Below are 72089 nucleotides of genomic sequence, written 5' to 3'. Positions count from 1 at the left end.
TGTGAAAACAATCCTTGAATATTACTCAACTTTTTTTTTTCCTGTGAAAGTTCTTGACGCTGCAATATTTCCATATATTTGAATTTAGCTCCAGTTCGTGTTTATTTGGATTTGGACGTTTTAGGTGCGCCCCAGTTTTTTTTAATACTGATTTTGTGTGTGTGACTGAGAGAGAACGTGTGTATGTATCCATATGTGTGTTGTGGCGGAAGGGCAATGTGGAGACGGTGTGCGTGTGATACAGACATAGAGAGGCGTGAATGTGCAAATGTCATGCATGAATGAGACATAGACAGATGCCGATACGTTGTGTATACATGAGAGAACGGTCTTCTAGTTTACTTGTGTGTGTGTGAGAGAGAGAGAGGGAGAGAGAGAGACAGAGAGAGGAGCATCCGTAACACAACAACCATCTCTCTCGATTCGTCCGTCCCTCACACGGTCGCATGCAACAGATGCATCAACGCGCACATTTTGACACCCTCACCCGACCCCTGCCCACCTCAAGGCCCGCACAATCTCTTCGTGAATACCCATTTCTCTCCTTAGGTTTGTTTTCTCTCAATATCTGACACACACACACACACATTCACCCGAGCAGATCGAAGATGGCGACCACACCGCACTAGAGAATGCGGGGTCATTTGGAAGCAGGGTGATGTGACGACGGCTGACTGACTCCTCCCCCACCCTCTCTCTCTCTCTTACACAAAATTACCAATCCCTCTCTCCCCCGCACAAAATTGTCAATCCCTCAACCCATGAGATCCTTCCCCTCGCGTCCATGTTTTTCTAGCTCTCTCATCAAACATGTTGTCTCTTCTCCTTCCACGTATACAGAATCCAGATGCACACGCATCTCATGTATATTACATGTATGCATCTTTCTCGCAGACCTAACTTCTTCCTCTCTCTATCTCTATCTCTCTGTCTCGTTAGGTTTGTCTCCTACTCTCTCGTCCACATACATACAATCTTTCCTGCCCTATCTGCTCCATCTTCAAAAGCTCTCTCTGCATGTTTCATTCACACATTGGGATATGTCAAAATGTTGCTTCTATAATGGCTGATGTAGAGTTATGGTTGTTTTTGTTGCATCCTACAAAGTAATAACTATGAAATGCATTTAGATTCTCATTTGACTGGGATTATGTGAGTTTGAGCATGTTGTGAAGTACCATAGACCTTGTATACATCTTGGGATTCGACAATGATTGTAACTATTGAATTGTATAGACCATTACATTCGAAGTCAATAGCCTAATATATTTATTTCACAATTTCAACAAATGATTAGTTCACTACAAACTAAGAAAACAAATGTGTACTCCATCCATCTGCCTCATTGACGACCTCATACACCGCACTGGAGCCGGTCCACCGTCGTCGTCGTACACGGAGCCTCTTCCCCGGCATCGTCTTCCACGGTCTCGGATCTGCTTCCCGGAAGCCGACGCCAAGCGCAGAAGTACCACCGTCATGGACAATGAACTGACTCTCGTTGCCGACCATGACTCACAGAGGCCGCTGCGACTATCGTTCTCCTCCTTGATTGGTATGTGTGTATTGAATCACTTAGCAGTACATGTGCAGTTCCAATTTTGTTCATACCTACCCTTCAAATTTCCTGGATGCTATTGTTCCCGTAAAAGTAATTGGTTATAGCCTCCATTGTCCAACAGAATATTAGCTTGTAATTGTGCGTCGCTCCTGTATCGCGCTGTGCTTGGGTAGGTTTTTCATCTGCAACCAGTAGTGTGGCAAATGATGGAAAGGTTTTTAGAACTAGCAAGATGCCCATGCGTTGCACGCATCAAGATGCATTTGTATGAGTAGTTTATCTTGTTGGAGATGCTCTAACATGGCAGACGAGTGCTTTAATGTTTCCCACAAGATGCGCGAGTATTACTAGTAGTATATTTTTCTTGCCATGGTGAGATTTTAAAACCATGAGTGCGAACATGCAGAGGAGCAATGAAGACCAAACACGGGATATTCGGGACATCTTCAAGGAGCGTGGCAAGTTAAAGAGGAGCTGCACCGAACCTATAAAATGAGCTTTGGTAAGTAACACCCTTTCAATTACTTTCGTGTAGCCTCGTGTTCTTCGATGTGTATATGTTGTAGTTTCTGTTTCTCTTAAGCGTGGTGTTCTTCGATGTGTAATAAGAAGAGTCTTAATCGTCCTAATGCTTTCGTTTTTAGCTTGATGTAGGAAGTGGGTGTTCTCACCTTGTAGTCTGTTTTTATTTATTTTTTCTTTTGAATTCACTTCTTCGAGTTCTGTTTATCTGGCTTCTACTAAATGGATCTAGGTTGCTCTGAGTATTGATCTAAAAAAGAAGTAACTTCATGTCAGGATGCAGTTCCTGCGAGGATTGAAGTATGGTCAACCTCGAGATCATGTTTCCAAAATGAGGCTGGATTACACACAAGGTGCCAGTTCCCTAATGATGTTGGATTAGACACAAGGTGCAAATTCCCAGATGATGCTGGATTACACACAAGCCAGGTGGAGTCGTCAGCTGTTCGTGTCCTCGTAGCATTAGTAAAGGCTGAAAGAAAGCATGCAGCAGCCCTTGAGAATGTAGCTGAGTTCCTGAAGAAGCGAAAAGAGCAATCAGATGCTCTCTTCACCCAAGCCAAAGAAGAGATGGAAGAAGCCAGAAATAAGCTAGCAGAGGCAGAGCAGGCTAGGCATCTCCTGCTATCTAAAACTGTTGTCAATACAAAATTTCCTTCATAATAGCTAGGTTCAAATGTTTATCCAGTCAGCATGCCTGTTGTGATGTCCGTGCATCTACTGATGTGGCACAAAATGTTTTTTTTCGGGTCATGTAATAACAGCAATTACTTTCCAAACAATAAAAGACGAAGCATTAGACATGGTATAGTTCACGCGCAAGCCCGACATTCCAAGTTCAACTTCCACATCAAACTCATGTTCACAGATATCTGCACATTCATACATAATGTCCACAACCATGATTCACTTCAAAGCCAAAAAAATGTGAGGAGAGTTCTAAATAAAGAAAATCCTCTACTAGTTCCTCCTACCAGTGCGAGCACAACAAGTCAAGACCATGCGTAAATTAATTATATTTTAGTCATATTTTGTGTTCTAAAATGCCTGCCGTCTCGCGGAAGGACGTGTGGCCGGCACACGCGTGGATTCAATGAAGGCAGGCGAGGCAGTCTTAAGCTGGTTGCACGCAGCGAGGAGGCGTGCTCGACCGGGCCTGCAGCGAGTGCCGCCCTCTTGGCCGGCGCGCCGGTTCAATGCCTGCGCTATGAGAGGTCGCGTCCGTGTCAGAGCAATCATTCCCTCCAGTCCTTTTTTGTTTGGGTATAACAAAATCTCATTTTCCATTCACATTTTACAAGTAAAATTCGTGGATAAACTTTGACCCAAAGTATGATGGGGACTAGTAAACCAGAATGGAGGTAGTAGTTTCTTTAATCAAAGAAGGGTTTCCCCTTCCGATTTTCATTACTGAAAACTGAAAGCACAAGTGCTCCCTAGGTGGTTTTGATAATTGATGACAACATATCTCTTGTTGGACTAACACTTCTATCTAGCATGTTTCAGATAAGTTCAGCAATGGAGTGGCATGGACTAAAGGTTGTGGGAACTCCTTCAAGATGCTAAGGACAAGGGATTGGCTAAAGCTTCAAGCTCAAGACTCTTCACTTTTACATTTTAGTGATCCAAGATCACATTGAGTCCATAGGAAAAGCCAATACTATCAAGGAGGGATGAGGTGTTGCTTAATGAGCCTCTTGCTTCATGTGCTTAATGATATGCTCCAAAATCCTCAACTACTTTCCCATATCCACATATGACCTAAACCCTAAGCCAAACTCGGTCCTACCGATTCTTCCTATCCGGCGCCACCGAGTTTCACTTGTCATTAGCCACTACCAAACCCTAGCAATTCGGTTCTACCGATAAGGATCTTGGTCTCACCGAGATGGGCTTGCAAACTCTCTGTTACCCATTGCAATATTCTCGGTCCCACCGAGATTGCAATGTAAACTCAGTGTTTCCCCTTTGTAACTTTTCGGTCTCACCGAGTTCCACTCGGTCCCACCGAAAGAGCAAATCGGTCCCACCGAGTTTGCCTGACCAACTCTCTGGTTAGCCAATTACCAAATTTGGTCTCACCGAGTTTGTGTAATCGGTCTCACCGAGATTACGTTATGCCCAAACCCTAACCGAATCGGTCCTACCGAGTTGCATGTCAGTCCCACCGAAACTCCTAACGGTCACTAGGTTTACTACTTCGGTCAGACCGAGTTTATTTATTCGGTCCCACCGAGATTGGAAAACTGTGTAACGGTTGGATTTTGTGTGGAGGCTATATATACCCCTCCACCTCCTTCTCATTAAGTGAGAGAGCCATCAGAACACACACATCATTCCAACTCATATGTTCTGAGAGAGAACCACCTACTCATGTGTTGAGACCAAGACATTCCATTCCTACCATATGAATCTTGATCTCTAGCCTTCCCAAGTTGCTTTCCACTCAAATCTTCTTTCCACCAAATCCAAATCCTATGAGAGAGAGTTGAGTGTTGGGGAGACTATCATTTGAAGCACAAGAGCAAGGAGTTCATTACCTACACACCATTTGTTACTTCTTGGAGAGTGGTGTCTCCTAGATTGGCTAGGTGTCACTTGGGAGCCTCCGACAAGATTGTGGAGTTGAACCAAGGAGTTTGTAAGGGCAAGGAGATCGCCTACTTCGTGAAGATCTACCGCTAGTGAGGCAAGTCCTTCGTGGGCGATGGCCATGGTGGGATAGACAAGGTTGCTTCTTCGTGGACCCTTTGTGGGTGGTTGCTTCTTCGTGGACCCTTCATGGGTGGAGCCCTGTGTGGACTCGCGCAACCGTTACCCTTGGTGGAGCCCTGTGTGGACTCGCGCAACCGTTACCCTTCGTGGGTTAAAGTCTCCATCAACGTGGATGTAGGATAGCACCACCTATCCGAACCACAGGAAAAACATCCGTGTCTCCAATTGCATTTGAAATCTCCAAACCCTTCCCTTTACATTCTTGCAAGTTGCATGCTTTACATTCCGCTGCTCATATACTCTTTGCATGCTTGCTTGATATGTATTGTGTGTGTTGAAATTGTGCCTAAACTCCACTTAAACCGAAAAAGCTTAAAAATTGCAACTTTAGCACAAAGTGTCTAATCACCCCCCTCTAGACACATCTACTTCTAGATCCTACAAGTGGTATCAGAGCATTGGTCTCCATTGCCTTGGTTTAATCACCATTGGAGGAAGATGGATGTGTCTACTCTAGGGAGTCTTAGACATAGAGTGCCTATTCTTGATGGAAAGTATTTTCATGAGTGGAAAAATGAGATGCTTGTAATCTTCAATCAATATCATTTGAACAAGTATATTGCTAGCCCTTGTGCACCCCATATTGATCCCTTGCATCCTACCCAAGATGAAGATATTGACATGATTCGCAATCTTAGAACTATCGAGCTCATCATTAGAGGATTGCCCAAAAATTTGATTGCTAGTTTGCCTACTCAAAATTGCGCCTATACTATATGGAAATTTCTTGAGGAAAGGTTTCCCAATCATTCCTTGAAAACTTTGGATGAAATTCTCCATAAATCCATTGCCTTGAGTAAGATGAACTCTAGTGATCCTAGTTTTGGTAAATGTCTTCTTGAACTTGCCAATCTTAAGCATGCTAAAGGAGATGTTGGAATCATTAATGATATCATACTCAAAGCCATAAGAATTCATAAAAGTGACCACTTTGATGATCATTTGTCTGATGAATTACCCTCTCTAGGAAATGATGAATCACAAGATCATGATGAACATGAATATTATGATGATGATGATAGTGACTTCGATCTCGATGATGCAATGAGACATTTTGGTCTTATGGAAAATCTTCGGGGATATGAATCAGGAGGAAAGGAATGGGTTATTGATAGTGGATGTACTGATCATATGACCGGAGATGAAGAGATGTTTCGTGAGCTTGCTGGAAACAACGGCCCTCGAAAATATGTCACTTTTGGTGATAATTCAAAGGGTAAAGTGGTTGGCCTTAGTAAGGTGGCCATCTCACATGATAGTTCCATTCAAAATGTCATGCTCGTTGAATCTCTTGGCTACAACTTACTTTCAGTATCTAGACTTGCTGATTTCGGTTTGAATGTCCTATTTACTGAGGTAGATTGCCAAGTATTTCGTCGAGACAATCATAAAATGGTCTTTACGGGTATGCGTAGAGGTGATCTTTACATTGTCGATTTCTCTAAAAAGGCGCAACCTAAAACTTGCTTTGTTGCTAAATCCTCAAAAGGTTGGTTGTGGCATAGACGACTAGGTCACGTTGGCATGAGAAACCTTGACAAGCTTATTAAAGGAAATCATATCCTTGGAATTAATGATGTCATATTTGATAAGGATAGACTTTGCAGTGCTTGTCAAGCAGGTAAACAGGTTGGAGGAAGACATCCCGTGAAGAACATCATGACCACAAGAAGGCCACTCGAGCTACTTCACATGGATCTTTTTTGGTCCCAACGCCTACAAGAGTCTCGGTGGAAATTCTTTTGGTCTAGTTATAGTTGATGATTTTTCAAGATTTACGTGGGTGTTCTTTCTTAATGACAAGTCGCAGGTCCAGAAGATCTTCAGAAACTTCGCTAGGAAAGCCCAAAATCAGTTTGATGTGAAGATCAAGAAAGTTCGGAGTGACAACGGAACGGAGTTCAAGAACGCAAATGTGGACACCTTTCTTGACGAAGAAGGGATTTCACATGAGTTCTCGGCCACATACACACCTCAACAAAATGGAGTTGTTGAGAGGAAGAACCGGACGCTCATCGAAATGGCAATAACGATGCTTGATGAATACAAGACGCCAAAGCACTTTTGGGCAGAAGCGGTCGAGACAGCTTGTCACGCAACAAATCGCTTATATCTTCACAAGCTACTCGACAAGACGGCATACGAGCTTCTCACCGGTAACAAACCCCAAGTTGGATACTTTAGAGTATTCGGCTCAAAGTGCTACATTCTTGATAAGCATCGTCGTTCAAAGTTTGCTCCTAAATCTCATGAAGGTTTTCTACTTGGTTATGGATCAAACTCTCACACTTACCGTGTCTACAACAATTTCACCCGAAAGGTTGAAGAGACGGTAGATGTGAAGTTTGATGAATCTAATGGCTCGCAAGTAGAGCAATTGCCAATTGATGTAGGAGACAAAGACCCTTCAGAAGCAATACGAGACTTGTCCATTGGCAAAATTCGTCCAACGGAGGTGAAGGAGAGTACTTCATCCGTCCAAGTGGAAGCTTCTACTTCACAACAAGGTGAACCAAGAATCGACACGGAAGCATCCACAAGTAGGACACATCAAGATGAAGAAAACGAGGAAATACGTCAAGACGAACATCAACAACCTCCTTCTCCACCACGACAAGAGAACGACGACGTCAACAATGAAGAAGGCCAAGAAGAAGAACAAGATGAAGAAGATGTTCAACGAAGACCCAAGCAAAAGCTCTCACGAGTTCGAGCAAGAATTGTCAAAGATCATCCCATCGAGCAAATCCTCAATGATATACAAACCGGGAGAATCACTCGCTCAAAAACTTGTTTAGCTAACTTTTGTGAAAACTATTCATTCATCTCTAGCATTGAACCAATGAAGGTTGAAGAAGCATTGGAAGATCCGGACTGGATAAACGCTATGCATGAAGAGCAACATAATTTTGAGAGAAACCAAGTTTGGACATTGGTTGAGAAGCCCGACAACAACCACAACATCATTGGTACCAAATGGGTGTTTCGCAACAAGCAAGATGAAGATGGACAAGTGGTCCGCAACAAAGCACGTCTCGTCGCCCAAGGATACACACAAGTCGAAGGTATGGACTATGGTGAGACGTATGCTCCCGTAGCTAGACTTGAGTCCATTCGCATCCTACTTGCCTATGCTAATCACCATAATATCACCTTGTACCAAATGGACATTAAGAGTGCTTATCTAAATGGAGAAATAGAGGAGGAAGTTTATGTCAAACAACCTCCCGGCTTTGTCAATCCTAAGAAACCAAATCACGTTTACAAACTTCACAAAGCTCTTTATGGTCTTAAACAAGCTCCTAGAGCATGGTATAAATGCTTGACCAAGTTCCTTACTACAAGTGGTTTTGATATTGGTAAAATTGACTCTACTCTTTTTACTAAAAGGGTTAATGGAGAATTATTTGTATGCCAAATTTATGTTGATGACATCATATTTGGTTCAACTAACCCTCTCTTTAGTGAAAAGTTTGGAAAGCTAATGTCAGAGAAGTTTGAGATGTCTATGATGAGTGAACTCAAATTCTTTCTTGGGTTGCAAATCAAGCAAACTAAGGAAGGTACATTTGTCTCTCAAACAAAGTACACCAAGGACTTATTCAAGAAGTTCAATATGCAAGAATGCAAAGGTATGTCTACACCCATGCCCACTAGTGGACATAATGATTTAACCAAATATGGTGAACAAGTTGATCAAAAGGTTTATCGCTCTATCATTGGTTCATTGTTATACCTATGTGCTTCACGTCCCGATATTATGCTAAGTGTATGCATGTGTGCACGATATCAAGCTGCTCCTAAAGATTGTCATCTTAAGGCTGTGAAAAGGATAGTGAGATATTTAATCCATACACCAAATTTTGGCATTTGGTATCCTAAGAGGTCTTCTTTTGATCTTGTTGGCTATTCCGACTCGGATTATGCCGGAGACAAGGTTGATAGAAAGTCCACTTCGGGTACTTGTCAATTTCTTGGTAGGTCTCTTGTGTCTTGGTCTTCCAAGAAACAAAACTCGGTATCCTTATCCACCGCCGAAGCTGAATACATTGCCGCTGGTTCATGTTGCGCTCAATTACTTTGGATGACTCAAACTCTTAAAGATTATGGGATTTATGTGAAACATGTTCCACTGCTTTGTGACAATGAAAGTGCTATCAAAATTGGTCATAATCCTGTACAACATTCTCGAACTAAGCATATTGAAGTTCGTCATCATTTCATTCGAGATCATGTTGCTAAGGGTGACATCAATCTTAAGCATGTTCGCACCGATAAGCAATTAGCGGATATATTCACTAAACCGCTTGATGAGAAAGTGTTTTGCAGGTTGAGAGGAGAATTGAACATCATTGATGCTTCGAACTTGGAGTAGAAACTCCATTGGATACATGCAAGACATGAGCTTATGACTAATCCATGATATATCTCTTATGATAACTATCTTATGTCTTGGATACATTTGTACCTTGCATGTTGTCTAACCCATGTAGGTGCTTGGTTGAATCTAATTCCATGAGATTGCGACTCACTCACATCTTGAGCAATCTCTACATCACCAAGACTCTACACGATGGTGGTTGAAGACAAGGAAGCACAAAACCATTCAAACATATCCTTTGACAAATTCTATGTTGAGCTTCATAACTGTCATTTTTGGATACACAAGTGCTCTTCCTTGCAAAGAACTAACCCATGTAGGTAGATGAACTCAAACTCCAAGTGGTGCTCCCAACTCTTGATGAGCTACATCAACCTTGAGCACCCACACAAGTTCAACTACATGAACAAGAACCACACCACCACCCAAGGTATGTTATTCCATCTTAGAGAAGCTTTACTCCAAGACATGAGTCAAAGCAACTTAACAAGATGAGAATACAACAAAATGCTTAAACAAAAAATGGTAACCCCATTTTGAGCTTAAACGATGAGTATGACCTATGATCAAGTGTCCTCACTTGACTCCTAAGTCAATATACTCTAACATAGGTGACTATGTCACCGCCCAATTCTAGGTGAAGTTCTCTTGTGTTCTTTTCTGAGTTATTGCATTTGTTCCTTGCATATTTGTTTCCTTCTCTCTCACACACACACAAAAAAAACTTCATCTAGAAACTTTCACTTTTTTTTGCTCTTGTTCTGCATATTTCTGCATCAAATTCCTTGCAAATCCTTCAGCTAATTCTTTGCAAATCTTTGTGAGATCTTACTTGCCTAGTGAGCTGAGGTGACAAGTGTTTTTCTCTGTGTAAACTCGGTTTCACCGACTTGCAAATTTCAGTCCAACCGAATCTTTTCGGTACCACCGAAATATGCCACTCGGTGCCACCGACTTTGCCATCAGAAAAACAGTTTGCCACTTGTTCTACATTTCTTCTGATCCAGCTCCACTCAATGAATTTTGTCCTCCACAAGCATCACAATTTTATCCTCTGCTTTGTGCTGAATCTCAAGGACCAAACCTATTTGGCGGATTCCAGGAAAAACCTTCTTGGAAATTGATGTCAAAGGGGGAGAGAGAGATCACATCAAAGCTTGTAGGAGAGAGAGATCACATCAAGGGAGAGAAACAGTCTCAAGGACCAAACCTACAAGAGAGAAAGTATTAAGGGGGAGAGAGAGACCTCAAGGGGGAGAGAAAGTCTCGAGGATCCTAGATGCTTGATGATCAAGAGGAGAGATGCCACATGTCTTTTTGGGGAAAGACATGTTCATATGAACTCATTCGAATTTAGTTCTATTCAGCTTTGATTTTCTGTTTCCTATCTTCTCCCAATATCCCATGTAAGATTCAGGGGGAGCAAGACACCTAAAGGAAAAGAAATCAGCCAAATTCATTGCATATCTTTATTCTTGGGGACATGTTGAATCCAATGTGCTACCTTGTACTCACTCTCTACATGTCATCCCAGTCTTGGTATTCTTGTGGTTTCTTTTGTTTGCTCTGGCTAGTGGACGTACCTGTGTTATCTAACCTTGTTTGTGCAGGTTCATTCCATCCTAAGCCAACTCGAGACCACAAGGTAAGTATATGCATCAAAATCATGAGTATGAGGAGTTCTTGCTTATGTACATACTGTTTGCAAGAAGGACTCATGAGCATGAAGGTATTTTCCTTGATAATCTTTTGCTCTGATGCATATGGCCAAGATACATGTAACACATTGCCTACTCTGTCATGTTTATGCTCTCACATGCCTCTATATTTCATATTTACATGAGTGCATACATGTAGGGGGAGCCTATGCTTGCTACATGTTCTTCCAAAGCTTTACTTGTTGTTCTTTATATCTTTATCTAAAGCTTTGATGTATGTTGCCATCAATTACCAAAAAGGGGGAGATTGAAAGCACAAGTGCTCCCTAGGTGGTTTTGATAATTGATGACAACATATCTCTTGTTGGACTAACACTTCTATCTAGCATGTTTCAGATAAGTTCAGCAATGGAGTGGCATGGACTAAAGGTTGTGGGAACTCCTTCAAGATGCTAAGGACAAGGGATTGGCTAAAGCTTCAAGCTCAAGACTCTTCACTTTTACATTTTAGTGATCCAAGATCACATTGAGTCCATAGGAAAAGCCAATACTATCAAGGAGGGATGAGGTGTTGCTTAATGAGCCTCTTGCTTCATGTGCTTAATGATATGCTCCAAAATCCTCAACTACTTTCCCATATCCACATATGACCTAAACCCTAAGCCAAACTCGGTCCTACCGATTCTTCCTATCCGACGCCACCGAGTTTCACTTGTCATTAGCCACTACCAAACCCTAGCAATTCGGTTCTACCGATAAGGATCTCGGTCTCACCGAGATGGGCTTGCAAACTCTCTGTTGCCCATTGCAATATTCTCGGTCCCACCGAGATATGAAATCGGTCCCACCGAGATTGCAATGTAAACTCAGTGTTTCCCCTTTGTAACTTTTCGGTCTCACCGAGTTCCACTCGGTCCCACCGAAAGAGCAAATCGGTCCCACCGAGTTTGCCTGACCAACTCTCTGGTTAGCCAATTACAAAATTCGGTCTCACCGAGTTTGTGTAATCGGTCTCACCGAGATTACGTTATGCCCAAACCCTAACCGAATCGGTCCTACCGAGTTGCATGTCAGTCCCACCGAAACTCCTAACGGTCACTAGGTTTACTACTTCGGTCAGACCGAGTTTATTTATTCGGTCCCACCGAGATTGGAAAACTGTGTAACGGTTGGATTTTGTGTGGAGGCTATATATACCCCTCCACCTCCTTCTCATTAAGTGAGAGAGCCATCAGAACACACACATCATTCCAACTCATATGTTCTGAGAGAGAACCACCTACTCATGTGTTGAGACCAAGACATTCCATTCCTACCATATGAATCTTGATCTCTAGCCTTCCCAAGTTGCTTTCCACTCAAATCTTCTTTCCACCAAATCCAAATCCTATGAGAGAGAGTTGAGTGTTGGGGAGACTATCATTTGAAGCACAAGAGCAAGGAGTTCATTACCTACACACCATTTGTTACTTCTTGGAGAGTGGTGTCTCCTAGATTGGCTAGGTGTCACTTGGGATCCTCCGACAAGATTGTGGAGTTGAACCAAGGAGTTTGTAAGGGCAAGGAGATCGCCTACTTCGTGAAGATCTACCGCTAGTGAGGCAAGTCCTTCATGGGCGATGGCCATGGTGGGATAGACAAGGTTGCTTCTTCGTGGACCCTTTATGGGTGGTTGCTTCTTCGTGGACCCTTCGTGGGTGGAGCCCTGTGTGGACTCGCGCAACCGTTACCCTTGGGTGGAGCCCTGTGTGGACTCGCGCAACCGTTACCCTTCGTGGGTTGAACTCTCCATCAACGTGGATGTAGGATAGCACCACCTATCCGAACCACGGGAAAAACATCCGTGTCTCCAATTGCGTTTGAAATCTCCAAACCCTTCCCTTTACATTCTTGCAAGTTGCATGCTTTACATTCCGCTGCTCATATACTCTTTGCATGCTTGCTTGATATGTATTGTGTGTGTTGAAATTGTGCCTAAACTCCACTTAAACCGAAAAAGCTTAAAAATTGCAACTTTAGCACAAAGTGTCTAATCACCCCCCCCTCTAGACACATCTACTTCTAGATCCTACAAGTGGTATCAGAGCATTGGTCTCCATTGCCTTGGTTTAATCACCATTGGAGGAAGATGGATGTGTCTACTCTAGGGAGTCTTAGACATAGAGTGCCTATTCTTGATGGAAAGTATTTTCATGAGTGGAAAAATGAGATGCTTGTAATCTTCAATCAATATCATTTGAACAAGTATATTGCTAGCCCTTGTGCACCCCATATTGATCCCTTGCATCCTACCCTAGATGAAGATATTGACATGATTCGTAATCTTAGAACTATCGAGCTCATCATTAGAGGATTGCCCAAAAATTTGATTGCTAGTTTGCCTACTCAAAATTGCGCCTATACTATATGGAAATTTCTTGAGGAAAGGTTTCCCAATCATTCCTTGAAAACTTTGGATGAAATTCTCCATAAATCCATTGCCTTGAGTAAGATGAACTCTAGTGATCCTAGTTTTGGTAAATGTCTTCTTGAACTTGCCAATCTTAAACATGCTAAAGGAGATGTTGGAATCATTAATGATATCATACTCAAAGCCATAAGAATTCATAAAAGTGACCACTTTGATGATCATTTGTCTGATGAATTACCCTCTCTAGGAAATGATGAATGACAAGATCATGAGGAACATGAATATTATGATGATGATGATAGTGACTTCGATCTCGACGATGCAATGAGACATTTTGGTCTTATGGCAAATCTTCGGGGATATGAATCGGGAGGAAAGGAATGGGTTCTTGATAGTGGATGTACTGATCATATGACCGGAGATGAAGAGATGTTTCGTGAGCTTGCTGGAAACAACGGCCCTTGAAAATATGTCACCTTTGGTGATAATTCAAAGGGTAAAGTGGTTGGCCTTAGTAAGGTGGCCATCTCACATGATAGTTCCATTCAAAATGTCATGCTCGTTGAATCTCTTGGCTACAACTTACTTTCAGTATCTAGACTTGCTGATTTCGGTTTGAATGTCCTATTTACTGAGGTAGATTGCCAAGTATTTCGTCGAGACAATCATAAAATGGTCTTCACGGGTATGCGTAGAGGTGATCTTTACATTGTCGATTTCTCTAAAAAGGCGCAACCTAAAACTTGCTTTGTTGCTAAATCCTCAAAAGGTTGGTTGTGGCATAGACGACTAGGTCACGTTGGCATGAGAAACCTTGACAAGCTTATTAAAGGAAATCATATCCTTGGAATTAATGATGTCATATTTGATAAGGATAGACTTTGCAGTGCTTGTCAAGCAGGTAAACAGGTTGGAGGAAGACATCCCGTGAAGAACATCATGACCACAAGAAGGCCACTCGAGCTACTTCACATGGATCTTTTTTGGTCCCAACGCCTACAAGAGTCTCGGTGGAAATTCTTTTGGTCTAGTTATAGTTGATGATTTTTCAAGATTTACGTGGGTGTTCTTTCTTAATGACAAGTCGCAAGTCTAGAAGATCTTCAGAAACTTCGCTAGGAAAGCCCAAAATCAGTTTGATGTGAAGATCAAGAAAGTTCGGAGTGACAACGGAACGGAGTTCAAGAACGCAAATGTGGACACCTTTCTTGACGAAGAAGGGATTTCACACGAGTTCTCGGCCACATACACACCTCAACAAAATGGAGTTGTTGAGAGGAAGAACCGGACGCTCATCGAAATGGCAAGAACGATGCTTGATGAATACACGACGCCAAAGCACTTTTGGGCAGAAGCGGTCGAGACAGCTTGTCACGCAACAAATCGCTTATATCTTCACAAGCTACTCGGCAAGACGGCATACGAGCTTCTCACCGGTAACAAACCCCAAGTTGGATACTTTAGAGTATTCGGCTCAAAGTGCTACATTCTTGATAAGCATCGTCGTTCAAAGTTTGCTCCTAAATCTCATGAAGGTTTTCTACTTGGTTATGGATCAAACTCTCACACTTACCGTGTCTACAACAATTTCACCCGAAAGGTTGAAGAGACGGTAGATGTGAAGTTTGATGAATCTAATGGCTCGCAAGTAGAGTAATTGCCAATTGATGTAGGAGACAAAGACCCTTCAGAAGCAATACGAGACTTGTCCATTGGCAAAATTCGTCCAACGGAGGTGAAGGAGAGTACTTCATCCGTCCAAGTGGAAGCTTCTACTTCACGACAAGGTGAACCAAGAATCGACACGGAAGCATCCACAAGTAGGACACATCAAGATGAAGAAAATGAGGAAATACGTCAAGACGAACATCAACAACCTCCTTCTCCACCACGACAAGAGAACGATGACGTCAACAATGAAGAAGGCCAAGAAGAAGAACAAGATGAAGAAGATGTTCAACGAAGACCCAAGCAAAAGCTCTCACGAGTTCGAGCAAGAATTGCCAAAGATCATCCCGTCGAGCAAATCCTCAATGATATATAAACCGGGAGAATCACTCGCTCAAAAACTCGTTTAGCTAACTTTTGTGAAAACTATTCATTCATCTCTAGCATTGAACCAATGAAGGTTGAAGAAGCATTGGAAGATCCGGACTGGATAAACGCTATGCATGAAGAGCTACATAATTTTGAGAGAAACCAAGTTTGGACATTGGTTGAGAAGCCCGACAACAACCACAACATCATTGGTACCAAATGGGTGTTTCGCAACAAGCAAGATGAAGATGGACAAGTGGTCCGCAACAAAGCACGTCTCGTCGCCCAGGGATACACACAAGTCGAAGGTATGGACTATGGTGAGACGTATGCTCCCGTAGCTAGACTTGAGTCCATTCGCATCCTACTTGCCTATGCTAATCACCATAATATCACCTTGTACCAAATGGACATTAAGAGTGCTTATCTAAATGGAGAAATAGAGGAGGAAGTTTATGTCAAACAACCTCCCGGCTTTGTCAATCCTAAGAAACCAAATCACGTTTACAAACTTCACAAAGCTCTTTATGGTCTTAAACAAGCTCCTAGAGCATGGTATAAATGCTTGACCAAGTTCCTTACTACAAGTGGTTTTGATATTGGTAAAATTGACTCTACTCTTTTTACTAAAAGGGTTAATGGAGAATTATTTGTATGCCAAATTTATGTTGATGACATCATATTTGGTTCAACTAACCCTCTCTTTAGTGAAAAGTTTGGAAAGCTAATGTCAGAGAAGTTTGAGATGTCTATGATGAGTGAACTCAAATTCTTTCTTGGGTTGCAAATCAAGCAAACTAAGGAAGGTACATTTGTCTCTCAAACAAAGTACACCAAGGACTTATTCAAGAAGTTCAATATGCAAGAATGCAAAGGTATGTCTACACCCATGCCCACTAGTGGACATAATGATTTAACCAAAGATGGTGAACAAGTTGATCAAAAGGTTTATCGCTCTATCATTGGTTCATTGTTATACCTATGTGCTTCACGTCCCGAGATTATGCTAAGTGTATGCATGTGTGCACGATATCAAGCTGCTCCTAAAGATTGTCATCTTAAGGCTGTGAAAAGGATAGTGAGATATTTAATCCATACACCAAATTTTGGCATTTGGTATCCTAAGAGGTCTTCTTTTGATCTTGTTGGCTATTCCAACTCGGATTATGCCGGAGACAAGGTTGATAGAAAGTCCACTTCGGGTACTTGTCAATTTCTTGGTAGGTCTCTTGTGTCTTGGTCTTCCAAGAAACAAAACTCGGTATCCTTATCCACCGCCGAAGCTGAATACATTGCCGCTGGTTCATGTTGCGCTCAATTACTTTGGATGACTCAAACTCTTAAAGATTATGGGATTTATGTGAAACATGTTCCACTGCTTTGTGACAATGAAAGTGCTATCAAAATTGGTCATAATATTGTACAACATTCTCGAACTAAGCATATTGAAGTTCGTCATCATTTCATTCGAGATCATGTTGCTAAGGGTGACATCAATCTTAAGCATGTTCGCACCGATAAGCAATTAGCGGATATATTCACTAAACCGCTTGATGAGAAAGTGTTTTGTAGGTTGAGAGGAGAATTGAACATCATTGATGCTTCGAACTTGGAGTAGAAACTCCATTGGATACATGCAAGACATGAGCTTATGACTAATCCATGATATATCTCTTATGATAACTATCTTATGTCTTGGATACATTTGTACCTTGCATGTTGTCTAACCCATGTAGGTGCTTGGTTGAATCTAATTCCATGAGATTGCGACTCACTCACATCTTGAGCAATCTCTACATCACCAAGTCTCTACATAATGGTGGTTGAAGACAAGGAAGCACAAAACCATTCAAACATATCCTTTGACAAATTCTATGTTGAGCTTGATAACTGTCATTTTTGGATACACAAGTGCTCTTCCTTGCAAAGAACTAACCCATGTAGGTAGATGAACTCAAACTCCAAGTGGTGCTCCCAACTCTTGATGAGCTACATCAACCTTGAGCACCCACACAAGTTCAACTACATGAACAAGAACCACACCACCACCCAAGGTATGTTAGTCCATCTTAGAGAAGCTTTACTCCAAGACATGAGTCAAAGCAACTTAACAAGATGAGAATACAAAAAAATGCTTAAACGAAAAATGGTAACCCCATTTTGAGCTTAAACGATGAGTATGACCTATGATCAAGTGTCCTCACTTGACTCCTAAGTCAATATACTCTAACATAGGTGACTATGTCACCGCCCAATTCTAGGTGAAGTTCTCTTGTGTTCTTTTCTGAGTTATTGCATTTGTTCCTTGCATACTTGTTTCCTTCTCTCTCACACACACACAAAAAAACTTCATCTAGAAACTTTCACTTTTTTTTGCTCTTGTTCTGCATATTTCTGCATCAAATTCCTTGCAAATCCTTCAGCTAATTCTTTGCAAATCTTTGTGAGATCTTACTTGCCTAGTGAGCTGAGGTGACAAGTGTTTTTCTCTGTGTAAACTCGGTTTCACCGACTTGCAAATTTCAGTCCAACCGAATCTTTTCGGTACCACCGAAATATGCCACTCGGTGCCACCGACTTTGCCATCAGAAAAACAGTTTGCCACTTGTTCTACATTTCTTCTGATCCAGCTCCACTCAATGAATTTTGTCCTCCACAAGCATCACAATTTTATCCTCTGCTTTGTGCTGAATCTCAAGGACCAAACCTATTTGGCGGATTCCAGGAAAAACCTTCTTGGAAATTGATGTCAAAGGGGGAGAGAGAGATCACATCAAAGCTTGTAGGAGAGAGAGATCACATCAAGGGAGAGAAACAGTCTCAAGGACCAAACCTACAAGAGAGAAATTATTAAGGGGGAGAGAGAGACCTCAAGGGGGAGAGAAAGTCTCGAGGATCCCAGATGCTTGATGATCAAGAGGAGAGATGCCACATGTCTTTTTCGGGAAAGACATGTTCATATGAACTCATTCGAATTTAGTTCTATTCAGCTCTGATTTTCTGTTTCCTATCTTCTCCCAATATCCCATGTAAGATTCAGGGGGAGCAAGACACCTAAAGGAAAAGAAATCAGCCAAATTCATTGCATATCTTTATTCTTGGGGACATGTTGAATCCAATGTGCTACCTTGTACTCACTCTCTACATGTCATCCCAGTCTTGGTATTCTTGTGGTTTCTTTTGTTTGCTCTGGCTAGTGGACGTACCTGTGTTATCTAACCTTGTTTGTGCAGGTTCATTCCATCCTAAGCCAACTCGAGACCACAAGGTAAGTATATGCATCAAAATCATGAGTATGAGGAGTTCTTGCTTATGTACATACTGTTTGCAAGAAGGACTCATGAGCATGAAGGTATTTTCCTTGATAATCTTTTGCTCTGATGCATATGGCCAAGATACATGTAACACATTGCCTACTCTGTCATGTTTATGCTCTCACATGCCTCTATATTTCATATTTACATGAGTGCATACATGTAGGGGGAGCCTATGCTTGCTACATGTTCTTCCAAAGCTTTACTTGTTGTTCTTTATATCTTTATCTAAAGCTTTGATGTATGTTGCCATCAATTACCAAAAAGGGGGAGATTGAAAGCACAAGTGCTCCCTAGGTGGTTTTGATAATTGATGACAACATATCTCTTGTTGGACTAACACTTCTATCTAGCATGTTTCAGATAAGTTCAGCAATGGAGTGGCATGGACTAAAGGTTGTGGGAACTCCTTCAAGATGCTAAGGACAAGGGATTGGCTAAAGCTTCAAGCTCAAGACTCTTCACTTTTACATTTTAGTGATCCAAGATCACATTGAGTCCATAGGAAAAGCCAATACTATCAAGGAGGGATGAGGTGTTGCTTAATGAGCCTCTTGCTTCATGTGCTTAATGATATGCTCCAAAATCCTCAACTACTTTCCCATATCCACATATGACCTAAACCCTAAGCCAAACTCGGTCCTACCGATTCTTCCTATCCGACGCCACCGAGTTTCACTTGTCATTAGCCACTACCAAACCCTAGCAATTCGGTTCTACCGATAAGGATCTCGGTCTCACCGAGATGGGCTTGCAAACTCTCTGTTGCCCATTGCAATATTCTCGGTCCCACCGAGATATGAAATCGGTCCCACCGAGATTGCAATGTAAACTCAGTGTTTCTCCTTTGTAACTTTTCGGTCTCACCGAGTTCCACTCGGTCCCACCGAAAGAGCAAATCGGTCCCACCGAGTTTGCCTGACCAACTCTCTGGTTAGCCAATTACAAAATTCGGTCTCACCGAGTTTGTGTAATCGGTCTCACCGAGATTACGTTATGCCCAAACCCTAACCGAATCGGTCCTACCGAGTTGCATGTCAGTCCCACCGAAACTCCTAACGGTCACTAGGTTTACTACTTCGGTCAGACCGAGTTTATTTATTCGGTCCCACCGAGATTGGAAAACTGTGTAACGGTTGGATTTTGTGTGGAGGCTATATATACCCCTCCACCTCCTTCTCATTAAGTGAGAGAGCCATCAGAACACACACATCATTCCAACTCATATGTTCTGAGAGAGAACCACCTACTCATGTGTTGAGACCAAGACATTCCATTCCTACCATATGAATCTTGATCTCTAGCCTTCCCAAGTTGCTTTCCACTCAAATCTTCTTTCCACCAAATCCAAATCCTATGAGAGAGAGTTGAGTGTTGGGGAGACTATCATTTGAAGCACAAGAGCAAGGAGTTCATTACCTACACACCATTTGTTACTTCTTGGAGAGTGGTGTCTCCTAGATTGGCTAGGTGTCACTTGGGAGCCTCCGACAAGATTGTGGAGTTGAACCAAGGAGTTTGTAAGGGCAAGGAGATTGCCTACTTCGTGAAGATCTACCGCTAGTGAGGCAAGTCCTTCGTGGGCGATGGCCATGGTGGGATAGACAAGGTTGCTTCTTCGTGGACCCTTTGTGGGTGGTTGCTTCTTCGTGGACCCTTCGTGGGTGGAGCCCTGTGTGGACTCGCGCAACCGTTACCCTTGGGTGGAGCCCTGTGTGGACTCGCGCAACCGTTACCCTTCATGGGTTGAAGTCTCCATCAACGTGGATGTAGGATAGCACCACCTATCCGAACCACGGGAAAAACATCCGTGTCTCCAATTGCGTTTGAAATCTCCAAACCCTTCCCTTTACATTCTTGCAAGTTGCATGCTTTACATTCCGCTGCTCATATACTCTTTGCATGCTTGCTTGATATGTATTGTGTGTGTTGAAATTGTGCCTAAACTCCACTTAAACCGAAAAAGCTTAAAAATTGCAACTTTAGCAGAAAGTGTCTAATCACCCCCCTCTAGACACATCTACTTCTAGATCCTACAAAAACCAACATCTAAATCTAAACCATAGTATTTGCCCTAGAACTACCAGGTTCAACATCTCGCAACATAAACCCATACAACCTCCATCGCAAAAAAAACCATACAACCATACGCCGAGGTACGTAGTACTATGAATTCCATTTTCGCTCCATACCAATCGTTCTAAAAACTACTTACTACTTATAACGCGCCATTGAAAATCGGAACTCTTAACCCCGCTAAAAAATGATATTTTAAACGTGGCTACTTGATCTGTGGCAACTGGCGAGCCACCGCGCTCCAAGTTGTTCACCTGTGGTCCCGACCATCAACTCCTACGGATCAATTTATCACGCAAGCTGATTATTCCTATAAAGGTCCTCCACCACGTACCCGGTACCCGCGAATGCAGCAATCGTGCACCTAGGGTTTTAGGGTTTATTTGTTAACGTCGCCTTTACGTAATACTCATGTGTGCGAGACAACGAGAGGCCGACTGCGTGTGTGCGCCTCTTCTCTTCGTATATGTACTCCACCGTTTGTCTGGTGTCCAAAAAATTATAATAACTACTAGCAATGTGCCAATGCGTTGCCACACGATCAAAGTAGATTAATACAGTGGTGGAGCTAGATGCAGATTACGCCTGGGGCTGTCCTATGTTGAGTGATAAACTCCTATGATTTTCTATGCTTTGCATGAAGAAATTACAAAGGAAGTTGTTTCTAGGCCTAGGCTATAGCCCTAGCTGCCCCAGGCCTGTCTCTGCCACTGGATTAATACATATTCACCGATTTGATAGAAAAAAAGTCTAGCTTTGAAATACGTATATCACTAAAAATATGTTATGTTTCACTCAAAATATATTCCTTTGGCGGTTTTGATGAGATAAGGGAGGAATGTTGTTGGTTCCAAGATTCGAGAAGTTGTATATGTCTAATTTCTACTCTTACTAGCAAGATGCCCGTGCGTTGCACGGAACATCAAGATCTTGTGGGAGAAAAGGATGAATGAGGGAAGGCCTTATCTGCAAATGTGGTGAAGAGTGCATCTACTACTACTAATTAACATCTACTTCTAATTAACATCTACTACTACTAATTATACAACTAGTTTACCATCACTACTACTAATTAATATCTACTACTACTAAAAATCATTATCTATGAACCCTAAATTAACATCTACTACTACTAAAATCATCTACTAACTAAGCAAAGAGAGAGGGGGTGGGGGAGGGGTGGCGGGCTTACAGAGAGGGGAGAGACGGTGGCGGGGAGGTGCTCGGCGACGGAGGTAGGGCGGCGAGGGCGGGCTCGGGATCAGGAGGCGGCGGTCCTGGGTGGGCTAGGGCGGCGGCGGTGAGGTCGAGGGCGGCGACAGTGTGATCGAGAGTGGCGGCGGGCGGCGGCGGTGAGGTTGAGGGTGGGCTCGGGCGGCGGTGGTGAGGGCAGGCTCGGGCTCGGGCGGCGTCGACAGGAGTAGGGGAACAGGGGGGAAGGAGGACTTAGCGAAATTTTGAGCCAGGGGGTGGTTAAGTAGAACTAGCAGTAGCGCTCATAAGGAAAATGCTCTATAGCTAACTTATCTATAGCACGTTTTAGAGAAAAACGCTACTGCTAATGGAAGCAGTTATTTCTTTTGTTTATCCCAATATCAGTAATGCTTTGTCCTGAAAAATGCTATACGTCTAAGCAATGTAAAAACATCAAAAATATACATTGGTCATCATTGATCTTTTTGTGTAGAACCTAAATAGTCAACATGAATCCTCACTGTACCTGTATAGGTACAGGCGAGGATTCATATTGCAGCCACAAATCATACACATATAGTTCAATGAAGACCAAGTGTTCGAGATAGGTTGAGAAGTAACATATTTAAGGTGGTAAACACCTTGTTCGCTTAGCAGTATGGGACTAAACTTAATTAGTTGCGGTGATACTTAGCAGCGACGAGTTTTGAAGAAAAACGCTGCTACTAAGTACTTTAGCAGTAGCACGTCCCTCGTAAGGGCGCTACTACTATATCTAGCCTGGAGGCAACACCGTGGAAATTATAGTAGTAGCGCTCGTTTCACCTAGAGCGCTACTGCTACTTAGATATTAGTAGCGCTGTTTGCTGAAGCTCGCTACTGCTAATTAGCAGTAGCGTCTGTTTTTAAACCACGCTGCTGCTAAGATTCTGTGTATAAGGTTTTCCCTAGTAGTGCTCGTTCATCCTTTTCCCCCACAAGATAAACTACTCATACAAATGCATCTTGATGTTCCGTGCAACACATGGGCATCTTGCTAGTTGTTGCAAAAAGCCCATGTGTGTGAGAGAGAGAGTGAGAGTGGAGGAGGACGGAGTGCATGTGTGACAAAGACACAAGGAGTGTGTGTGCGATAGGTATTAGCTTAAAATGAGGCGATAGTGTGTGTGTGCACGATCGAGAGGGCGTGTCTCAAGAAGGGAAGAAAAATCTACATAGATACAAGGAGCGGGAGAGAGACATGTATGCGATGGTGGAAGCACGAGTGTGCGGGTGTATAAACCTATCTAGAGGTTAGCTAGTCGATAAATGTTTGTGAGAGAAATACGAGTCGGGGTGCGAAAGCGAGAGTTTTGTGTGTGAGAGAGAGACGGGGTAGTCGGGAAGGGGAGTGGAAGCAGGAGTTGTGTGTGTGTGTCTGTGTGAGAGAGAGAGGAGACAGTAGTCGGGGTTGTCTGATCGGTAAACAAATGAATAATGTCAGTGTGGGATGGAGATGAAAAGGAGACCGCAACAAATGTTGTCTCTACAGGAGAGATAGAGAGAGTAATTTTAGTGGTATGAGTCATATGTAGAGACATCTAGGGTGTGTGAGAGAATCCCATAGAGAGAAAGACAAAGTGAAAGACGAGTGGAGACTGTGTGTTTGGCGGTGAAAAAGAAAGCTTAGGTACTGAGTGATACCAGAGAACAGTAGAGACGTGAGAGATAATGAAAACCGTGTAATGTATAATGATAGGGAGAGTGTGACACTTCTCAAGGGAGACGTCGAGAGACCATGTTTGCGAGGATAGGAGCAACATGAAGTGAGCGTGCGGGTGAGCTGGAGAAAAGAGAGTGATAGCTACCTGAAGGAGCATGCATGCGAGAGAGATGGGCGTGAAAGGAGTGAACAAAAAAGGGATTCAAATATTTGAATTCGAGATGATGATACATGTAATCCATATTCGAACCAAAATTGATCTATCAAACATGCATACTCATATGAATTCACGCACATCTATGTTATTTAATATGTAGATATTACTGATCCATACATTTTAGTAGAACATAATTTGGTTAAAAAATTTCGAATTCAACCTTAAGATTTCGAGTTCGTTGTATTTGTAAATCATATTATACATATAAAGGAGCAGAATTCTTTGTTGTGCTTTTGAAAGTATATATAAAAAATGATGTATATAGAATGTAATTCCAATTGAAAATGGATCCCGCCCGAAAAAAATAGAATAGAAACGGGATTCGAATTGAGTTGGCACGGTAAATGTGCACTCTGCAAAATTTGAATGAAGCGGGGAAAGTTGCAGTAACCGCCCGAAACCAAAATCTGCGAGATGGAAATCACTACTGCCTATCCCTGCCACGCAAAGCCTATCTGCTGGATTTCTATAGGTTTCAAAAGGGGTAGGTTTGTAATTTCACCCAAACGTGCCTCTCACCCGGATTCATACACGGTGGGCGCCAAAACACAGTGTGTCCTCGGCCGAAATCAACTCCCTCCCCGATTCATATTCATACACGGTGGGCGCCAAAAACAAACTCTCGTCGGCAAATATTCGGTGTATGCCAGATTACCGTCCTATCCCCAACCGACTAGTGTTGCTTTGATGTAGTAGAAATTTGAAACGGGGGCTAAGTTTGTAAATTTCCTCGCATTTGAGACAAGCGCGCCCTGAATACATGGTTCCCCCTTCCTCTCTACCTCCCTTTTCCCCATTCATACTCCGTGGGCGCCAAAACACCCTCTCCACCCCACCCTCCTCCGTCCGCCGCCGTCTGCCACCCCATCCACCGCTGTCCTCCTCCACCATGCCGGAGCTGATACCCCGACGCCACCGTCCATTACAAGAGATCGACCTCTCTCATCCACGGCTGCGGACCGGGATCCTTGCATCCCGTCCTCTCGCTTCATCCCCGCCGTCGTCCACCATACCGGCGCCTCTCCTACGACCGTCTCGTCCACCGCGCCCCGCCGCCACCGTCTACCCTCCTAGATCTGCTTCCACGCCGCCGACAGCCATCGCTACCGCAGCACCGTCAAATTCTCAGCAGATGCGTACACGGCGCCGAACCAGAGGCGGTACTCTTTCGTATCTTCTCAACTTATTTATCACAGCAAGAAAATAGATCGCCACTACTTTACTCTGATTTCTTGTCTTGGTTGCGAAGTTGCCTTTGTCCGGTTTGCACCTTCAAATCCGCCATGGCATGCTCAACACCATACTCGCAATGCTTATGGTTTTCCCCTTTTATATTCCACACTAGTTAAATCACAGTAGACTAAATTTCAAAATTGGGTCAGTCGATTTTTCAGAGCTCGCCGGAGTTCGCCGGTGCGAACGAAGGGGCTCGGGTGGGGACGGTGGTTGTGGGGGGCGATGGTGGGGCCTCGTCGAACGAAGAAAACTCGACGCGGGTGGGGGCGGGGGTGGGGGTGGCAAAGGAACACAGGCAGTGGGGCCGGTGGTTCGGCCGGCGGCCCGTGTGGTGTTCTCTATGGGAAGCACAGTATGTTCCTTGTCAGGAAGGGGAGCAGGGACATCTGCAGTCAACAGCTAATAGAGCTGGCCTATACATGATCGATAGGCTTTCAATTACTAGCGGCAATATAACACCGTAATTTCCTGCCAGTTCCACTTTCCCGATTTATATATCCTGGTTATGGTGTACCCCTGTTATGTACACTATGATATGCCTAGTTGATGTGTGCTCTTGTTATCATGGTTTGGCAATAAACTCTCTATACAGTATATTATGAACCTATCATCTGCCAGCTATCCTTACTTCTGGAGCCTATTTTTTGTGTACTTGTGCCAGATTATATAAATACACACACCATATTACAGCACACACGAGCTCTCTCATCAGAATCCAGTGATAGCACACAAGTGTTTACTGGGGCGCCCCTATGTTAGAATATCATCTTCATTACAAAGATAATCTCACAGCTATTTATGTTTTCATGGTTCTCAGATATTATACGCAATTACAGTGAATATTAGAATCCACGCATCATTTTTGAATTGCGTTGGGGGAAATCTACCGAAGCTAGGCAGATAGATAGACTCCTTTCGAATAAGTGGATTGAGGAATAAAAGCTCGAAGACAAAGAGAACTTCTCCGGGTACTCAAGATATTGTGTTTGGAGAGGTGTAGATTGTAGATTCCAGCCGAGAAGACCAGGAAAAGATAAGGATAAAGAATGTCATATATCTCAGGCAGAAGAATATTGTGGAACACTGTAATGACTTACAAAATTGGCAGCAGGGCATTGAGTGCCATTCTGGAAGCAATGAAACTCGTACACTCCCCACCTGTTGATTCTTGTTCAGAATATCATCCTAATGACTATTCTAACCTCGAGGAGTCAAAGGCAGATGGCCTGTCCTGTTCACCCATCAAGGTGCATGTTCTAATTTGGCAAGGTTTTATTGATTGAGCGTATCTTGCATATGTTTTCTTGCATTTCTTCTACTTTGTTGCACCGCCATCTGCTTAGTTTACTCATCATATAACTCGAGATGCCATGCCCATCCATTATCAATACATATTCCATCTGTCATCATACCATGTTTTTCCACTCAAATGTTGTTCTTGTGCATCAGACATCAAAAAGGAAGAGGGTGATTACCAAACCTGAAGGAGCACCAGCAAAGTCCTTGAAAAATGTGGTGGTGCCAGAGAAATCAGACAACGCCCCACTTATATTGGCTGTACAACCAGTGACACAAAACGTAGGACCGACTCCAGCAGACTGTACCCATACTTCACTAGCCACACCACTAGCCACACAACACAGGACCTGCACTCCAGCAAAAGGTATACTGATTTCATTTGCCATAGCACCAGCTGTACCACAGAAAAATCCCACTCCAGCAAAAAGTACAGCAAGTCCACCGGCCGAAGACCTATCCCAACTATAGAGATGGCCAATTCCTGCAGATTGGAACCCCATTCCATTTATTCCCAGTTTAAAAGACAATGCTTTCAATGTTGTTAGGGACTACGTGCATATATTCCCATCATGGTAAGATTATTGTGAAGACAAACACCATTTTCACATCTGCTTGTCCAACTTACATGTAAGTGCTATTATTCATGGTTATTATTTTCCTGTTTTCTGCTGATTGAACACATCAATGATTTACATTACATTGTTGTAACTAGGCGAGGGTCAATCTGGATAGTCATGACGAGCAAAGCTTGCTTGTGCTTTTCAAGGAAGCATTGCAGCAGTATCGGTGTTACCTGAGGAAATCACACTTTGATGGCAAGTCTATAAACGAATTTCCGGTGAAGTCTCATGTGCTAAATTTAGAAGACATTGAATGGAAAAACCTTGTTATGCACTGGTCTCGTTCCCAGGATGAGGTACTGTCTATGAAATCACATGACAATTTGAACTTCTACTTTTCCGCATGTGCCTTACGGATCTTTTTTGTAGGAAATCTGCTCGAAGAAGAATTCCAGTTTGACAAGAACGACAGGATATCGCAAATATGTTGCCCGCTGCTTTGCTCTTGTTAGTACCTGTTGTCCTGTATCACTGTACTTGCATACATACCTGGTTCATTATGTGACAGCAGTATGCATGATAGCTTGCTTATCAATTGTTCGCTCCAAATTATCTGATCTGTATGAATGGTTACATTAGTGTAGAATATATCCAATGCCAATGTTTTTTTTAGCTCTGCATTGTTCTTGTAAGTACATGTTGTCCTTTATCAGTGTACTTATAATGACAGGTAGTTGTTCATGTACCATCACTCTGCAGCTTATTTTCCTTTGCCTTCCATTTTCTACACATCAGATCTATATTTACTCTTACCATAAGGTTGGTACTGAAGAAGTTTAGCTGTGCATTGCTCTTGGTTGTACCTTTTGCCTGTATCGCTGCACTTACATTTATAGCTACTTGGTTATGTAGCATCACTCTTCATCTTATCTTAAATATTCTCCATTTTTTCGTATATTATCACATCTATATTTACTCTTAACAAAATGTAGAATAAAGGCAATGCTTTTGAAGAAGATTCTGTGGTAAACTTCTTGAATTGCCCCCCCCCATCAGCATGGACAAGGCCTTTATAGAGCCTGTCTTCACCAATAATGTAAGTTTGTCCATCTCAAGCCTTCAAACTTTGTTGTATATATTTGGTTAGGCATGACTGCAATAGCTGTTTATTTTTGGTGTTTGCATCAAATTGCTTGTTAAAAGTTTATTATATGTAGTTCATAAACAAAAGTTTGTCCTTTCTCAATTTAAGTTTTCAGTTGTACAACCAAGTTCCTTCTTCATACCATGTAAATTAAACTATACAGAGCAAGTGATCTTCTTTTGCACTGCATGTATGCTTCTGTTCTTCATCCGTAATCCAGTGGTGTGGTGAACCTACCCACTACAGCACAATGTCATATTCTGCAATGTCTTAACTATGAACAATGTCATATCATTCTACTATTATTTAAACCGTCTGAAATGGTATAAATTGACAGCACACTAACCATTGATACTTATGAGTTCTTGATCTGTAATCCAATGGTGTCGTGAAGCTGCCAACTCCTTCACAATGTCATTTCCTGCCATGTCTTGACCTGAACAATACCATATTGTGTTAATGCAAATTTAAACAGTGTCACTTTATTCGTCAGTAAGAAATGTGATGAACTGTCAGCACTGATACTTTTATGTGCAAAACCTGTCATCTGTCTGCTTGTTTATCTTTCAGAGTGAGGAAGATATAAGTGTTGAACAAGCGCAGTCTCATCATCTTGCTCAGCTGCTTGTGCTGCAGCTCCCCAACAGGGCTAACCTTTCTTGAACTCTATTGAAGTGTTGTCGGTTTTGTATATTATTTTGTCAGCGTGTTTATTTGCATTGGTGGCGATCTTTGATGCCCAGTGTATGTAATCTGCTGTCTGCTTGTGCTTTATTATCATAGTGGCGAACTTTGATGCCCAGTGGATGTAATATGTCGTAATTTCTTTATTGTATAGTCTAGGTTTTTTTCTTATTCACGATGCTGCTGTTATTTTACTGTATATATATCCTGTCTTCGCAGTAAACCGGCCAAACCGTAAAATTACGGTACATAATCGGGCCGTCATGCAATCACGATGTAGGTTGGGCCTGAAACGTGCCGAACAGCTCACGGGCCGGCAGCAGCCCGAAATGAACCCTGACCCATGATTGTGCGAATCAAATCACGGGCTTTTAACAGGCCAAAAAATTGTCTCGGTCCTTGTTTGGCCCAATCAAATATCGACTGCGAGCAGGCCGGATGCAAACCGGCTCGTAGTTAGGCCCAACTATATGACGGGCTTTTAACAGGCTGAAATTAATATAGGGCCGAAATTTTAAACGGGACTTTAACAGGCCAAAACTAATATCAGGCCGAATTACTAAGTGGGCCTTTAGCAAGTGGGCCCAAAAGCATAGTGTCCAGTTGACGGGCCGAATCTGATATGGGCCATAATTAGGCCCAAAACCTCTTAAATGGCCAGACCTGATCTGGGCCGTAATTTGGCCCAGAACGTGGTAGGCTTTTAACGGGCCGGATCTCATATGGGCCACTATTGGGCCCAGAGCATGGCAGGCCATTAATGGACCGGATCAAATATGGGCCAGCATTTGGCCCAAAACATGGCAGCCAGTTCATGGGCCGGCCTACTAGGGTCCTCAAAATCTTGTGGGCCTACAGCTGGGCCGGCCCATTAATGTCGGCGAAATCTCGTGGGCCTTCAGCTGGGCCGGCCCATTATGATCTGTAAGAATTTTGTGGGCCTTTACCTGGGCCGGCCCATTATGGCACACAAAAATCTTGTGGGCCTTTACCTGGGCCGGCCCATTATGGCCCGCGAAATCTTGTGGGCCTTTAGCTGGGCCAGCCCATTATGGTCCGCTAAATCTCATGGGCCTTTAGTTGGGCCGGCCCATTTAAACTTGTTGGGCCGTGCCACGTGTTGACGTATCATAGGCGCCTTCTGTCCAGTGAGTGGATGACATCTATCCCGACGATGAGCCGACACGTGTTTCCTCTAGCCAATGATGATTTTACACGTGGAAAATCCCCATTGGTCGGGGCTGTTAACGGGTTATCGGATCCAAAACCCGACCCAATAGCTTAACGGCGTTCCGTTACGGTGGATGCCACGTGTCGGTCACCCTTGACGAAAGCACGTCTTTGGCTGGAAGGGCCAAGGCCGAACATTTATTTTAATTTAGTGCAACAGTTCCTTGGTGTTGTGCCGCGCATCGACGCTATGAAGAGGTCGGCATGCATAGAGGGTGCGCGGATGGCTCTTGCCCGTTGTCGGTGTCAAAACCGGAAGATCTCGGGTAGGGGGTCCCGAACTGTGCGTCTAGGCCGGATGGTAACAGGAGACAAGGGACACGAAGTTTTACCCAGGTTCGGGCCCTCTTGATGGAGGTAAAACCCTACGTCCTGCTTGATTAATATTGATGATATGGGTAGTATAAGAGTAGATCTACCACGAGATCAGAGAGGCTAAACCCTAGAAGCTAGCCTATGGTATGATTGTTGTATGATGAAGTTGTTGTCCTACGGACTAAAACCCTCCGGTTTATATAGACACCGGAGAGGGCTAGGGTTACATAGAGTCGGTTATAATGGTAGGAGATCTTGAATATCCGCATCGCCAAGCTTGCCTTCCACGCCAAGGAAAGTCCCATCTGGACAAGGGACGAAGTCTTCCATCTTGTATATTCATAGTCCTGGAGTCCGGCTGAAGGTATAGTCCGGCTACCCGAACACCCCCTAATCCAAGACTCCCTCAGTAGCCCCTGAACCAGGCTTCAATGATGACGAGTCCGGCGTGCAGATTGTCTTCGGCATTGCAAGGCGGGTTCCTCCTCCAAATTCTTCATAGAAGATCTTTAAACACCAAGGATGTTGGAAATATGCCCTAGAGGCAATAATAAAAGCATTGTTATTATATTTCCTTGTTCATGATAATTGTCTTTATTCATTCTATAATTGTGTTATCCGGAAATCGTAATACACGTGTGAATAATAGACACCAACATGTCCCTAGTAAGCCTCTAGTTGACTAGCTCGTTGATCAACAGATAGTCATGGTTTCCTGACTATGGACATTGGATGTCATTGATAACGAGATCACATCATTAGGAGAATGATGTGATGGACAAGACCCAATCCTAAACATAGCATAAGATCGTATAGTTCGTTTGCTAGAGTTTTCCAATGTCAAGTATCTTTTCCTTAGACCATGAGATCGTGTAACTCCCGGATACCGTAGGAGTGCTTTGGGTACACCAAACGTCACAACGTAACTGGGTGACTATAAAGGTATACTACGGGTATCTCCGAAAGTGTCTGTTGGGTTGACATGGATCAAGACTGGGATTTGTCACTCCGTATGACGGAGAGGTATCACTGGGCCCACTCGGTAATGCATCATCATAATGAGCTCAAAGTGACCAAGTGTCTGGTCATGGGATCATGCATTATGGTACGAGTAAATTGACTTGCCGGTAACGAGATTGAACGAGGTATTGGGATACCGACGATCGAATCTCGGGCAAGTAACATACCGATTGACAAAGGGAATTGTATACGGGGTTGCTTGAATCCTCGACATCGTGGTTCATCCGATCAGATCATCGAGGAACATGTGGGAGCCAACATGGGTATCCAGATCCCGCTGCTGGTTATTGACCGGAGATTCGTCTCGGTCATGTCTACATGTCTCCCGAACCCGTAGGGTCTACACACTTAAGGTTCGGTGACGCTAGGGTTGTAGGGATATGTATATGCAGTAACCCGAATATTGTTCGGAGTCCCGGATGAGATCCCGGACGTCACGAGGAGTTCCGGAATGGTCCGGAGGTAAAGAATTATATATAGGAAGTACTATTTCGGGCATCGGGACAAGTTCCGGGGTCACCGGTATTGTACCGGGACCACCGGAAGGGTCCCGGGGGTCCACCGGGTGGGGCCACCTGTCCCGGGGGGCCACATGGGCTGTAGGGGGTGTGCCTTGGCCTACATGGGCCAAGGGCACCAGCCCCAAGAGGCCCATGCGCCTAGGGTTTCAAGGAGGGAAGAGTCCTAGGAGGGGAAGGCACCTCCTAGGTGCCTTGGGGAGGAGGGATTCCTCCCCTTGGCCGCACCCCCCTAGGAGATTAGATCTCCTAGGGCCGGCGCCCCCCCCCCCTTGGCCCTCCTATATATAGTGGGGGAGATGGAGGACTTCTTACCTTTTGCCTTTGGTGCCTCCCTCTCCCTCTCCAACACCTCCTCCTCCTCCATAGTGCTTGGCGAAGCCTTGCCGGAGTACTGCAGCTCCATCACCACCACGCCGTCATGCTGCTGCTGGAGCCATCTTCCTCAACCTCTCCTTTCCCCTTGCTGGATCAAGAAGAAGGAGACGTTACGCTGACCGTACGTGTGTTGAACGCGGAGGTGCCGTCCGTTCGGCGCTAGGATCTCCGGTGATTTGGATCACGTCGAGTACGCCTTCCTCATACCCGTTCTTTGAACGCTTCCGCGCGTGATCTACAAAGGTATGTAGATGCAATCCAATCACTCGTTGCTAGATGAACTCCTAGATGGATCTTGGTGAAACCGTAGAAATTTTTTTGTTTTCTGCAACGTTCCCCAACAAAGGATAGTGTCCGGCTTTGCAAAAAAGCTTCCACATATTCCCATAGAGAGAATAATATTAACACAAATCTAATCTGCTGACGTATTCCACAGTGTGACATCACACTACGGCCAAGTCTTTTACTCGAATCGTTTATACTTTTCCACCTCAGCACATTTTGCGAGGCGGTTTCCTTGGCACGTCTTGTCAAAGCAGAGATCGTGTCCCCCATTTACGGGATTCTCATCAATACGGACGTGGGTAACCAAACCGCGCCATTTATCATGGCGCTTGGGAGGCAAGCGAGTTTTACTAGGCTGGTGGGGACGCATAGCCGCATCCGCCCATATAAGGGGATAAGGATCCACCTCTTTACCTACGCCTTCTTCCTCCTTTGCCTATCCATCTTCCGCGCACTCGAGCTCCAGCGCCCAAGCCTGCACTTCCCACCTCAACCTTCTCCAGCAATGTCCAAAGCGGGAGGCAAGTGGATGGTCTCCTCCATCACGGAGGGCCATGTCAAAAAGCTAAGGAAGGCCGGATACTTGTCCAAAGACATCGCGCACCGGCTTCCCGAGGAGGGGCAGCTTCTCCCCACCCCAAGGCCCCATGAGAGGGTAGTATTCCTTCCCCACTTCCTCCGCGGACCGGGTTTTCCACTCCACCCATTCATCCGGGGGCTCATGTTCTACTACGGCCTGGATTTCCACGATCTGGCCCCGAACTTCGCCCTTAATATCTCGGCGTTTATCGTCGTGTGCGAGGCTTTCCTCCGCATCTGCCCCCATTTTGGCCTCTGGCTCAAGACCTTCAACGTCAAGCCCAAGGTGGTGTGCGGCAACCAGGCGGAGTGCGGAGGTGCCATGGCAGGCAAAATAGCCAACGTCCTATGGCTCGAGGGCTCCTTCGTGGAGACCCTGAAGGGGTGGCAATCCGGGTGGTTTTACATCACCGAGCCGCGCGATCTGAAATGGATCGCGGCCCCTGAGTTCTGATCCGGACCCCCCACGCGGCTCATGTCTTGGAAGAGACGGGCCTGTCGTGGGGTGATGAAAAAGAGGTGACTGGGCTGTAGACATGCATCCAGTCCCTGGTGAACAAGCCGATCAAGCTTGTTAACAGGACTTTAATCTGTGGGAGTTCGACCCGGCGCAGCACCAAACCCTTAACAGGCTCTTCGACACGACGTATGAAGATGTCTGGAGGGTGCTAACCAAAGGCGCCGAGGCTCCCGCATCCGCTTCCGAGGACCGCGGATACAGCTTGCAGCGTCACGCTAGCGAGGTAAGCTACTTTCACCCTTTACAGGATGTTTAAGTTCTTGTCAGGACCGGGTTTTCGGGATATAATTTCCCAGAAAATGGCCCTTGTGCTCATCAGCCCCAGGATTACTGTTAGCTGCTGAGGCACCAACTTGATACAGAAATTCCAAGCAAAGTACATAATATGTAGTACAAGACCATTCTGGCCTATGAGTACAACAATTGGTTTTCTAGTGGTTGAAGGCGGAAGCGGTTTGCGGGTCACCAGCGTCTATGGGACTCCATTTCCCACAGGAACAGCTGACCAAGATAACTCATATCTTCGCGAGGCTGCTAACTCCGTTGCGTAGGTTCCGGGGCTGTCATCACAACGCTCCTCTCCACGCAAGATATCTGGCCAAGACAATAGCCAGGGACAAGCCAGTGAGTACTTTGAATGTACTCGCAAACATTAAGAACACAGGTATAATATAGCCACTGATAATCATGCTTTAAAATATTCTATGATCACTTCGTCAGTTATGAAATAAGGTTCATGATGCATGCAAGTAGATCATTTAAATAAATCACGAGTAAACAATCAGGGTGTAGAAATATAAAGTATCGATCGGGTGTCTGAAGCGATGCCTTGAAAGGATAATAACATGAAGCATGCCTCAGTCGGGCGTCTGAGCGACACCACATAAAGGGCTTATATATAAAAGGAATAACAAGTATGCCACAGTCGGGCGTCTGTGCGACACCACATAAAGGGCTTATAAGTAAATGAAATGACAAGCATGCCGCAGTCGGGCGTCTGAGCGACACCACATAAAGGGCCTATAAGTAAATGAAATAACAAGCATGCCACAGTCGGGCGTCTGAGCGACACCACATAAAGGGCTTATATATAAAAATAAACACGGTGAATATCCAGGAGGTAGAACCGTCCCAGGGATATTCATTTTTTTTCAATTAATGCAAATGGTTAGCCCACAATAATAATAATCATAAACATCATATATCACAAGTCATAATCAATGTTCTGGTTTAGTAGTTTCTCCTTCGAAGACCGACACTAAGACCGACACTTGACCCATCCCAGACTGTAGTCCTTAACCATGGACACAGCTATTCGAATAGATTTAATCTCTGCAGAGGGTGTACTCTTTACCCACTAGCAACGGATTTCCTTTAGTCCATCGGGACTAATTCCGTCCATGGTGTTTCGTTCGAAAACACACCTGACCACACACACCAGCCTAACTTACCGGTGTCTGGCATCACCCTTGACACCCGTTAAGCAAACTCTAAGTGGGGAGGCTACAACCTCGACTAGCATGGGATCACAAAATTTATACCGCGCGCAAACTAGGGGAGCTACCCCTTCGGCTACAACCGAAACACCCATGCCCCCGGACCAGGTGGCATGCCTACCGGATGCAGCCGGTATCTTCCACCATGGCCTCTCTGTACGGTGTGTGCTAGGAAAGGGGTTGACAACTTACTGAACCGTACCCTGCCTATGGCAGGGACAAGTGGTAGTACGAAACAAGTATGGGGGTTACCGGAACAAGACTCGATCCATGGTCGACTCAGGAGGCTTAGGTATTCCCTGCATGATTAGCATAACCAATATATTTCAATCCAACGGACAGAATCACCACTCAGCATACCTCATCATGCTATACCGGACATAACGGTCTCGACGAGGAACTGGAGATAAGCATCGTGTCTACCCAAGACAGAGGCTTTCCCGGTTTCCTTCTGGTAGGCATGAAGGCTATATGAGGGTGACCACTATCACAACATATCAATGTTCAAGAGCACGGTATCATTAACATGCACTTACGAGTAGGATCATATCATCATAATAAATAATGGAAATTTCGAGACATGGTGGTGTTGCAACCAAGTCAAACCACATACGGTGGCATTATGCCAGGGTTTAGAATGCTTGCCTTCAAGGTGTGGAGAGGTGAGGTGCACTCCAATACTTTTTGAAAGCTCACTTCTCTCTCCAAAATCCTATTTCGAAAATATGCAAATAACACATACTTTAAAAACAGTAAAAAATTTGTCTTAATTATTTTTGAAATAAATCTTAAAATAAACTAGATGAAATTTGAGAAAGGTAGGAAAAAGAATCAGTTCATTTGGACTCATATTTAAAAATTTATAGCCAGTCAAAGATCTGGTCAAAATTTGTTTTTAATAAAATCAGAAAAAGAAAACGGTTCAAAAGAGATTACGCTTTCGGGCAGCGAAAACGTACTATGGGTTTTACGCCTCCACTTATCCAGCATGGACCACGCAGGGAGTCACTGACAGTGGGTCCAGGGGGCCCACTAGTCAGGTTTGACTAGTCCCCACTCCCTCCTCTTCTCTGTCCGAGCAGAGGCGGGACATCCAGCGATCGTCACCGGCGAACGGCGGTTCTTCGCGGCATCCGAGTGCAGGGATGGATCCGCCACTCCTAGGCGGTCCTCCTGGTGGTCGTAGGGTCGCCGGGGGTGGAGGGAATCGCCGGCGGCGAGCTCCGCGACGGAGGGGAGGCTTCGGTGGATTTGGGGATTCTGGCCATGCTGGTTCCTAGCTGCGTCTGGGTGGCTAGGCAGTTCCGCGGGTTCAAGTGGAGTCGGACGGTGGCGCTTGGGAGGGCAGGGGAGGTCTTGGTGCCTCGGAACAGACCGGGACGAGGCGGCGGCCAAGCTGACCGGAGAGGGTGAAGACGGCCTCCTCTCTTCGATTGGTGGCAAAGGGGACACGATGGTGATGGGGTGAGGCTGCCTGAGTACTCGGAGGAGCTCGGGGTCCTCCTTTTATAGCACATCCAAGTCGGTTCGCGGCGGCCGTGGATAAGCTCGCCGGCGACCGTCTTTCTATAGCATCAGGGGGACGTGGCGGCGGTGGGTGCTTGCGGACTAGCTAGGGGGATAGGGACGGCCTGTGCACGAGGGCAGGTGGCGAGGCGTTGTGGTTTGGGCGGCGCCTACCATGGTAGGGCGCACTGTGGCCTTCGGCGTGCCGCCAAGAGGGCTCTCGCGGTGGCGCTGTAGGGCGCCAGGGCGGGCTGGCGTGTTGTGGCGAGTGGATGAGGTCGGGGAGCAGCTCTGCGGGCGAGCAAGGGCCGGGGCGTGACGCGGCTACTTGAGCGCACGCACGTGCAAAACGCGCGCTCTGGGCGCGCCCAGAGCACGCACGCAACATGCTCGGCAATATGCCAAGGCATGCTAAGGGGCTCAAATCCTTACGAGGGTTAGCAGGGTGGGGTTATAGGCTAGGGCCAAACTATGGGACATGCTGGTCTGGTTAGGGGATCAAGTTCATAACACAAATCAAAGACTAAGCCAAAACTGGTCATGTACTCTAAGTGTTTGACAAAATGCCAGAGGCATCTAGGAAGCTCTTGGAGTGGTCAAAATCTCCAGATGGTGGTCTCATTAGGTGAAAGATAGGGTGGTGAGGTTAGTTGGCCAAATATAGAAACTTGTTAGTGCAAGTTTTGCAAAACTACAATTCTGGACAGGAGACAAATGGCATCACTTCATAAACCAAAAGTGATCCAATGGGTGCATGCTCCTGGACTTAGGGGTTTTGTATGGTGTACTACAAGCAGGAGAAAACTCATGGTCACTAGAGCAAAATTTAATAGGGATGCAGTGCAAATCACCAAGCTGGACCAGAATGAAAAAGAGGTTGATTCACTCAAATTTTCCAAAGAACATTACTAGGTTTTTTGCATAAAGATGAATGGTATGCTACCACTGACATCCCATAATTTTGGTGAAGGCTTTTAAGAAATATTTAAATAGGTTGTAGTGCAAATCTGCCCACTGGACCAGAATTGAAGATATGGTGTAGAGCTCAAAATTTCCAATGGACAGAAGATATTTTTTGCATAAAAGTGGTTTAAAAACATCACATGACATCTCCAAATTTTGGTTGGAATTTTAGATGAATTTATAAAAGGGTTGCAGTGCAAATGGGGCCCTAAAACCCAAGGAAACTCATTTTAAGGAATAAAGCTCAGAAAGAAATAATTATGTAATTAAATCCACTTATAATAGAAATGTTTTTCTTGAGGGAGAAAACAAGTCTAGTAATATATTTGGAAGCTTTCACTTGGGATAAAAACTCCATAAATAATCCAAGAAAGAATGGTACTGAAATCAAAGAAAACCCAGAAAATGAAAAGTTTAATTTCCTGGCAAGATTTTAATTAATAAAATAAGGTCAAAATTTTGGGGTGTCACAGTTTTTCCATAGTTTGACTCTATGCGGGATCCAAACTCCCTCACCTTTGACAGGCTTGGCAGGCGAAGTCCGGACTGATTAACTGTCCGGCTCCCTTGCCCGAAGACCCAGCCCCTGCTCGCTTAGAGAAGTTGCTGGCTCCGGCACCTTATGTGGTGCCGGAGAGGAAGGCCAAGAAGAAGAAGGCCACGGGGACTCGAAAGAGTGCCCGGCATATGGTGGTGTCGGACTCATCATCCGACGAATCCGAGACGCACTCCTCCCGTGAAAACGAGTAGGAGGAAGAAGAAACCTCTCCCCCTCCAGCGGGGGGAGGAAAGAAGAGGAAGGCCGCCCCTACGGGGGAGGCCGAAGGGTCCAAGAAGAGGAAGACCCCTCCGCCGGACTACTCCCCCGACACCGACGAGGATGACGAGGAGTGGCCGGACAGGGCCAAGCGTCCGGCGGCATCGTAAGTATTCGGATACCAGAGTAACTCATGATATTCCTTTGTTGCACAGCTTTCCCTAACGTCGAATATAATCATGCAGCCCGCCCAAGGACGGGCTAGACGAGTCGTCGAGTGGCTCCCTGGATTCATCAGACGTGAATTTAGTTCCGCCCGCTGTCTCCCCCCGCACGGCGGACGACGCCGAAGTGGCGTCGCGACAAGCTCTGGGGCAAGAGGAGGTGGTCCTGGAGGAGCCGCGAGGCGACCTCCCGGACTCCAGGAGTAAAGGGGACAAGACCCCCCAGGGCTCCAAGTCCGGCTTTGAGCCGGACACCGCGCCGGAATCTTCAACGGTTCCGGACCGCGGCAGGCGAACTCCTGCCAAGAGGAGCAAGCCTATTGATCCGGCGGCCTCCGTCCAACCGGAGGCGCCGGATAATCTACTGGAGGTGCTTAAGGGCACCTCCATCGACGAGGAGCACCGTACTATCATGAGTACGGTGGTCCGGAAGGTCCAGTCCGCCAAAAGCGGACTGACTGAAGCTTGTGCTAGCCTTCTAACAGGCTTCGAGGTAAGTAAAAATATGTAAAAATATTACCACATAGACAGTAGCCCCTGATGCTCTGTTTGGCGTTCGGAAAGAAAAGCCGAATAGAGGATCTATCAATTTTCGCAGGAGTCTAATAAAAAAAGTCAATATGCGTATGCAGGCTTCGCTGCTAGCCACCGCCGCACTGACTGCGGAGGTGGGTGCCCTGAAACAGGGCCTCGAGCGGACCGAGCAAGAGCTCGGCCTTGCCCAATGGCAGCTCGAGGAGAAAGAAGGTAAAAGATACCTTACAGAAAAACGTATAAAAAACATGCAATTGCAAAAAATGACAGGATTGTAATGCTTATTGTAGGGGCCACGACTGAGGTGGCGACCCTCAAGCAGGCGCTGTCCGAGGCCGAAAAGAAAACGGCCACGGAGCGCACCGAGCGAGAGAAACTTGAGGCCCAGGTCGGCGAGGTGCAGCAAGAGCTTCAGGCTCTCATGAAAAAACATGAGAGTTTGGAGCTTGAGTCAAAGACGCAAGCGTCCGAGCTCGCGGCGGCCCTTGAAACTGCCAAGTCTGCCAAGGCCGAATCCCAAAAGGCCCTCCAGGAGTTGGATGCGGTGAAAAAGATAGCGGCAGGTAAGGCATTGTTTATGCAAAGCAGAAATATAAAAGTAAACTACTTGTTACTTACCCGAATCCGGAGCTCTCCAGGGGCATTCGCAGATCTTCCCCGTAGCGTATCCGATGTTGCTGCATTCTACCGAGCCGAAGAGGGCAGCTCGACGGAGAAGGTGTTCTGGTCCCAGTATGCTGAGGCCGGACACCCTGTGCCTTTGAGTGACCAGCTAAAGCAGCTGGTCAAGCTTCACAAGGCGGCCGAACAGGCCATGAAGGGCTTCATAGTTCGGCTGTGGCCTGGAGAGGCCCTGCCAGGGAGCTACTTCGGGCTGGTGCGGCGGCTGGTGGAGGCCTGTCCAAGGCTCGAGGTCATCAAGCGCTCCGTCTGCATCGAAGGCGCCCGTAGGGCCCTTGCCCGTGCAAAGGTGCACTGGGGTAAGCTGGACGGTGAGAAGCTTGTGAGGGATGGGCCGCCGCCGGGGAAGGAGCATCGCAAACCCGAGAACTATTATAAGGATGTTCTGCCGGGAGCCCGTCTTATGGCGGATGAATGTACCAAGGATGTAATTTTTGAATGAACTCGCTCCACTACTAGGAAAAGGCATGCTAGTGGCGCACCGAATTTGCCTTCTAATGGCGCACTACCGGTGTGCCACTGGCATCACGCCATTAGAATTAAATTCTAATGGCGCACCACCGGTGCGCCATTAGTATCTGGTGTTCTAATGGCGCAGCACGTAGTGCGCCATTAGTATAGCATGCAGTGCGCCATTAGAATGCCTCCCAGGGGGCCATATGTACCCATGTGCTTTGGCATTCTAATGGCGCACCAGCAGTTAATGCGCCATTAGTGTGATGATCACAGTGCGCCATTAGTGTCTTGTGTGGTGCGCCATTAGTATGAATATTAGGTTTTTTTTGCTTTTCTGATTTTTGCACAGGTTACAAAATATATTATTGGACAGAATATAGACAGCAGCACACAGCAACATCAGATTCATCGAATACAATAGAAGATTAGTCTCTGAATACAATTCATCATATTAGTCTCCGAATTCAAAAGACCGAACAAAGATAAAACATTACAAGTCTCAAGACCGCGAGTATCGAGTTTGCCTTCACATTACAAGTCGATATCGATCATCTAAACTACCATCACATAGAAGAGAGCTGTGGTCATCACGATGAGCATCATCGCGATCAAACTGGTCTTCATCCGGTTCCTCCAACGCTCCCTCCTCTCTCCCTCTAGATAGCGGGCGTATCTACATTCGGCCTCCGCCCTAGTGGTGTACCCTTTGTAACTATTACCGCTGAAATGGTGAACCTGTCTCCGACACTCCTCCCAGTCGCCATAGACTCCGGGAACCTTACCCTTGTACACAACATACGACGGCATCTCTATGCACAAGCCAAACAACAGACAATACATAAGCAATATGTAAGTATGCAACAAAAGGATCGGAAGAGAAAAGCAAGACATTAATAGCACGATTCATGGTCCTACTAATAAATAGCATCGATTACATCTAAGTTGAATGACTGTCCAAACCAAAGAGACATACGAATTCATTGAAGTATAATTACAACATGAGCCAATCAATATTTCAGAACTACACATCACTACTTTCGACTCGACTCATCGGACAAGAACATGGATGAAGCCGCCGTCTGTCGTGATGGTCATGAAATCGCGGTCGTTGTCACCCTACATTTGTAGCATTTCATCTATCTCACTGTTGGACGGTTGATATCTGAGGAAGAACTGCCCCGAGGTATGAAGGACATCTTGATGGATGATGTCCGCAAACTCCGACTGGATGCGAAAGAATTCTTGTCTGAGGTCCGCATCCTGGACTGCCGACAAGCTCGCGGCCCAATCTTTGAGATTATCTGGTAGCAGAAGTTGATGATGGTCCCTTACGATCGCCCGCATGTGATGGAGGGCGTAGTAGGCATCCTTCTGACCGCCAGGCGGCTGCTTGACGCAGCAGAACTTCGTATTGTGTGAGAACATGTGCTTCCGTACTTACGAACTACCCTGGTGAAGGTGCCTCCAGATTTGGCGTAGGCGGGGAGAACATCATCAAGAACTTTCTTGACATTTGTGTAGTCTATCTTGGAGTTACGGTTCGGGTCTAAATACGTGGCCATGGAATATTTCGGGCTTAAGAGGATGAGTGTGCAATGTGTGTCACTGCACAGAACACGGAATGTTAGAAAAAAAGAACGATCAAAATCTAAGAAATCATATGTTACGGGGCAGTTAAGGGATGACTTACTCGGGAAAGTAAGCCACAAGGAAGTTATCCTTATCTGGGTTTGCCAGAATGCGCTGCTCAAGTGCTTGGCACGCATGTAGAAGGGGTCGACTATCACGATGTCCGGGGTCTTGTCTCTAATGATCCGCATCTCCATATTCAGCGAAAACAGCCGAACGAAGGTGTAGTGCAGCGGATGAAGGTTAAACATAGCAAAGATGTCATCAAACCGCAGGACGATCGTACCCCCGATGTCGCCATCCACAAAGCCCTTGCCCTCTGGCACCTTGGCCACGAAAACCGGGTATGCCACATCCTTCTCTCTGAGACACCGCTTCTCCAAAGAAAGAACATTGTCGTGCAGACTCCGCATAGCACCGGTTGTAGCATTCAGCATATTTGGCGGTAGCATCGCCCTACCCACCACATGCACCCTCCTCGAGATATCCTTAGGTGAAGGTGGCCCGTCCTGAGCACGGATCGAACTCGGTGTCGGCTGGCTCGCACCGGCGCCCTTGTTAGTCTTCCGTTTCCGTCCCTTCTTCTTGATATCCTGTAATGGGACCGAGTTCTGCTCACAGACCGCCTTCTTGAGCGTGTTGGGGCTGATAATATTTCGCACCTCGGCTATCTGAGGCTCGGTGAAGGCGGGAGCTGGAGGCGTGTCCTGAGAACTGAACGCCAGACGACGCCTGTTGCAATTGGATTTCTCCGCCGTACCAGCTAGATCGCGGTCGTCTTGGTTGGGTTCTTGAGAAAGAGGCCCGCAGAACTCGTCGACGTACCCATGTTCGGCAAAGTACTTATCAACTTTGGTAAATGTACCGTCGTCGTTGTCGTCGCCGTCCAGATCCTGTGCCATAGGGATGTCTGGTAGGTCCGGTAGCGTTGCGGCGTTCTTGCCATGGCTTGGCACCGGCACGACTGGCGGTCTTGTCTGTGGGGTGGTGTCCCCCGCCCCCAAACGAATCTGGCTCTTCGGCCAAAGCAAGGGCCAGTTTACGCAGGTGCTGAGGGTCATCTCATCTTCTTCGTCGGCCCCAGCGGGTCGAATCGGAGGTAACAGCTCGTCGCAGCCTGGCAGCACCCGAACCACTTCAACCCTATACATTGTGGGTGGCATCGGATTACCGTGGAACATGGGGTTGCCCGGTTGAACGATTCTGCCCTTGGCGACATCGACCAACTCAGCACCCACGAAGTGCAGAAGAGTGCAAGGAACGTCGACAGTGCCCTGCGAAAACATGTACAGGGCGTCAGGGATGCCCAGTCAAAGGCAAGGGGATGAAGTCATCAGCCGAGAGGCTTAGTTACCGTGATGCCGTCGAGCTCGGCTAATGTCGAGGCACCGCCAACGGCGGGCGTGCAACTGACGGAGGGGGCGCTTGCTGGCGAGGTGCCGGCCGGCGTACACCCGGGTGCATTAAGCTCCAATGCCCGTGCCGGCGCCGGAGACATGAATACCGCCTCCACCGGAGACACCAATGGCGCCGCCACCGGAGACACCAATGGAGCCGCCTGCGCACTGTGCGAGTTGCTGGCCGTGAAGCTGGGAACCGGGGGAGGCCCCTGTTGGCCGCCCGCAATCCACATCGTCAGCCCATGAATCAACGAAGGCACCATGGTGTTGAGCGTCGTTCCAAGTTGTTGTTGCACTTGCTCTTGGACAAGCTCCGGAATTCGCGCCACTTGTGCCTTGAGTTCTTCAACCTCGCGCGTCTGGCTTTCCGAGCTGGTCTTTTTCTCCTTCCGCACACCAGCGGTATAGTATGACCCCCATTTTGTGCACAAGCCTTTGCCGGCCACACGACCAGCTAACGTCGACTTAGTGAGCTTATCCTTGTTTTTCATTACGTTCAACGCCCTATTTAAAGGGGTGTCGAAAGGGGAGCTCTTAGACGACCCGGCGCTACTGCTTTCAGTGCCCTGCGAAAGGAACGTGAACCATTTAGAAATATTGGGGATTAATTAGAGTGCAACCATATGGAGCTAATTACGCGGGGGTGTATTCCTTACCAGAAGAAGCTCAAGCGCCCTGGTCTTCGGATCCGTGGTAAGCTCCTTTGTTATCGGGTCCTCCTTGTACCGGGCCCTGACATAGTTCCTGGTCTGCTTGTCACCGCTGTATTTCTCGAAGCGGGGCGGTAGGCCTTGCTCAGCACGCTCCGCATCCTCCTTGTCCCATATAGGCTCCGCCACTCTGTAACCGCCGGGACCGAGTTTGTGTTCCCCTAAGTTCAACTCCCGCATTTCTTTCCCCCACTAACTTGATTCGGAGGTTGCACTGCTCTCGCACTTGATCTTGAACTCCTTGTACTGATCTTCGCTCATCAAAGGATATTTTGCCTTGATCTTCTCATAACTATCACCTTTATCAATCATTCTCTTCACCGCACCTTTCCAAGTAGACAGGGTCGTGCTCATCTTCGTGAGGGCGGCACTGTTCACTTTATTCCCTGAGAGGCGCGTGTTTTCAAATTCGGCGGGGAACTTGTATCGTTCGTGCAGCTTCATGAAGAGGAGGTTGCGCAAATTCCCTCGGTCCTTATGCCTAAGGTTCTCGGTGTTGATCGAGACGGTGCTCCGAAGAATGCACCCGAGCTGAACCGAGTACCCCTTGACTATATGTTTGGGCTCCGTTGGATTCCCGTCGGAGTCCACTTGAGTGAATTCCTCCTTGACGGTGCGGAGCACATTCGGGCGCCGCCATCATCAGTGGTGGCATCCTCAGCGGCACCATCAGTGATGTCATCCCCGACGCCACTAGGGGTTGTGTAATCAGGATCGGTGTCTTCCGCGGCATCCTCATAGCGGTGAGGTTGTTCCTCCATCTCCTGGGACAGCTCCCAGAATTGCTTGCCGCCCGAACCACCGGCCTCATCGTTGTGGGCCATGTTTCGCTCTAAATAGGAAAAAAGTTTGGTCAAAAAGTTGGTTATTGTCAGGGAACAAGATCATGGTCTCATCATTTAGGGTTTGTCGACACCGAGGCACCCTAAAAGCCTAAGCTTTCATCATTTAGGGTTTGTCGACGCCGAGGCACCCTAAAAGCCTAAGCGTACTTCATTTAGGTTCTCATCGACACCGAGGCATCCGGGGCAGCCAAGTTAAGTTTTCATAATTTAGGGTTTATTGATGCCGAGGCACCCTAGGTTGGGCCTAATCACTTGGCACTAATCACTTGGCTCTATTGCCACCTATGGTTTAATACAGCAAGAATAAAGGGGCAGTTGATCCTACTTAATTAAGTACTAAGATACCCCGGCCCATGCATTAGTAGCAAGTACCTCATATGTCCGATTTTTAGCAAAGTCATGCTAAAATTCACGGAAAATTTCAGCATGACCTTTGCTAAAAATAGGACATATGGAGTACCCGAATTTGCCGGAACGGAAGTTAATCGACATTCCAGCAAACTCAAGGGCCTCTCGGGGTACCTGCAAAATCATCACGACACGAAGGGCCTCTCAAGGGCCTCAAGCAGCAGCGGCGTCTCCCAGGACCCCATTTTTTTGCTAAATTTCTTTGAGCAACAATCAGAGCAGAAAATTCAGCATATTTCTATACAACAGCACTGTAAAGATGAAGAACAGTTCTACAGCAGCCCATTTATATACAATAGCATCTTTGGTCATACCAATTTCTGAAACAATTCAAATATGAACTGTATCTTTGGTCATACAAATCTCTGAAACTATACAAATCTGAAATATATATTTGGTCATACAAATTTATGGAACTAATCAAATCTGAACTGTATCTTTGGTCATACAAATCTCTGAAAATTTTCTAAATCTATGGTCATACAAATTTATGGAACTAATCAAATTCTGGATTCAGAAGTTGGACTTCAAAAATCTTTCATGCAAATTACTTGAAGTACTGAAGTTAAATTGTTTTCAATCTGTCCAGATATTGTCAGTGACAATTAGGGTCATTCAGAAAGATGCTGAAGAGAAGAAATTAACTATGTATAGTTTATTCTTTTTGTACCAGGAACTATTTTAGTTTATTATTTATTGTACCAGGGAGGAATATAACAATCTTTTTTGGTATATATCAGGTTTTGGCTGCATTTGCAAATGCATTCCATGTACTGCAACCCTCGAGTCATCTGATGTTCCTGAATCATTGTAGTTTAGGCACCATACAAGATTGTTAGTTCAATGTGCTTTATATCCTAGTTATACTACTGCAGGAAAGGAGGATCATCATACACATATATATGTATAGCAATTGACAGGAGCTTCATCATTTTTAGTAACAACAATACATATATAGCAATTGGAAGCAAACAGATGTACACATAAGATAGAAATGTAGTGCTGAAAGTTTAATGCTTACAAAAGACTTGCTGAAATAGTGAAAAATATGGAGTCACCAAGCTGGCTAAGAAACTCCCAAAGTCCACTAGCAAATCCAAGATCTAATCCTGTTACACACGTCATAACAATTTAAGATAATTAGGATAAGGATAGTAGGAAATGAAAAAGAAAGAGCTCAAAAAACAATCACAACAGAAAAATAATAAAAACCTAGTCCTAGAAGAAAATAAATCCTAAAAGAAAAGAAATCCTAAAATCTGGAGCAAGTCCTAGCAGTAGTAGTCCAAATAAAAGGTAACAATGATATTGCAGGAATAGACCTTCCTAAAATAGGAATGATAATCTACTGTCAATAACCATTGAATAAAACAGATTTACCAACAAAATCTAAAAGGACACCTGCCTATCAGATTCAAACAGTTTATCATTTTCTAAAGCCATAAGCACAACAATCATGATCAGAACTAACACTACTTCAGACAAATAACCAATTAAGCGCCAAAAAAGCAAATAAACACTAATCAGCAGGCACTCTCCTACTACAGCTAACCAAATAATCAGTACTAATACAGCTAACAATGGCATAGCATGGTTAATAAGGCCACCGATTTACCTACCAGCATCCTTTGAAGCAAGGATAAGGACCCAAATAATCAGTACTAATACATAGGACAGTAGTTCGACAATTCTATCAAGAAATCATAACAGAGCACTAATTCCTTAGTCATCCTCCAGGAACACTACTGAACAATTTATAAGGACCAAAAACAATATGCAGGAGCACCAATTTGTATGACCAAATGGTAGCTACATGTATGGAAATCTTAACAACATGTGATTTGCACGCATCTATCAATAATGGCCATTACTTATATCTCTATCTGAGAAACCTTAGGAACCCTATGGTTAATTGAAGATAAGCATGGCAGGAATTGAAGGTATGGCAACAAACTGACAACAAGAAGCAGCAGCCGCGTGACGGCGGCGGCGGCAACGGACGAGCATGTGGGGCCCAGCGTCCGCGCACGAGCGCGCGGGAAAGGCGGCCGCAAGAAGCAGCAGCAGCGGCACGACGGGGCGGCGGCGGTGACCTCCTGCTCCTAACCCTAGGTCGCCGCCCCGTGGGGGCATGGGGATGAGCGGGGGAGAGAGAGAGGGAGGGACAGAGACTAACCGTCGTCGATGAGCAGTAGCCGCGCGGGGAGGCTTGCGCCGCCGTCGAGGAGCGCGTCCGTCGAGCAGATACCTCCACAGACGGTGAGGCCGCGGTGGCCGGAGGTGGAAGAAGGCGCAGACGGCGAGGAGGAGTCCGGCGAGGGTCGGGGTGGCGGGGGTGGGGGCGCGGGGGCGCGGGGGCGGTGGGGGTGGAGTCCGGTGAGGGTCGGGGCGGCGGCGTCGTGGGTCGGGGCAGCGCGCGGGTGGATCTGGTGGCGAGGGAGAGAGGGTCGAAGGGGATCTGGCGAGGGAGAGGGAGGATAGCTAGGGGGAGGGTTCTAATGGTGCACCACCCAGCCGTGCACCATAAGTATGACTATTCTAATGGCGCACCTTTCCTCGGTGCGCCATTAGAATTTTGTTTTAATCTAGCCCACTAACCATATCTACAGCCTAACCCTATCTACAATAGAACCCACCCACTAGCCCGACTGGTCAGCACGCAGCACACACCAGGAGGTCCTGGGTTCGATTCCCAGGCTCCCCAATATTTTTTTATGCATTTTAAATGCTGTTTTTGATATTTATTTGTGTTTAAATATGTTCAAACTTGTTTAAATCATAACAGTAATATTTTTTATAAAAACAGTAATAATTTTTTAAAAAATATGTTCAAATTTGTTACTTGAAAATATCATCGGCGGCGGCGGTGGAGCGGGGGAGGGTTGCGGTGGGTCGTCGGCGGCGGTGGAGCTAGCGGGGGAGGGTGCGGGTGGGATCGAGATGGAGGGGGATCGAGATCGAGATGGAGGGGGAATCGAGATCGAGATGGAGGGGGATCGAGATCAAGTGTCCTCATGAATTCAAAAAGTGCCCATGAAATTTAAAAATATTCATGATATCAAAAAGTGCCCATGAAATACAATCGAGAAATGAAGACTACGATTTAAATACAATCGATCTTAGCTAGCTATCTGTTCACAATCTTCTTGCCCTTCTTTTTTGCAAATGGAGTTCTTCTGTGGAACGGACGTCCTTTAGGTAGGGTGGTCCTGCTTCTTCTTGTGGTGTGTGCTGCTACTTCATCGTCGTCGTCATGTTCGATCTTTGGGTCGCCGTACTTGTCGAAGTCTTACTCATTGGCTATTCCATCCATTCCGATGATCTTCCTTTTGCCTCTCCTCACGACAACACGACTGGGCTTTGACGGGTCGGTAATGAAGAAGCATTGGTCCACTTGGGAAGCCAGTACCCATGGCTCATTTTTCGCGGTGATGTTTGCGCCCGCGGTCTTGGATTTGGCTTCGGGTATAACCATGGTGGTGAAATACCGGTCTTCTTTTAGGACGCTCTTGGCCCATCTGACACGGAACATCGGGACCTTCTCTCCAGCGTAGCTCAGCTCCCAGATCTCCTCGATCCTTCCGTAGTATCTGTCCTTGTCGTTACCGGTGTAGGATTCCATCGTTACCCCGGAGTTCTGATAACCATCGCTCTTCATGTCCTTGTCCTCGGTGTAGAATGTGTAGCCGTTGATATCGTACGCCTCATAGGTCATCAGGTTGTGCCCGGCGCCCTGTGACAAGGCGAATATGAGTTGTTCTTCCACGGAAGAATCTTCATGTAAAGGGTACGACAGAAGCTTCTGCTTGAACCAACGCGTGAAACATGAGTTGTGCTCTTTGAGTATATCTCCGTCCGTCCTCTGTTGACCTCGGTCATTGTACGTCTTCTCAATAAAGGTTTTGTGCTCTACCACCCAAGGATCGACCACGTCTATGTGTTGTAGCGCGACTAGGTTTGCTCTTTCAAAGTCGGCAAGTCGACCCTCGAAGTCGACATGCATTTCGTGGCGACCCTCACGGTGACCCCATCCAGCGAGCCTGCCGAGGTGCCTGTTGACGGCTAGACCAACAGGGTTCTCGATCCCTAGATAATTCGTGCAGTAGGAGATGCACTCTTCGGTCAGAAAGCCCCTGGCTATACTTCCCTCTGGACGTGACATGTTGCAAACGTATCCTTTGATGACACCATTCATCATTTCAAACGGCATCATGCTGTGCAGGAACGTCAGCCCGAGTTGGATGATATCCTCCACGATATGGACCAGCAGATGCACCATAACGTCGAAGAATGCGGGCGGGAAGTACATCTCAAGCTCGCATAGTATCACCACGATCTCTTCCTATAGCCTTCTGAGTTGCCTCATGCCAATCGACTTCCGAGAGATGACGTCGAAAAAGTAGCATAGGCCAAATAGCGTTTCACAGACGTGCGCGTCCATGATCCCACGGATTGCAACTGGAAGTATCTGCGTCATCAGCACGTGACAGTCGTGATACTTCATCCCGCTGAACTTCTGCTTCGCTGGGTCTAGGTATCTGCTTATCTTCCCCGCGTAACCATAAGGAAGTTTTACTCCTAGGAGGCAGGTGAAAAACTGCTCGATCTCCTCCTGACTTAGAGTGAAGCACGCGGGAGGGTAGTCATTTCCGGTCTTCTTGGCCTTTTTGCCTTTGCGACGACTTTCTGTGTCCTGCTTCGCCTCATCATCATCATCATCATCATCATTAGCGTGAAGCTCCTGCCTGATGCCCATTGATTTCAAGTCTGCCCTTGCTTTCGGCCCATCTTTGGTCCTCTCTGGCATGTTGAGCAGGGTACCAAGCAGACTCTCGCACACGTTCTTCGTGGTATGCATGACATCAAGGCTGTGAGGCACACGGTGGATCTTCCAGTACGGCAAGTCCCAGAAAACAGACCTCGTTTTCCATACCTTCAGCAGCGGCTCTGGCGCCTTTCGCTTCTTTCCCGGCTCTGGCGCCTTTTGCTTCTTTCCCGGCAGTGGACAGTCTTTCCAATTTTTCAACAGCTCGTCTATTTCCTTGCCGCTCCTCGTACACGGGCGTTTTCGGGGTTCGGTTTCACCATCGAACAGATCCTTGCGTTTCCTCCACGGGTCATCGTCGCGAAGCCACCTTCGATGTCCCATGAACACGGTTTTCGAAGACCCAGGATCTCTATCTAGCTGGCGATACGTTGTGTCATCCATGCACCTTACGCATCCAGAAAATCCGTGGACTACCTGCCCCGCGAGATATCCGTAACCGAGATAGTCGTGCACCATCGTGAGCAGTGCGGCTCTCATAGGGAAATATTCTTTCTCTGCGGCGTCCCACGTATTGGCTGGCGTTTTCCATAGCGTGTCTAGCTCCTCCTTCAGCAGCCCTAGATACAGATTGATGTCGTTCCCTGGTTGTTTCGGCCCTTCAATTAGCATACTCATGTGAATGTACTTCCTCTTCATGCACAACCAAGGGGGAGGTTGTACATCCACACAAACACAGGCCAGGTGCTATGTGTGCTTCTCTGGCTGCCAAACGGATTGACTCCATCGGTGCTTGCGCCCAGCACGATGTTCCTTGGATCCTTCCCAAATTCTGGGTATTCGAAGTTCAACTCTTGCCACTAGCTCGCATCCTTAGGGTGACTCAGCATCTTGTCTTTTTTATTTATCTCCGGATCATTTCCATTATCTTCCTGCTTCTTCTCCTCCCTATCCGCGTGCCAACGCAGGAGCTTTGCTAGCTTAGGGTCCACAAAATACCGCTGCAGACGAGGAGTGATCGGAAAGTACCACACCGATTTTCAAGGAGCTTTCTTCCTCTTCTTGTATCGAGTGACGCCGCACACTGGACATATGGTAGACTCCGCGTGCTTGTCCCGATAAATGATACAATTGTTCATGCACACATGGTATTTCACGTGCGGTAAATCCAGAGGACACACGATTTTCTTCGCCTCCTCGAAACTGGTCGGGCACTTGTTCCCCTTGGGAAGACGTTCGTGCCAGAATGACATGTTCTCATCGAAGCATGCGTCGATCATTTTGTGTTTTACCTTCATCTCCAGAGCCATGAGCGTTACTTTTAGGCGGGTATCCTCGGGCCTGCATCCTTCATACAATGGAGTAACCACGTCTATCTCCAGTTGATCCAGCTTGGCTTTCTCTCGGGCGGCAGCTCTTGCGTTATCCGTCTGCTTGAGAAGCAGCTCTTGAATATGAGGGTCCAGCACCCAGCCCCCATCGTCGTCTGCTCCGGCATCTTCATCTTCATGATCATGACCTTCGTCTTGATCTTCCTCATCATCATGTACGACATCTTCTACATGATTACTGTGTACAGCATCACCGTCGTGATCATGTCCTGGAGATTCTTCGTCTTCTCGCCCGCCCTCGCCGCGGTGGTACTTGTCTTGTTGCCCTTCCTCATTTCTTGCCCGGCCCCCATGGATGACTTCATAGTCATCTTCATCACCTTGCCACCGATAGCCATCCATGAAACCACGCAAGAGCAGGTGGTCCCGCACCTGCCCGGAATCCGGGTCCGCAATAAGGCTCTTCAGCTTGCATCTTCGACACGGACATCTTATCTCCGTCTCGTTCTTTTGAAGCATCTCGGCCTTCGCGGAGCTCAAAACCTATTCATGATGCCTTCAGTCATCGTGCGGACCATGGTCGCCTGCGGGGTAGAGCAAAACGATATTTTAGAACCAAGAAAAAATTTGGCATGACCTTCCCTAAAAATAGGACCAAAAAGAATGCATAGTGCCAAAATTCTCGCCGAAACGGAAATGAATCAAAACATTCCAGCAAAATATTGGCAACTATCGCATTTCAAATACCGGTACCTTCAAACACAAACATATATGCAACACCACAAACACATGCAACACCACAAACATACATAGATCTAGCTAGGCCACAAAAAGTGCATGTGCACGTTGTTGGAGCGAGCTAGGGAGAAAAAAAAGTAGATCTACATCATGAAGATAGCTCTCCCCTTACTTACCTATCAAAAAAAGGTAATTTCACCACTTAATTTTGATGAATCTATGGTGGAAATGAGGTGAGGAGGAGGAGATGGCCGAAAGCTTGGAGAAGGAGGTGGAGGGAATGAGGTGGGGAAAGTGAGTGGGTAGGTGTGGGGCTGTCCAAAATATCTTGTTGGGATCCCAGGTTACTAATGGCGCACCACCAGCAAATGCGCCATTAGTAACCCTGGTTACTAATGGCGCACCTGCAGGTGGTGCGCCATTAGTAGTTTTGCAAAAAAAGTAAATATATATATATATACTAATGGCGCACCGGGTAATAGTGCGCCATTACTAGTTTAAACTAGTAATGGCGCACTGTGAAACGATGCGCCATTAGTAGTTTTGCAAAAAAAAATTAGAGTAATGGCGCACTGTCTACTTGGTGCGCCATTACTACTTAGAACTAGTAATGGCGCACTTCGACCTGATGCGCCATTAGTATGTATGGAAAAATGGAAAAAAAATTAATACTAGTGGCGCACCCTGTTTCTGGTGCGCCATTAGTGTCTTCAACACTAATGGCGCATCACCAACCGGTGCGCCATTAGTATATAGTAGTGGCGCACTGCTTCCATGGTGCGCTATTAGTATCAATCCTATCTATAGCCCTTTTCCTAGTAGTGCTCGTTTTATCCTGTGCGCTGAAAACATGTTCATATGCGCTAAGCAATGCTTGTTGAATTTAAAATATTACTTTCTGTGCATCCGTTTATCAAAAATTGAGAGATGGCTAGTCGTCGGCTTCTGCCCCCATGCCACTAGTGCTGGGGTGTTCGGGATAAACCTGAGCGCTCTTTTTCCCATATTTGGGTCCTTCGAGGGAGGCGCTCAGCACAACGAACCAGGCAATCGGACTATAATGCTTGAACACTCTCACTTAGCCATAGAACTCTATAATTTTAAATTTCGGCGAAGCCCCTAGTTCGGAAGACCGAGTTCGGGGCGCTATCCACGCCTTGGCCGGACAAAGCCAGCTCCTCGCTCGAAGCGGCATAAGTCTTTAGGGACTCGAAAAACCTCTCGAATAGCGACCGGTCTCTCGCCTCATCATGACAGTCAGTTTTAGCTTTCTCCACTGAGGTGCTCAACCCAGCTCAACTGGGGCACAATCGCAGTGGTTCTCCTAGTGCTACCTTAGCCGATATAGCGGAACGTAAGGCACCAAAACATAGGAGCCGGGCAAACCCAACTATTGACCCAAATCATGATTCGGAGCCGACGCATATAGTGCTATAAGTTCGGGGTGCCGCACTTGTGAAAGTGTACGGACTTCTCACGCCATATTGATGGGTACTGAAGCCCCTGGCGTATTTTGCCGTACCATAGTGTACGGGTGCAACATGTCATTAATAAACATATATAAAAGAGAGTAATGCAGAGAATAGACAAAAAGCTATGCATTGTTTATAGAAAGGATGCTATCAAAGCAGAACGATACAAATAGTGCGATAAGTAAAAGAGATTGGACTATTTAATATGTCCTGGCTAGGGGCAGGCCGCGGAATTGTATTCAAAACAGGTATACTGCTCGTAACAAAGACCACCTGGGAGTTCCATAATGCGGCATGGCTTGTCTGCTTTCCTGGATCTTGCATCGTTTGTGCGGCAGTTGAATTGCCGAACAGGTCGTCCGATGTATGGAGTCCTGAAAGTAAGAAAAAATTAAAAAAGATTCCGGCAGCCCCTGGTGCGGTTTAAGCCGTGTTTTGGGCTCGCCATGATTGTGCCCCTTCCCCTGCGCCCATGGTATTTCAAGAGCGTAGTTATGTACGCGAAGCACTGGTTTCGCTATGTCGCAAGGGCTGGGGTTGGGGCCGCATTGCTACGCCTGCTCAGAACGTGCCAGGCAGTCTTGTTGTAGGTTACTCCGGACGCGCTTGACAGTGTTCGGCTTTTTTACGGCCGGACTGGAGAATTGCCTAAAAAGGCTGCTTTGTACTTCCGCTGCAAGGGCCGCCGTGTGCTCCTCCGTTCGGAGGGAGCGCTCGGTGTTTCCATTGACCGTAATTACTCCTCGAGGGCCTGGCATCTTGAGCTTGAGATATGCGTAGTGCGGCACCGCATTGAACTTTGCAAATGTGGTTCGCCCGAGCAGGGCGTGATAGCCACTGTGAAACGGGACTATATCGAAGATTAACTCTTCGCTTCGGAAATTGTCCGGAGATCCGAAGACCACTTCAAGTGTTACTGAGCCTGTACAGTTGGCCTCTACACCTGGTATAACGCCTTTAAAGGTCGTTTTTGTGGGCTTAATCCTCGAGGGATCTATGCCCATTTTCCGCACTGTATCCTGGTAAAGCAGGTTCAGGTTGCTTCCGCCGTCCATGAGGACTCTTGTGAGATGAAATCCGTCGATAATTGGGTCGAGAACCAATGCGGCGAAGCCGCCGTGATGGATGCTAGTGGGGTGGTCCCTTCGATCGAAAGTGATCGGGCAGGAGGACCATGGGTTGAACTTTGGGGCGACTGGCTCCATCGCGTATACGTCCCGTAGCGCACGCTTCCGCTCCCTCTTGGGAATGTGGGTTGCGTATATCATGTTCACCGTCCGCACTTGTGGGGGAAAACCCTTCTGTCCACTGTTGTTCGGCGGCCTGGGCTCCTCGTCGTCATCGCTATACAGCCCCTTGTCTTTATTTTCGGCTCTTAGCTTGCCTGCCTGCTTGAACACCCAACAATCCCTGTTGGTGTGATTGGCTGGCTTTTCGGGGGTGCCATGTATCTGGCACAAGCGGTCGAGTATTCGGTCCAAACTAGACGGGCCCTGAGTATTCTTTTTGAATGGCTTTTTCCGCTGACCGGATTTGTAGCCTCTGAATCCGGCATTAACTGTCGTGTCCTCGTTGCTGTCGCTGCTAACGCGGCGCTTTTGCTTGTTCCGACGTGTCCTGTCACTTTTGTCCTTGGTATCCAAATTACCAGGGTTCTTCGCTAAGTTGTTACTGCGAGCTAGCCAGCTGTCTTCTCCCGCGCAAAAGCGGGTCATGAGTGTCATGAGGGCTGCCATGGATTTTGGCTTTTCCTGTCCCAGGTGCCGGGCAAGCCACTCGTCGCGGATATTATGCTTGAAGGCTGCTAGGGCCTCTGCATCCGAACAGTCGACTATCTGGTTTTTCTTTGTTAGGAACCATGTCCAGAATTGCCTGGCCGATTCCTCTGGCTGCTGAATTATGTGGCTTAAATCATCGGCATCCGGTGGTCGCACATAAGTGCCCTGGAAGTTGTCGAGGAATGCGGCTTCCAGGTCCTCCCAAGAACCGATTGAGTCTGCTGGCAAGCTGTTAAGCCAATGCCGGGCCGGTCCCTTAAGTTTGAGCGGGAGGTATTTGATGGCGTGTAGATCATCGACGCGGGCCATGTGGATATGAAGGAGATAATCCTCGATCCATAACGCAGGATCTGTTGTGCCATCATATGATTCGATGTTTACGGGTTTGAAACCCTCGGGGATTTTATGATCCATTACTTCATCTGTGAAGCATAGTGGGTGTGTGGCGCCTCTATACTGGGCTATATCACGACGCAGCTCGAAGGAGCTATGTCTGTTGTGTTCGGCCCAGCCGGATTTATTGTATCCGGAATGAAGATCACCGTCACATGCCGTGGGGCGCCTGCGCGATCCGTAGATCGATCTTGTTTGCCTTGCCTTGTCCTCCAGTATGTCTCGCAGGTCTGGCGCATTTTCTCGTGCCTTAGTTGAACGGCGCCGGGGCATGGCTTGGGTGGAAGGCCGAGAGGCCTCTCTGTCGCGGCCGCGAGGTGGCCGGTCGGCCATGTCGTGTGCTGGTGATGTAGGTGCTTCCTCCTCTGATCGGGGTAGCGGCCTGTGCTTTGGGTAACTCTTGGAGGGGCATTCGAGTTCATACTCTTCGGCCGCAAGGACTTCAGTCCATCTGTCAGCTAGCAAATCTTGATCAGCTCTAAGCTGTTGCTGCTTTTTCTTGAGGCTGCTTGCCGTGGCTATAAGCCTGCGTTTAAAATGCTCTTGTTCAGCAGGATTTGATGGCACGACGAATTCGTCGTCGTCGAGGCTCACCTCGTCTTCGGAGGCAGGCATATAATGATCATCCTCAACCTCTTTGTCTGCCGCTCTCTCATGAGGGCTGGTTTCGCCATCTTCCTGAAGGAAATATGCCCTAGAGGCAATAATAAAGTTATTATTTATTTCCTTATAATCATGATAAATGTTTATTATTCATGCTAGAATTGTATTAACCGGAAACATAATACTTGTGTGAATACATATGCAAACAAAGTGTCACTAGTATGCCTCTACTAGACTAGCTCGTTAATCAAAGATGGTTATGTTTCCTGACCATGAACAATAAGTTGTTATTTGATTAACGAGGTCACATCATCAGTTGAATGATCTGATTGACATGACCCATTCCATTAGCTTAGCACCCGATCGTTTAGTATGTTGCTATTGCTTTCTTCATGACTTATACATGTTCCTATGACTATGAGATTATGCAACTCCCTTTTGCCGGAGGAACACTTTGGGTGCTACCAAACATCACAACGTAACTGGGTGATTATAAAGGAGCATTACAGGTGTCTCCAAAGGTAGATGTTGGGTTGGCGTATTTCGAGATTAGGATTTGTCACTCCGATTGTCGGAGAGGTATCTCTGGGCCCTCTCGGTAATACACATCACATAAGCCTTGCAAGCATTACAACTAATATGTTAGTTGTGAGATGATGTATTACGGAACGAGTAAAGAGACTTGCCGATAACGAGATTGAACTAGGTATTGGATACCGACGATCGAATCTCGGGCAAGTAACATACCGATGACAAAGGGAACAACGTATGTTGTTATGCGGTCTGACCGATAAAGATCTTCGTAGAATATGTAGGAGCCAATATGGGCATCCAGGTCCCACTATTGGTTATTGACCGGAGACATGTCTCGGTCATGTCTACATTGTTCTCGAACCCGTAGGGTCCGCACGCTTAAGGTTACGATGACAGTTATATTATGAGTTTATGCATTTTGATGTACCGAAGGTTGTTCGGAGTCCCGGATGTGATCACGGACATGACGAGGAGTCTCGAAATGGTCGAGACGTAAAGATTGATATATTGGAAGCATATGTTTGGACATCGGAAGTGTTCCGGGTGAAATCGGGATTTTACCGGAGTACCGGGAGGGTTACCGGAACCCCCCGGGAGCTATATGGGCCATAGTGGGCCTTAGTGGAAAAGAGAAGGGGCTGCCCTAGATGGGCTGCGCGCCTCCCCCCTTCTCCTAGTCCTATTAGGACTAGGAGAGGTGGCCGGCCCCCTCCTCCTCTTTTCCCCCTCCGCGAATCCTATTCCAACTAGGATTGGGGGGGGGGGGGAATCCTACTCCCAGAGGGAGTAGGACTCTCCTGGCGCCTCCTCCTTGGCCGGCCAGCCTCCCCCCCTCTACTCCTTTATATACGGAGGCAGGGGACACCTCTAGACACACAAGTTGATCCACGTGATCTATTCCTTAGCCGTGTGCGGTGCCCCCTGCCACCATATACCTCGATAATACTGTAGCGGAGTTTAGGCGAAGCCCTGCTGCTGTAGTTCATCAAGATCGTCACCACGCCATCGTGCTGACGGAACTCTTCCCCGACACTTTGCTGGATCGGAGTCCGGGGATCGTCATCGAGCTGAACGTGTGCTCGAACTCGGAGGTGTCGTACTTTCGGTGCTTGATCGGTTGGATCGTGAAGACGTACGACTACTTCCTCTACGTCGTGTCATCGCTTCCGCAGTCGGTCTGCGTTGGGTACGTAGATAACACTCTCCCCCTCGTTGCTATGCATCACATGATCTTGCGTGTGCGTAGGAAAATTTTTGAAATTACTACGAAACCCAACAGTGGCATCCGAGCCTAGGTTATTTATGTTGATGTTATATGCACGAGTAGAACACAAGTGAGTTGTGGACGATACAAGTCATACTGCCTACCAGCATGTCATACTTTGGTTCGGCGGTATTGTTGGACGAGACGACCCGGACCAACCTTACGCGTACGCTTATGCGAGACCGGTTCCCTCGACGTGCTTTGCACAGAGATGGCTTGCGGGCGACTGTCTCCCCAACTTTAGTTGAACCAAGTATGGCTACGCCCGGTCCTTGTGAAGGTCAAAACGGAGTCTATTTGACAAACTATCGTTGTGGTTTTGATGCGTAGGTGAGATTGGTTCTTGCTTAAAGCCCGTAGCAGCCACGTAAAACTTGCAACAACAAAGTAGAGGACGTCTAACTTGTTTTTGCAGGGCATGTTGTGATGTGATATGGTCAAGGCATGATGCTGAATTTTATTGTATGAGATGATCATGTTTTGTAACCGAGTTATCGGCAACTGGCAGGAGCCATATGGTTGTCGCTTTATTGTATGCAATGCAAATCACGATGTAATGCTTTACTACTAAACGGTAGTGATAGTCGTGGAAGCATAAGATTGGCGAGACGACAACGATGCTACGATGGAGATCAAGGTGTCACGCCGGTGACGATGGTGATCATGACGGTGCTTCGGAGATGGAGATCACAAGCACAAGATGATGATGGCCATATCATATCACTTATATTGATTGCATGTGATGTTTATCTTTTTATGCATCTTATCTTGCTTTGATTGACGGTAACATTATAAGATGATCTCTCACTAAATTATCAAGAAGTGTTCTCCCTGAGTATGCACCGTTGCCAAAGTTCGTCGTGCCCAGACACCACGTGATGATCGGGTGTGATAAGCTCTACGTCCATCTACAACGGGTGCAAGCCAGTTTTGCACACGCAGAATACTCAGGTTAAACTTGACGAGCCTAGCATATGCAGATATGGCCTCGGAACACGGAGACCGAAAGGTCGAGCGTGAATCATATAGTAGATATGATCAACATAAACGATGTTCACCATTGAAAGCTACTCCATCTCACGTGATGATCGGTTATGGTTTAGTTGATTTGGATCACGTAATCACTTAGAAGATTAGAGGGATGTCTATCTAAGTGGGAGTTCTTAATTAATATGATTAATTGAACTTAAATTTATCATGAACTTAGTACCTGATAGTATCTTGCTTGTTTATGTTGATTGTAGATAGATGGCTCGTGCTGTTGTTCCGTTGAATTTTAATGCGTTCCTTGAGAAAGCAAAGTTGACAGATGATGGTAGCAATTACACGGACTGGGTCCGTAACTTGAGGATTATCCTCATTGCTGCACAGAAGAATTACGTCCTGGAAGCACCGCTGGGTGCCAGGCCTGCTGCTGGAGCAACACCAGATGTTATGAACGTCTGGCAGAGCAAAGCTGATGACTACTCGATAGTTCAGTGTGCCATGCTTTACGGCTTAGAATCGGGACTTCAACGACGTTTTGAACGTCATGGAGCATATGAGATGTTCCAGGAGTTGAAGTTAATATTTCAAGCAAATGCCCGAATTGAGAGATATGAAGTCTCCAATAAGTTCTATAGCTGCAAGATGGAGGAGAACAGTTCTGTTAGTGAGCATATACTCAAAATGTCTGGGTATAATAATCACTTGATTCAATTGGGAGTTAATCTTCCGGATGATTGCGTCATTGACAGAATTCTCCAATCACTGCCACCAAGCTACAAGAGCTTCGTGATGAACTATAATATGCAAGGGATGAACAAGACTATTCCCGAGCTCTTCGCAATGCTGAAAGCTGCGGAGGTAGAAATCAAAAAGGAGCATCAAGTGTTGATGGTTAACAAAACCACTAGTTTCAAGAAAAAGGGCAAAGGGAAGAAGAAGGGGAACTTCAAGAAGAACGGCAAACAAGTTGCTGCTCAAGAGAAGAAACCCAAGTCTGGACCTAAGCCTGAAACTGAGTGCTTCTACTGCAAGCAGACTGGTCACTGGAAGCGGAACTGCCCCAAGTATTTGGCGGATAAGAAGGATGGCAAGGTGAACAAAGGTATATGTGATATACATGTTATTGATGTGTACCTTACTAGAGCTCGCAGTAGCACCTGGGTATTTGATACTGGTTCTGTTGCTAATATTTGCAACTCGAAACAGGGACTACGGAATAAGCGGGCACTGGCAAAGGACGAGGTGACGATGCGCGTGGGAAACGGTTCCAAAGTCGATGTGATCGCGGTCGGCACGCTACCTCTACATCTACCTTCGGGATTAATATTATACCTAAATAATTGTTATTTGGTGCCAGCGTTGAGCATGAACATCATATCTGGATCTTGTTTAATGCGAGACGGTTATTCATTTAAATCAGAGAATAATGGTTGTTCTATTTATATGAGTAATATCTTTTATGGTCATGCACCCTTGAAGAGTGGTCTATTCTTATTGAATCTCGATAGTAGTAATACACATATTCATAATGTTGAAGCCAAAAGATGCAGAGTTGATAATGAAAGTGCAACTTATTTGTGGCACTGTCGTTTAGGTCATATCGGTATAAAGCGCATGAAGAAACTCCATACTGATGGACTTTTTGAACCACTTGATTATGAATCACTTGGTACTTGCGAACCGTGCCTCATGGGCAAGATGACTAAAACACCGTTCTCCGGTACTATGGAGAGAGCAACAGATTTGTTGGAAATCATACATACCGATGTATGTGGTCCGATGAATATTGAGGCTCGTGGCGGATATCATTATTTTCTCACCTTCACAGATGATTTAAGCAGATATGGGTATATCTACTTAATGAAACATAAGTCTGAAACATTTGAGAAGTTCAAAGAATTTCAGAGTGAAGTTGAAAATCATCGTAACAAGAAAATAAAGTTTCTACGATCTGATCGTGGAGGAGAATATTTGAGTTACGAGTTTGGTGTACATTTGAAAAATTGTGGAATAGTTTCGCAACTCACGCCACCTGGAACACCACAGCGTAATGGTGTGTCCGAACATCGTAATCGTACTTTACTGGATATGGTGCGATCTATGATGTCTCTTACTGATTTACCGCTATCGTTTTGGGGTTATGCTCTAGAGACGGCCGCATTCACGTTAAATAGGGCACCATCAAAATCCGTTGAGACGACGCCTTATGAACTGTGGTTTGGCAAGAAACCAAAGTTGTCGTTTCTTAAAGTTTGGGGCTGCGATGCTTATGTGAAAAAGCTTCAACCTGATAAGCTCGAACCCAAATAGGAGAAATGTGTCTTCATAGGATACCCAAAGGAAACTGTTGGGTACACCTTCTATCACAGATCCGAAGGCAAGACATTCGTTGCTAAGAATGGATCCTTTCTAGAGAAGGAGTTTCTCTCAAAAGAAGTGAGTGGGAGGAAAGTAGAACTTGACGAGGTAACTGTACCTGCTCCCTTACTAGAAAGTAGTTCATCACAGAAAACTGTTTCAGTGACACCTACACCAGTTAGTGAGGAAGCCAATGATAATGATCCTGAAACTTCAGATCAAGGTACTACTGAACCTCGTAGATCAAGCAGAGTAAGATCCGCACCAGAGTGGTACGGTAATCCTGTTCTGGAAGTCATGATACTAGATCATGATGAACCTACGAACTATGAAGAACCGATGGTGAGCCCAGATTCCGCAAAGTGGCTTGAAGCCATGAAATCTGAGATGGGATCCATGTATGAAAACAAAGTATGGACTTTGGTTGACTTGCCCGATGATCGGCAAGCAATTGAAAATAAATGGATCTTCAAGAAGAAGACTGACGCTGATGGTAATGTTACTGTCTACAAAGCTCGACTTGTCGCAAAAGGTTTTCGGCAAGTTCAAGGGATTGACTACGATGAGACCTTCTCACCCGTAGTGATGCTTAAGTCCGTCCGAATCATGTTAGCGATTGCCGCATTTTATGATTATGAAATTTGGCAGATGGATGTCAAAACTGCATTCCTGAATGGATTTCTGGAAGAAGAGTTGTATATGATGCAGCCGGAAGGTTTTGTCAATCCAAAGGGAGCTAACAAAGTGTGCAAGCTCCAGCGATCCATTTATGGACTGGTGCAAGCCTCTCGGAGTTGGAATAAACGTTTTGATAGTGTGATCAAAGCATTTGGTTTTATACAGACTTTCGGAGAAGCCTGTATTTACAAGAAAGTGAGTGGGAGCTCTGTAGCATTTCTGATATTATATGTGGATGACATATTACTGATTGGAAATGATATAGAATTTCTGGATAGCATAAAGGGATACTTGAATAAAAGTTTTTCAATGAAAGACCTCGGTGAAGCTGCTTACATATTAGGCATTAAGATCTATAGAGATAGATCAAGACGCTTAATTGGACTTTCACAAAGCACATACCTTGACAAAATTTTGAAGAAGTTCAAAATGGATCAAGCAAAGAAAGGGTTCTTGCCTGTGTTACAAGGTGTGAAGTTGAGTAAGACTCAATGCCCGACCACTGCAGAAGGTAGAGAGAATATGAAAGATGTTCCCTATGCATCAGCCATAGGATCTATCATGTATGCAATGCTGTGTACTAGACCTGATGTGTGCCTTGCTATAAGTTTAGCAGGCAGGTACCAAAGTAATCCAGGAATGGATCACTGGACAGCGGTCAAGAACATCCTGAAATACCTAAAAAGGACTAAGGATATGTTTCTCGTATATGGAGGTGACAAAGAGCTCACCGTAAAAGGTTACGTTGATGCAAGCTTTGACACTGATCCGGATGATTCTAAATCGTAAACCGGATACGTGTTTACATTAAACGGTGGAGCTGTCAGTTGGTGCAGTTCTAAACAAAGCGTCGTAGCGGGATCTACATGTGAAGCGGAGTACATAGCTGCTTCAGAAGCAGCAAACGAAGGAGTCTGGATGAAGGAGTTCATATCCGATCTAGGTGTCATACCTAGTGCATCAGGTCCAATGAAAATCTTTTGTGACAATACTGGTGCAATTGCCTTGGCAAAGGAATCCAGATTTCACAAAAGGACCAAACACATCAAGAGATGCTTCAACTCCATCCGGGATCTAGTCCAGGTGGGAGACATAGAGATTTGCAAGATACATACGGATCTGAATGTTGCAGACCCGTTGACTAAGCCTCTTCCACGAGCAAAACATGATCAGCACCAAAGCTCCATGGGTGTTAGATTCATTACAGTGTAATCTAGATTATTGACTCTAGTGCAAGTGGGAGACTGAAGGAAATATGCCCTAGAGGCAATAATAAAGTTATTATTTATTTCCTTATAATCATGATAAATGTTTATTATTCATGCTAGAATTGTATTAACCGGAAACATAATACATGTGTGAATACATATACAAACAAAGTGTCACTAGTATGCCTCTACTAGACTAGCTCGTTAATCAAAGATGGTTATGTTTCCTGACCATGAACAATAAGTTGTTATTTGATTAACGAGGTCACATCATTAGTTGAATGATCTGATTGACATGACCCATTCCATTAGCTTAGCACCCGATCGTTTAGTATGTTGCTATTGCTTTCTTCATGACTTATACATGTTCCTATGACTATGAGATTATGCAACTCCCGTTTGCCGGAGGAACACTTTGGGTGCTACCAAACGTCACAATGTAACTGGGTGATTATAAAGGAGCATTACAGGTGTCTCCAAAGGTAGATGTTGGGTTGGCGTATTTCGAGATTAGGATTTGTCACTCCGATTGTCGGAGAGGTATCTCTGGGCCCTCTCGGTAATACACATCACATAAGCCTTGCAAGCATTACAACTAATATGTTAGTTGTGAGATGATGTATTACGGAACGAGTAAAGAGACTTGCCGGTAACGAGATTGAACTAGGTATTGGATACCGACGATCGAATCTCGGGCAAGTAACATACCGATGACAAAGGGAACAACGTATGTTGTTATGCGGTCTGGCCGATAAAGATCTTCGTAGAATATGTAGGAGCCAATATGGGCATCCAGGTCCCGCTATTGGTTATTGACCGGAGACATGTCTCGGTCATGTCTACATTGTTCTCGAACCCGTAGGGTCCGCACGCTTAAGGTTACGATGACAGTTATATTATGAGTTTATGCATTTTGATGTACCGAAGGTTGTTCGGAATCCCGGATGTGATCACGGACATGACGAGGAGTCTCGAAATGGTCGAGACGTAAATATCGATATATTGGAAGCCTATGTTTGGACATCGGAAGTGTTCCGGGTGAAATCGGGATTTTACCGGAGTACCGGGAGGGTTACCGGAACCCCCCGGGAGCTATATGGGCCATAATGGGCCTTAGTGGAAAAGAGAAGGGGCTGCCCTAGATGGGCTGCGCGCCTCCCCCCTTCTCCTAGTCCTATTAGGACTAGGAGAGGTGGCCGGCCCCCTCCTCCTCTTTTCCCCCTCCGCGAATCCTATTCCAACTAGGATTGGGGGGGGGGAATCCTACTCCCAGAGGGAGTAGGACTCTCCTAGCGCCTCCTCCTTGGCCGGCCAGCCTCCCCCCCTCTACTCCTTTATATACGGAGGCAGGGGACACCTCTAGACACACAAGTTGATCCACGTGATCTATTCCTTAGCCGTGTGCGGTGCCCCCTGCCACCATATACCTCGATAATACTGTAGCGGAGTTTAGGCGAAGCCCTGCTGCTGTAGTTCATCAAGATCGTCACCACGCTGTCGTGCTGACGGAACTCTTCCCCGACACTTTGCTGGATCGGAGTCCGGGGATCGTCATCGAGCTGAACGTGTGCTCGAACTCGGAGGTGCCGTAGTTTCGGTGCTTGATCGGTTGGATCGTGAAGACGTATGACTACTTCCTCTACGTCGTGTCATCGCTTCCGCAGTCGGTCTGCGTTGGGTACGTAGATAACACTCTCCCCCTCGTTGCTATGCATCACATGATCTTGCGTGTGCGTAGGAAATTTTTTGAAATTACTACGAAACCCAACACTTCCTGTGTCGAATCTTGCTGGGGGGTGTTCTTCGGCACTATCCGGGGTAGTATTATCTCCCGTGCCGGAATCACCGTTTTTGCTTTGGCGGTATTTAGAGCGGCGCCGCTGACGCCGGCGCTTTGGCTATTTCTTGGAGGTGTCATCCCCCGCTGTTCCATCACCATCTCCATCTTTTGGAGTATCCACCATGTATATGTCATATGACGAGGTGGCTTTCCAGTGCCCTATAGGCGCTTGTTCTTGATCATCTCCTGCATCGGCGTCCATACCGTCGATGTCTTCAGAGTCGAAATCGAGCACGTCGGTTAGATCATCGACAGTGGCTACCAAGTGGGTGGTGGGTGGGCTTTGAATCTCTTCATTGTCCGTATCCCATCCTTGCTGGCCGTAGTCCGGCCAAGGCTCTCCTGATAAAGAGAGAGACTTTAGAGAATTCAGGATGTCGCCGAAGGGCGAGTGCTGAAAGATGTCCGCGGCGGTGAACTCCATTATCGGCGCCCAATCGGATTCGATCGGCAGGGGCGCGGGGGGCTCGGAGTTCGGAGAGGAATCCGACTCCTCGGAGTCATGGGCCGTGTGGAGTGTGGGGCTAGCGTTCGGCTCGATCGCCTTTGAGATCGCAGCCCCCGAGGTGACGTCCAACCGCTCATCCTCGATTGGCGCAATAGGCTCCGAATTAAGGGTCGGAACCGGTGCGTGTGCGGCCTCCAGGGCACTGTTTGGCGGCAGAGCTAGATCATGCCCCTCGAGACAGTGCGGCGCGCTCGGCTGTGGCTCGAATCCGTCGAAGATCAAATCCCCACGGATGTCCACCGTGTAGTTTAAGCTTCCAAACCTGACCTGATGGCCAGGGGCGTAGCTTTCGATCTGCTCGAGGTGGCCAAGCGAATTGCCCCGCAGTGCGAAGCCGCCGAAGACGAAGATCTGTCCGGGGCGAAAAGTCTCGCCCTGGACTTCATCGTTATAGATGATCGAAGGAGCCATCGGGCCAAAAAGTGACGACATAGAGGAACTCTCAATGAAAGCACCAATGTCGGTGTCAAAACCGGCGGATCTCGGGTAGGGGGTCCCGAACTGTGCGTCTAGGCCGGATGGTAACAGGAGACAAGGGACACGAAGTTTTACCCAGGTTCGGGCCCTCTTGATGGAGGTAAAACCCTACGTCCTGCTTGATTAATGTTGATGATATGGGTAGTACAAGAGTAGATCTACCACGAGATCAGAGAGGCTAAACCCTAGAAGCTAGCCTATGGTATGATTGTTGTATGATGAAGTTGTTGTCCTACGGACTAAAACCCTCCGGTTTATATAGACACCGGAGAGAGCTAGGGTTACATAGAGTCGGTTATAATGGTAGGAGATCTTGAATATCCGCATCGCCAAGCTTGCCTTCCACGCCAAGGAAAGTCCCATCCGGACATGGGACGAAGTCTTCCATCTTGTATCTTCATAGTCCTGGAGTCCGGCTGAAGGTATAGTCCGGCTACCCGAACACCCCCTAATCCAGGACTCACTCACCCGTGTCAAGACATACTGGGCAGAGATGGAGGCCACCGCTATTGCAACCTAGAGTTTGGCCGTGGGCCGAGTATCTGCCGAGCACTACTTTGAAGAAGTCCTTGAAGGCGCCCGTTCAATAGAGGCTCAGTGTCCAAAGAATATTATGTTCTAGTGACATGTATTCCCATTGTAAAAACAATGTTTATTAAATTATAAAGGCTGCGCTCATACTTTTGCCTGAAAGTATTATGATGCCTCCTGTGCGGCCGTTTATGTATATATGTATATAACCTGAAAGTTTGCAGTCGTCGGCTCCAGCCCCCATGCGTATAATGCGGGGGTGTTTGCAAAAAACACGTGTTCACACTTGATCCAACGTCTTGGTCCATTAAGGAGGTGATAGCGCAGCGAACGAGGCAATCAGACTATATTGCTTTAACACTTTCACTTAGCCATAGGAGTTTGACGGTGGGACTACTATATAGCCCCTGGTACTTCCGCGCTCGTCCGAATACGGGGTGCGTACATACCTGACCGGGAAACAGCCCTTCGTTAATGCGGAGGAATCCCGAAGATTCCGCTAAGTCATCTAGTGGTTGACCAGTCTCGCGCTTTATCATGACAGTAAGTTTTCGGCTTTCTCTACTGAGGTGCTCGTCCGGATGAACCAGGGCACAATCGCAGTAGTTCTCCTGGTGCCACCTTAGCCGATTGAGCGGAACATAAGGTAGCAAAACACGGGAGCCGGGAAAACCCAACATTTGACCAAAGACATGATTCGGAGCTGATGCATATAAGGCCAAACTCACGACGCCGAACACTCCCTAAGGTATTCGGTCTTTATAACATATGCCGGGTTGAACAGTGCCCATAATAATAAACCTCAAGTGTCCAGGTACGTGCAATATTCTGACGTGGCGAAATGCCAATAACGCCAGCATCCTTCCCGGTTGTATTGAGTGTCCGGAGGATGTAAACAACAAGAGACAGTAAAAAAAGGTTTACGCGGGGTCTTAATCTAAAAATAAACCTTTGAGCGGGTCCCTGCTGCACGTCTGCGCCTGTGTCTCCGTTGTGCCGTATACTGGACGGGTGTAGCACGATTGTCATCTATAGAAGAGAAGAACTTAGGTGAAAGTTGTCATGCAAAAAATTGGTTATTCTCAATAAACCATTAAAATTCAAGATAATTCAAGTTAAGTCAAACTAGCCCTGTTTACATGCGGGAAGCCCCTGGTACCATCTATGAGGGTATAACCATCAAACCGATCTCAGGTGTATCTAGTGATGCGCCGGACTCGTCCAGCCGTGTCCGCGGTCTTGATGACCGGTCATTTATTCTGGTTGGTGAGGCCGTCTAGTGTTCGGCTGTTAAAGCCGCCGCGCGTTCTTTCGCGCGTAAGGAACGCTCAATATTTCCACTAACTGTGATGGTGCCACGTGGTCCATGAAGGAAAGATGCCCTAGAGGCAATAATAAAGTTATTATTTGTTTCCTTATATCATGATAAATTTTTATTATTCATGCTAGAATTGTATTAACCGGAAACATAATACATGTGTGAATACATACACAAACAGTGTCACTAGTATGCCTCTACTTGACTAGCTCGTTAATCAATGATGGTTATATTTCCTAACCATAGACATGAGTTGTCATTTGATTAACGGGATCACATCATTAGGAGAATGATGTGATTGACTTGACCCATTCCGTTAGCTTAGCACCCGATCATTTAGTATGTTGCTATTGCTTTCTTCATGACTTATACATGTTCCTATGACTATGAGATTATGCAACTACCGTTTACCGAAGGAACACTTTGTGTGCTACCAAACGTCACAACGTAACTGGGTGATTATAAAGGTGCTCTACAGGTGTCTCCAAAGGTAGTTGTTGGGTTGGCGTATTTTGAGATTAGGATTTGTCACTCTGATTGTCGGAGAGGTATCTCTGGGCCCTCTCGGTAATGCACGTCACTTAATCCTTGCAATCATTGCAACTAATGAGTTAGTTGCGGGATGATGTATTACGGAACGAGTAAAGAGACTTGCCGGTAACGAGATTGAACTAGGTATTGAGATACCGACGATCGAATCTTGGGCAAGTAACATACCGATGACAAAGGGAACAACGTATGTTGTTATGCGGTCTGACCGATAAAGATCTTCGCAGAATATGTGGGAGCCAATATGAGCATCCAGGTTCCGCTATTGGTTATTGACCGGAGACGTGTCTCGGTCATGTCTACATAGTTCTCGAACCCGTAGGGTCCGCACGCTTAACGTTACGATGCCAGTTATATTATGAGTTTATATGTTTTGATGTACCGATGGTTGTTCGGAGTCCCGGATGTGACCACGGACATGACGAGGAGTCTCGAAATGGTCGAGACATGAAGATTGATATATTGGAAGCCTATGTTTGGATATCGGAAGTTTTCCGAGTGAAATCGGGATTTTTACCGGAGTACCGGGAGGTTACCAGAACCCCCCGGGAGGTAAATGGGCCTTAGTGGGCCTTTACGGAGAAGAGGAGAGGCGGCCAGGGCTGGGCCACGCGCCCCTTCCCCCTATTCTGAATAGGACAAGGAGAGGGGGCGGCGCCCCCCCTTCCTTCTCTCCCTCCTCTTTCCCCCTCCCGAATCCTATTCCAACTAGGAAAGGGGGGAGTCCTACTCCCGATGGGAGTAGGACTCCTCCTGGCGCGCCCTCTCCCTGGCCGGCTGCACCCCCTTGCTCCTTTATATACGGGGGCAGGGGGCACCCCATAGACACAACAATTGATCAAGTTGATCTTTTAGCCGTGTGTGGTGCCCCCCTCCACCATAGTCTACCTCGACAATACTGTACCGGTGCATAGGCGAAGTCGTGCGTCGGTAGAACATCAACATCGTCACCACGCCGTCGTGCTGACGAAACTCTCCGTCAACACTCGGCTGGATCGGAGTTCGAGGGACGTCATCGGGCTGAACGTGTGCTGAACTCAGAGGTGTCGTACGTTCGGTACTTGATCGGTCGGATCGTGAAGACGTACGACTACATCTACGACGGTACGTGGACAACACTCTCCCCTCTCGTTGCTATGCATCATCATGATCTTGCGTGTGCGTAGGAATTTTTTTGAAATTACTACGTTCCCCAACAGTGGCATCCGAGCCTGGTTTTATGCGTAGATGTCATATGCACGAGTAGAACACAAGTGAGTTGTGGGTGATATAAGTCATACTGCTTACCAGCATGTCATACTTTTGGTTCGGCGCTATTGCTGGATGAAGCGGCCCGGACCGACATTACGCGTACGCTTACGCGAGACTGGTTCTACCAACGTGCTTTGCACATAGGTGGCTGGCAGGTGTCAGTTTCTCCAACTTTAGTTGAACCAAGTGTGGCTACGCCCGGTCCTTGCGAAGGTTAAAACAGCACCAACTTGACAAACTATCGTTGTGGTTTTGATGCGTAGGTAAGAATGGTTCTTGCGAAGCCCGTAGCAGCCACGTAAAACTTGCAACAACAAAGTAGAGGACGTCTAACTTGTTTTTGCAGGGCATGTTGTGATGTGATATGGTCAAGGCATGATGCTGAATTTTATTGTATGAGATGATCATGTTTTGTAACCGAGTTATCGGCAACTGGCAGGACCCATATGGTTGTCGCTTTATTGTATGCAATGCAAATCGCGATGTAATGCTTTACTTTATTACTAAACGGTAGTGATAGTCGTGGAAGCATAAGATTGGCGAGACGACAACGATGCTACGATGGAGATCAAGGTGTCGCGCCGGTGACGATGGTGATCATGACGGTGCTTCGGAGATGGAGATCACAAGCACAAGATGATGATGGCCATATCATATCACTTATATTGATTGCATGTGATGTTTATCTTTTATGCATCTTATCTTGCTTTGATTGATGGTAGCATTATAAGATGATCCCTCACTAAATTATCAAAGTATAAGTGTTCTCCCTGAGTATGCACCGTTGCGAAAGTTCTTCGTGCTGAGACACCACGTGATGATCGGGTGTGATAGGCTCTAAGTTCAAATACAACGGGTGCAAAACAGTTGCACACGCGGAATACTCAGGTTAAACTTGACGAGCCTAGCATATAACAGATTTGGCCTCGGAACACAGAGACCGAAAGGTCGAGCGTGAATCATATAGTAGATATGATCAACATAGTGATGTTCACCATTGAAACTACTCCATCTCACGTGATGATTGGACATGGTTTAGTTGATTTGGATCACGTGATCACTTAGAGGATTAGAGGGATGTCTATCTAAGTGGGAGTTCTTAAGTAATATGATTAATTGAACTTAAATTTATCATAAACTTAGTACCTGATAGTATCTTGCTTGTCTATGTTTGATTGTAGATAGATGGCCCGTGCTGTTGTTCCATTGAATTTTAATGCGTTCCTTGAGAAAGCAAAATGATGGTAGCAATTACACGGACTGGGTCCGTAACTTGAGGATTATCCTCATTGCTGCACAGAAGAGTTACGTCCTGGAAGCACCGCTGGGTGCCAGGCCTGCTGCTGATGCAACTAACGACGTTAAGAACATTTGGCAGAGCAAAGCTGATGACTACTCGATAGTTCAATGTGCCATGCTTTACGGCTTAGAACCGGGACTTCAACGATGTTTTGAACGTCATGGAGCATATGAGATGTTCCAGGAGTTGAAGTTAATATTTCAAAAGAATGCCCGGATTGAGAGATATGAAGTCTCCAATAAGTTCTATAGCTGCAAGATGGAGGAGAACAGTTCTGTCAGTGAGTATATACTCAAGATGTCTGGGTATTGTAATCACTTGATTCAACTGGGAGTTAATCTTCCGGATGATAGCGTCATTGACAGAATTCTCCAATCACTGCCACCAAGCTACAAGAGCTTCATGATGAACTATAATATGCAAGGGATGGATAAGACGATTCCCAAGCTCTTCGCAATGCTAAAGGCTGTGGAGGTAGAAATCAAGAAGGAGCATCAAGTGTTGATGGTCAAAAAGACCACCAGTTTGAAGAAAAAGGGCAAAGGGAAGAAGAAGGGGAACTTCAAGAAGGACAGCAAGCAAGTTACTGCTCAGGAGAAGAAACCCAAGTCTGAACCTAAGCCTGAGACTGAGTGCTTCTACTGCAAGCAGACTGGTCACTGGAAGCGGAACTGCCCCAAGTATTTGGCGGATAAGAAGGATGGCAAGGTGAACAAAGGTATATGTGATATACATGTTATTGATGTGTACCTTACTAATGCTCGCAGTAGCACCTGGGTATTTGATACTGGTTCTGTTGCTAATATTTGCAACTCGAAACAGGGACTACGGATTAAGCGAAGATTGGCTAAGGACGAGGTGACGATGCGCGTGGGAAATGGTTCCAAAGTCAATGTGATCGCGGTCGGCACGCTACCTCTGCATCTACCTTCGGGATTAGTATTAGACCTAAATAATTGTTATTTGGTGCCAGCGTTGAGCA

The sequence above is a fragment of the Triticum urartu genome, chromosome 4A (genome assembly GCF_056163025.1).
Source record: "Triticum urartu cultivar PI428250 chromosome 4A, HENAU_Tu73, whole genome shotgun sequence".
Classification (NCBI taxonomy): domain Eukaryota; kingdom Viridiplantae; phylum Streptophyta; class Magnoliopsida; order Poales; family Poaceae; genus Triticum; species Triticum urartu.
The sequence above is the reverse complement of the archived record's forward strand: the minus strand, read 5'-3'. Positions refer to the sequence as shown.